Raw genomic sequence first — 72,089 nt, forward strand, 5'->3', positions numbered from 1 at the left:
CCATCCTCCATTCTTTCATGATTACCAGAGAGAAATGGAGTGCAGGTAACAGCAACGTGCAAATCGTTGTAAGGGGAGCAGGTAAAACAACAATTTCTTTGTTAGTTTTGTTCACAATCCAAGGGCAATCACTCTCCACAAAAGGGCAATGTTCCATAAGATTGTCGTATGAAAACTTGGTTGATATAAAATGTTTAATCTATGAACTCTCATAAGATAGAGGAGTCTGTCATTATTAAATAAATACATATCTGGGCAGGAACATTTCTACTTTATAATAATTTATAGAAATATAAATCATTGCACTGTGTTCATTTCAAAGTTCACTGAAGTAAGATTGAACTTGTTTCACTTGTGTATGTAGACTGTGCATATTTCATTTTAAAGACCTAAAAATATAAATAACTAAACTTAAAGTACGGATTGCAAAACTAAGGAGAAAAAGAACATGATCAGTTTTAACCGTTTAGGAATTAAAAATGTAGGCAAATAATGATTTAAGTGAGTGATCAAAATTAAAAAAAATTACTAAATGGATGAACCAAGAGATTGGGGAGAAACATTCTAAAATGTGAAACAAAAATGGGTAATCTTTACAAACAAATCAATCATAAAAAAGGAAAGAAGTAGAGCACCTTTGAAATACATCTTTCCCACAGTACAGTATCTCTCGCTCTCTTTCTTGGTTGTAGCTATCTGCCTTCTTTGTCTTTGTTTTGTCTTTCCTTTTATTTTGTAAATCCAAAGAGGTTAGTATCATGTCAGTCTGCATAGCTGTTCTTCGCATGCTTGATGAGCCAACAAACCCATTTTGTTGAGAGTTTTTTTTTAATAAGAAAATCAAATATCCAATTACAAGCGTCAAACACAGGAAATCTAGTCATCCAATCAGAGAGAGAGGGCCCAAATAAAGTCGGGTAAAAAAAACAGCAAATCCTTACACGATCAGCTGTGGTTCTGGACCATCCATTAGATAAGGAGAATGGGACCAGAGCCCCAAGTTCTCCTTTTGTCAGCCAATTGCATCACGAGAAAGCGCTCTTGAGATATGGCCAGGCCATGCTGAGGACTGCCCATGGTGCATCAGCCAATTAGGTTCCAGATTGTCCTCCACGAAGCTGCGTGATTGGCTAGGGGGAGAAAAGGGAGACAGAGAGAGAAGGAACGGGAGGGGTGCTTGATGAGGTGTGATTCAGTTATAACTAGATTTCTTGCTATAGGCCTACAGTATATGGATCAACTATCTTTTGGCAGTCATTCCATAGTTGGAATTATCTCTTTGCTCATTCTCGTGTAGCTCTGAGGCAATTGCTTGGTTACCTGAGTCTCTCAATTTTCTCTGAGGTATATTCATAATAATTCTGTTCTATCCATCAGTGACCCTGTTGTCCCATATCTTGGAATACTGATGTAATGTGTAGCACATTTGTGAATGCACTAAAAAAGTAGTCAGCACAGTATTATCAATACCACATCTCCAATTTAAAATTATAAGCACTTACTTAGAAATTCAATAATGTCCAATTCAATCATGTAAATCCAATGGCCATTTTGAAATGAACATGTGAACTGCCTTTCTAATTTGTCAATCTACTGTCCAGTGTTGGGGTATGACAAACAAGTAAAACTCATGAAAGTGGTGTCCTAAGAATGTTGACATAAGAAATGCTTGCAATTCTAAGCAAATCCCAGGCAAGTTTGTTGCAGAGCACCACCAATGTGAAGCTAAAAAGACAAAAGCAAAAACAAATTTACATCCAAACAAGGATAACAATGAACAGTTGATACATAAAATGAGAGGGTGTGATTACACAGTACAACAGTGAGTTATCACAACTCCAACACACAACAATGATATGCCAGAAGTGCACAGTGTAGTATTTTATGATCAAGAATCATGCTGGCTATGCCCCCAGGTCTAAAATTCACTGTATGTAGCAATAATCTGCAATACAATCTAATTAAAATCTCAATGATTCCACTAGCACAGTACTTGGAACGCAGGCACTTCAGGCTTGAATTGATGGACTACAGCAAAGGAAAACTGGCATGGTTTAATTGACAGTAACTATCCCTTTTAGGTTAGCTGTTAGATGTAGGCAAATGTAATACTTAACTGACAAAACTTAAATTAAGGGTAAATTAGGACACTTACTTAATGACAGTCCAATTTAACAAGACCAAACTCTCTCATGTACCGCAGCCGTACTATTAACTGAAACAGTAGTTATGTGATTCTGTAAAATAAAAACATATACTAGGCTCAAAGTAACATTTGGAAAGGACAATAATTCCTGTCAGACTGCAACCAATTGTGAAACAAAAGTTGTGACCATATTTACCTGTAAATTCAGTGGGAAAATGTAGTTCTGTTAAACTGTCAAACTGTTAAAATCATATACGATTGTAAGAGTTTCTTTGAGTATCATGATATCCTTGCACAATTTCCATCTCACCTCCTCTAAACAAACTGTAAGCACACAGACAGACAGAAAGTGTAAAACAGACAGACAAATACTAATATATTAAAACAAATGACAATAAACATATAGAGAAAGATAATTAGACAGTGGCAAATATGAGAGGCAGTGCTATGATAGACACACACAAGTTGGAAATGGCACTGTTTTGTTTTTTTCTTTAGCACCAGTTAATGACACATCGGTTCTGAGATTGAGAAGAGAAAAAAAATGCGCCCGGTCCCATTCTGGTCTGGTTGTTCATTGTTGACACTTTCGAAAGTGTCATGTACCTTCCATGGGGCTTGTCTTTGAAATCCAAACACTTAAACTGTATCTCGCTTGTCCTAGTATTTATCTCTCACAGCATCTTTTGTGGGTATTAATACCATCACCATATATTTCTTTGATGTTTCGAAAACCCTGTTGTAATACACTCAAAGGCACTAAGGAAGCCAGACTAAATGATCACTTCTTGACTGATGACATGTAAGAGCTGGCGTTTTCAGGACAGGAAATTAATGGAACTGTTCCCATGGGAATCACTGAATACCACAAGATGGAAAATAGCACTATTCTATTGACTACTACGAAGTCTTTGGGATGTGAGACATTCAATAGTGTTTGGTTACATTTGATTCTTTTCTTTTTTTGACCACCGACTGGTGACACAGTATGTTTCCATTTACCTGCTTGGTTAGGTGAATCTACCTGTATGTACATGTTTGCTTCATTTTAACAGTGTACAGTTTGTGAGAATCCTGCCAAGGATATCTAAAGGATATCATAATCTTGTCCTGCAAGACAGATAGCCTACTGACTCTGCATTTTGGAAACTAGATCAGGTTTATTTGAAAGCCCTTTAGTCTGGTGTGTTAACACTGAATGCATTGTACAATGTGTGTACAATAACCACTCCTTCCCACAAATTTCTTCTCTCTCTGGCTTGAGAAAAATAAAATAAATTGGGAAAAATGCGCAAGTCATCACATCCTTCGTTAAAATTGGAGTAAAATGGATGTCTGTTTTTAAATTGTGTCTTCTCTCTCTGATTTGATTCTGTGTTGTTTTTGACCTGCTCCGCCTCTTCCTATGCACAGTCTTGCTGTTGTTTATCCTGTGGTCCCAGTCTAAAAGTTGTCACAGGGGGTTGGATGTTTGGTTGCCACGGAGCTCTCCATTCTGATTAGGTTGCAGATGTGGAGTGGGGAGAGAGGGAGGGTTTATGCTTTGGGGGTGGACTCCATTGCGGGGCAAGCTGTGAGAGGAGATGTCCAAGGAGGAGATTCGGGGGCCAGGATCGGTGGTCATTCCTCCTCCCCCTCCACCTTCAGTTTTCACACCGGGGTCTGGTGTACCCAGGGAGGAAAGCTGCTCTTCCTAGCGAGACAGAGAGAGAGAGGGAGGGGAGGAGAGGGATAGCAGAGGGGAGAGATGGCAATGGGAGAAGGGACATTCAGAGAAGGGTGTTGCATGTGAAGAGGTGTAAAGTTGGCCAATCCAGGGAAGAGGTAACCAATGGAATATAATGTGTGGAATGTACTCCGGAGGGGGAGTGGGGTGTGAAGACGATCAAAGTAAAGTATCCCAAATGTGATTTCAAATTTTTTATCAAATTGTGGGGAGTTGAGAGAGAAAGCATGAAGAAACGATAGTAAATTGTAATTTCACAGTGAGATTGATGCGCAGAGCACAGAAAGACAGGAAATATTGTCATTCTCAAAAAGGAAAAGATAAAAGCAAAGGTGCGCATGAAGGTCAGGGGGTTAGCATAAGCCAGGATAAGGGGAGCAAGGGAGAAAAAGAAAAGGATGTGACAAAAGAGATGGGGAGGAACAACAGAGAAAGAGAAGAAAATGAGTTACGAAGCAGAGATATGAAATACACCAATAGAGATGGACAGCATAGGAGACGGGGCACATAGAAAGAGAGGGTGGGAGGAATTACTTCATAACTTCTGAGGATGAACAACAAGGTCAGGGCGTCCTCATCCCATCATGATACTGAGATACGGGATATTAGTCAGTGACTGGGTCAGAGTCCGAAAAGTCAAAGTAGACGAAGAGTTGTCATTCTTTGCCAATGAGAAGGTTCCAAACACTTTTGATTGTGAGACAACTAAGAAAATAACACACAGAACTGTGTTAGAACTGTGAGAATTTCCTTACACACAGACTATAAAACTTTGAGTTTTCGCCACCTCAGTAGTCTTTTTTTTTGTTGTATTGGATAAAAGCACGTTTTTTTGTTTAATACTGTATACTACCATGCAGAAGACTTACAGGTAATGTAGGAAAGCACTAAATTGAGAATGATGATTATAATGATGATTAAAATAAGGTATTGAATAAGTAAACTCTAACTAATTGCAAAACTACAAAACATCGTCAAATCCACCAACCAAAAGTCGAACCCAAACCCATTGTGACCAATGGCTTTCTATTAATAAAATAAACCTGTGAAACACTGGGTTGGAACTTATGATTGGCGCATGAGTCAAAGTTTTTTTTTTTCATCTATCCTTACCTACACTGGTGCAGAATAGCTTCATTGTATAAACCAGATTCATTTCAGTTATTACTTAAATCAAGCTCTGTGTGCAAGCCGTCATATCCAGTCTTGTTCAATGCAGTCTGTATTGAGGCAGTAGGAAAAAAAAACAGTTGAGTTATTGTGTAAGGCAGATTTGGATACAGTGGGAAAATTGCATTTATATCCAAAAGCAAGGCTGTATAGATAGTTTGAAGTACGACTATATAAAACTGTTATGCGTAAAACATGCAGGCCCTTCCTGAACGCATGGTCTAACTTATTTGGCCATTTAGTTGGTGATGAAAGTCTTATGATGAAAATGAAGCACTGGAGAAGGGAAAGACAGGGGAAAGTATCATAAGAAGGGTGTAAGATTTGCATCCAGTAGAGAAATGAGTCGGAAGGTTCAAAGCTTAATGCTGTAGCATTACATATCTTCAAGAGCGTGTCCTTTGAAAGATGATGTTTCCATCTCTAGAAGATAACCAAAAAGTATCAAAAAAAAATATTGAGTTGCATACCTTTTCTCTTCTCACTCAGAACCAAAGCACAAAAAGATGACAGATTTTCCAAGATATTAGAGGTACCTGGTGCTAATAGCTATTTTTCATTTCCTTTGGTGCAATCAACAGGACGGGTGGTATGGAGACAACAATAATCAATAGGGTTTCTTTGCCAGTATGAAATAATGATCAAACCTGATTCACAAATATCCCAACAAACCCTCAATTAACCCATAATTCAAGCTAAAAAAGCATTGGTCCAACTTCTGAGAAACCTGTGTATAAAATGTTTCTTGGGTTTATTCAATGAGACTGTGGCTAACAAATCTAAATGTGGTGAGTGTCATCATCTATTAGGTTCATTCATGAATGCTTTATATTACACTCCAGTTTAAGAGGATGCCCCCCCAACATTTAAATGGTCATATGGTGGATGGCAAATTTTCAGCACTTACTCCCTGATTCCTAATGATTCATAGTCAAGATTAAATCAAAAGACCTCCGAGAAACCAACAAATGTTGAGTAAAGGAATGTAGCATGTACAGTCAGTTTCTAGTTTCCAGAAGAAACGTCCAAGTGGGCACTGACTAGGTTTCACTAAACCTACAAAGCACTGTGAAGTACAATGTAAATTCTGACAGATTGCCAATAAGAACACCAGGATAATTTAAATTATATCTAGGCAAGATACAATTTCCCCACCATAACATCACCCTCGGTTCACCAAGGCCACTTGCGGAGTAAGCTTATTTTCATGAACTGGGTGATTCAAAATTACATCGGATTCAAGTTAGTGCTGAAGGTAAAAATCATTAATTGGACCTATATTGTAATTTTAGGTATGTGGAAAGGATATTTAATTATATTTATCCAACACAGAGACCTTAACATATGTCACAATAATCAGATATTGACTGATGCATTTATAATTTACTCTTGTGTTTGAAATTATAATGTTGAGAGAAGCGCAAATTAAGTGAAAATGGATCATAAACCTGTGTTGAACAATTACCAAGAAAATGTACATCTCAAACTTAAAAGGCGAGATAAACTGTCACATATAGACACAGAACATTTATCAACCTAAAATTAAAGAATAAAACAAGAACACGTGTTGGTGACACACTTGATTCAGTTCACAATGACTAATACATGAATGTTGGATCCACTAATGTGCCCAGGTGCAATATCAAACCTGTACAAACACATTCACACAGAACTACATTAACATACTCTCACAAAAACACAAAAACATAAATGCACACAAACAGTTAATTTTCAGGGAAGGAACGTGTCAGATACGGAGATTTCCCATAATTCCCGTCATTTATCTTGGGAAGAGGTGGCTGTAGTTGGCTCAAATTGTATGGATATGTTGATGATTCACTGTGATGTGTAGCATAGAGACACAATGTGCAGCGTGTGTGCCTTAGTTTGAACAGAAGTGGTCTAAACTATTGGCTCTATGTGCATGAATGTGCATCCATACCAAACAACTAATCAAGCAAGCAGTGTTTGTAAGTGTGTAAGTCAAATATACTCATTTGCACAAATATACATTTTCAAGTTGATAATGAGAACTACATGAAGTACTTTCATGTAAGTACCATCATTTAAAACCAGCGTATGAAAAAAATGATTGTCGAAACAAACTGAAACAGAAAAACTGTGAAAGGATGAAGTCACTGATTATGTGATGAGGGAGATTAGGTTGCCCACACCTAATTCTATCGGAGCTGTGAAATCGATGGCAGACCACAGATTGTTCGTATTTCTCTGCATTTATATCTAGAATTCTACAATCGAACTTGAAGTTTGATGGCGAATTCTGAAGCAAAGTGTTTACAGGAAGTTCTCCGTATGTGACTGAATTTGTGCAAATGATATTGGCAGGTTTGTCTGTGTTACAATTAGCTCTGTATCGCTTAAAGCCAGATGTCTAATGGTGTGTCAATGATCTTGTATAAAAAAATTATAAATGTCCCATGCTCTACTTTATGCTGTAAAGCATTGCAGCAGTTCCTATGGGTACATGCATATTGTCTGAAATAATAATAAAAAAGATAAATGATAAAATATACACACTAAGGAATAAGGTCAATTAGAAGGTATGTAAAGCACTATCATGTTGTGTGTTGACTAATTGGTGTGTACCATCTATCTTTAAAGGTCATTTGAGTGTTTTGATTCAGTGTGAGCTGTGCTGCACACAGACAGGGACGCACATGTAGTACAGTGAAGGAATCAAAGCGGAGTATGGATTGATGTACAGCGGTAAGTCCACTGAGGTGTATGCTGGTTTGATTACCTGTGCATTCGGGGAGGGACGGGCGCGAGACGGGGCTGCACTAGGATGGATTGACGCCTCCCCTAAGAGAAATCACCGTATCTCATCAACACAAGAGGAGAGATAGAGAGAGGGAAGAGGGCAAGGAAAGTGAAAGAGGGAAGGCAGGAGTGCACCGCGGGACGTTAGGAGGACGGAGATGAGGGCTGAGGAGGAGTGGGGACACTCGCTGGCCAAAGGAACAGTACACGTTACATACGGCACAATTAGAAAACACAAAAGACAAACATCGACCACACACACACACACAGAGGCACACAAACAATAAAAACAGTTACGTAAAAACAGGCCTACATTCACCCACCAACGCAAAACTCAGCAGCCATAAAACACAAGAAGAAACTTATGTTTCACACACATGCTTAAGTTTAAGTCAGGGGTGTTACAGCTTGCGGTGGTAAAGACATCTGCATCTGAAAGCAGTTCAAACATCATTCATTAATCCACAAGACCTTGAATAGCCAAGTCTCTGTACTTCTCCGGAAGCTACAAGATCACAAGAGAATGGTAAGTCATGCTACTGCTTAGCATGCAATTATTAACCAGGAGAAATATCAGGCACTCAAGAACATGTGTGTTAATACTAACCAATAAGACAAATAACACTAGAAGACAGACAAATGAGCACACGGATATTACGTAACACAAACATACACAAACTGACACGGAACAATCATCAGTCATTGACATAAGACACAACAGATATAGAATAGATCGAGATGAAACGAGCACGATACACCTCACATTCCTAATACCTGAGACAATGCATGGAACACAGAAGTAACATCAAGTTGGGAGAGGAATCATGGACAACAAGATCACCCCCTGTGCAACGGCCAGTCAATCAATCATTATATTATTTCTGTTACAGTAATATAACCCTTTAGAACCTTTTTATCATATCAATCCCATATCCATCCCAAAGATACTCTCAGGATAATGTTACAACGTGATGTCGTGATCATGTGTATTTCAGTCTAGTACACTGCAGTGCATGAAATGTCAGGACACACAGGCACAGAACCCAACTCGAACTCACATATACAGTTCATGAATTCCTCTATGACATACTGTATGAGTGGTGCATGTGCGTTACACCAAACGACAAGCTTGTGGCTGTGATAATCTTAAAACTGAATTCTTCGTTTGTGTGTGTGTGCGGGGGGGGGGGGGGGGGGGGGAATGTTAGCACGAAAATGGGAGAGTTGGATATGGGATTCTGGATCTGTGCCCCCTCAAAGCGTGGTTGAAGTCCTGAGTATTAGATTCCTTGCAGATGTGCTGGACTGCTCTTAACAGGATTCTCTGAAGGAGTTCTGATGTTCACGAAATAAATCTCTCTGGAAATTCCGTAAGGTCCTTGCAAACAAATAACAAATATATATAGGACTCTGTCTGTTGGCTCTCTTTCTCTATGCAGGTTAGAATCATGGCACATGGTTTGGTAAGAGTAGGCAAGTGATTGGGTCTCAGCAACAAGGATTTGATTTGAATGGATGGACACAATTCTTGGATGCTCAGAGTCTTGTGAGACACATTGGGGGTTGTTTTACAGCGCACTCACACATGCACACGCACTCACCCACGCACACATACACTGGAAACGGATATCTTGGCAGCATGACTCATGGTTGAAGGTGGGCGTATTGGATTAGACAGAAGATGGGGCTGAGGAATGTATAGAACGGCCAACACTGAGTGTAGATTCGGAAGACTTCAGAGGGCCGCGCAAAGTCCATTCTCAGAACAGAACCTACATAATCTGAACATTATGTAGAAAAATGACATAAATGTGACACCATCATGCTCCAATAAATCAAAAGTTCAAAGGGTGGTGATCTCAGACCCAGCTATGGTCCCAACCTGGACATTTTGCCATCTTAAAAGACTGACCAATCTGTGGCATAACATGTGGACAGACAATTTTTGGTTTACGAAAGACCCAAACACGTTGACACCAGTCACTCGAGAACAGAGGGACAAGTCAAGACAAACAGAGGAAGGGTTACACACAGCAAACAGACAAGTTACGGTCAAGAGAAAGAGAGAGAGAGAGAGAGAGAGGGAGAGAGAGAGAAAGAGAGGGAGAGAGAGAGAGAGAGGAGAGAGAGAGAGAGAGAGAGAGAGAGAGAGAGAGAGAGAGAGAGAGAGAGAGAGAGAGAGAGAGAGAGAGAGAGAGAGAGAGAGAGAGAGAGGGGAAGACAGACCTGATCTGCAAATATCCTAGTTTTTGGCTCAATGACGGGTCCTCCCCTGATTTCATCCTCCACAGCCATGAGCCTTGAAATAGAGACAGAGAGAAAAAGAGAGAGAGAACGAGAGCGAGAGAGAAAGAGAGAGAGAGAGAGAGAGAGAGAGAGAGAGAGAGAGAGAGAGAGAGAGAGAGAGAGAGAGAGAGAGAGAGAGAGAGAGAGAAAGAAAGAAAGAAAGAAAGAAAGAAAGAAGAGAGAGAAAAAAGAGGGGGTGGAGAGAGAAAGGGATAGAGAAAAAGAGGGGGAGGAAGAGAGAGATAATAGTGAGTTCAAGCAGACACAAAGTCACTAGGCAGCATGAAGGGACTGAGCAGGCACAATTAAAACGGTCATCTTAACAAACATTGGCATGACAGTCTTGTACATTATCATGCCCCAAAATAGGTTAATTGCGACTATTTTCATTCTCCCCCGAGGGATTTATTGTGGTATTTCCTTCCAAATGAGGGTGCTTTCAAATACAATCATGGATAACCATGCCTACATTGTAATTGTGATTGTGCTAGGAAGAAATAAATGAATGTTAGATTCTGATCATCCCCAGGGAATGACTGAGAGTCAGCAACATGGGCGTACCACGGCCTCAATCGCGAATCCTGCTGACAACCATTTCAAAGTGTCTGCTTGCAGGTTTAAGCGAGCTCATTACTGCTGTCCGAGAGGTGCTATTCTTGCAGTGCGTTCTCTTCTTCTTGCTAGTTTCCATGTATTGTGTTTCCTCCAGGTAGGGAACAGTGAGCAGAGCAGTCATTACTGACCCCCTAACCCCCCGGGATCATCGTCATTTGAGGCAAATTGTTCAACGTGATTTATTTGGCAGATACACAAGGTCATTGAAGTCACATGTGAAGTTAGTGCCATATTGGTAAGTCCAGGGTATTGACCAGCTGTTTGTTGATAGCAGTTTTTTTACCTTGTGAAAGGTATTTAAAACATACTACTCACTACCTGGTTGATATTCTAGAATGAACAAAAACAGTCCTCAGTGTTTTTCTTATCATACAAATCATTACTGTTTTATCGTATCACCTCCCCTTTCTGATTGAGTGACATTACTGTTTAATGCCATACAGAAACTGATTGGAAAATTGCTGACAAAGGGAATGAAAATCCCTGCAATATCCAAAGAACTGAGTTGAACAAAACACTGACCAAGGATTAATTAATAAAAGAAAAAGGGACATATTGAGTTCAGGACATTGTTAACACTGTAGAGCCAATTTAAAGTGGGAAAATAGAGAGCAGTTGTATTTGGTGTTCCTAATAAGATAAATTGCCAATAAATTGAAAGCCACATAGTAAAATGCAGATAAATATTTGCACTGAGTAGGGCAAAAATAAGATCACATAATACTGATTTTAATTGTCATTGTCATAGCCTCCACTTTGAAATCCTGCCTTAAATTAGCTCAGCTTGTCACTACTCTGGTCATATGGTCTAACGCTTAACATTAATAAATAATGAAAATCCACAGGTGAAGTTTCAAACATAGGCGTTTGGATGTTTTATTCCATAAAGAATGTACAGTGTTGATTATTTTACAAAAAATAAGGGGAAAAAAGAATCATAAGCACTGACAGAAACATTAGCACTGTCTCAAAAACAATGGAATGCCACATGAGTATACAATAGAATTTTGACATGACTTCAAAAGGCAGACAGTGATTCACATGGGTGATATGTACCAAAAATAAACCTGTTTATCCATTTACGCTTCAAGTAGTGTGCTTGTGAGGTCAAGTCTTACATGCAGTTAAAACAATGTGGGCATTTATCAACATGAGGTCAGGAGCATGTCATTATGTCTGGATTTGCAGCTACAAAGAAAAAATGCAGGGGACTGAGGTATCAGATTAGGGTCATATATCGTGTGAAGTCACCTTACACATGTACATGGACAGTCAACCCCTACCCCATGCTGCTCTTAGCCATGCCATTCAACATGGCTTTCCTGCACAGTGACTAGCCACAAATCTGATAATATATGTAAGCACTAACAAAGCAATTCTTATGTAATACAATCTATATAGCCTACAAATGCTTGCTACCAAAAGAAAGGCGGGTATATGATATTGAAACGAAAGCTATAATCTACTTTTCTTGAAGAGATGAATTCAATTGTTGCCCTTTTGTTAATAATTCTTACAGACAAACCATATCATAACTGCATAAAACACCTGACAGTTTTCAAAGCGCTATCGTTCTTAAACAAACATTATTGATCACCATGTCTCTTGACACCACCATTAGCTGCAAAATAAAATCTTAAATCAAGCATATACAGCAAAATAATATAGATAAAAATCTTAATGATAACATTAAATAATATGAGAAATCATTAATATATTCTAAGGATATCCAACTTTGTCTCATTTTTGTGATTTTTATCATTTTTAACTGTACAAATATGCCTGAATAAAAAAGAGACTTTCAAAACTAATTGTGCAGAACATAAGCTGTATCTATCATATTTAGGGCTTGACAGTATCTGATGTGAAAATATAAATAAGTCGTTTATGTTTGTAAGGTTAAATTGATACTGTCAATGGCACCAGGTCAAAGCCTTAAATGAAACAAGAATTCAGCGATTTGACAGAACCATAAGCAGCGGATGCAAAAGAAGAGTGAAGTTAGATTAGGCCATAGATCCACTAAGTGAATCCACTTTTTTGTTTTCTAAGAAAGATTATGCATTGTTTTCACATGGTATAGAGTGTTTGGACATGCTTCTCCAAAAATGGGGTGCTACACTGTTTTTACCTTGGTTATATTGTGCGAAGCAGAGCACCCCAATGGCATTCAGAGAATCAATCAAACTTGTTTGGTCAAACTTGAGGTGCCCAAAACATGTAAGGCACTCTTTTGTCCAAATGCTCTCTACCATATGAATACAAGTGAAATAATAGATGCATAGGCCTTTTTAAGTGTAAAATGACAAAGTGAAGTTCTATCTGTACATATTTCTTTGTTTTTGAAGTTGCTCGGCTACTTATGGCACCATCAATTTGCTGATTCTACCTTTTAGTGCAGGTGTACCATAATCATGTACAGTATGGAGTAGGTACTGTAGGCATGAACATTTTGTTTGATTATGTATATTTCTAAGTAGCCTATGTATGTATATAATGTACTATATGTGCCTGAGTGCATACATGTTCTGCAAATATACCGTAATTTTTAATGTTCATAAAGATGGTCTAATTCCAACTATTATTGCACATATCTTTCAAAAAGAATTTGCTATTGCAGTAGATTAAAATAGTCACAATTGATAATTTCATTGATAATATTACAATAGAATTCACAAATAGTATCTTAATAGATTATTACTGGTATGGCTCATACAACACAGACTTCGAAAGGCTATGGGTAACATATTCAAAAATAGTTAATTATGCTGTACAATCTGTCATCTTCCCTTCAAGAAATAACACTTACACAGCACTCCAGCAACCAAGATAATTCAGATGAGTTCAGATCTAACAGCCGAGATGAGACGAAACTAGCCAGTCTGAAAATCGTTTGGCAACACAGCTCAGATCACAATGTTAGGAAAGTGATAAAGCTCAATTTGGCAGGCTAGCCAGATTGCCCTTGAGAAGACAAGTGTTGACATCAACTAACATATGCTAGGTGATCCAGGTAGTCAAGCAGTAAAGATAGTTATGGGCTAACAGATTTCTTTAAAAACAATCTGTATTGCCTGTCAGTGCTTTGCTACGCTTTGTCATTATTGACGTGAGACGGTTTGAATATAGGTAGTTTCGATAAATGAAAAAGGTACAAAACCGTCTCATTTCGTCTTATGGCAGCTGTTAGTCCCAGACTGGATTAAGCAGACGAAAAAGCTTTCACACAATATTTAAATATCCTAGTTTTCGGAATTAATGATTAATGAGATTGGAAAAGCGTCATGAAAAGTTATGGTGTGTGTGTGTAAATTAGACCTCCAAAAGATTGTCCTTTTGGAGGACACATGATCAATCCAATTGCTGCAAGCTGAATTTACAATTGATCAACAACTGGACATCTTCACTGCCACACATTTTACCTGTCTCACAGCCTGCCAGACGTTATAGAAGTATGTAGAACAAAATCCTAATGTGAGATTGGCTTTCCGAACTCCAGCGCCTTTTGGTATCAGTGCAAATATCCATGTGAAAGTCCAAGTTGTGCATGCAGATATCAAGTTAGCATTTGCTGTCTACATGTTTGAAATGTCACATAACTCCTTACTGTGGTACTCTACTTTTAAGAAGGAGTCTTGTATGAATATCTCTGAAGCTCAGTGACCAAATTGTATCACTTCATGAAGGACACTGACATCCTCTTCAGCGTTAAGGGGAAAGATAACTAATCTATTGTCTGTGTTAGGACTACAAAGTGTTGTCACTCCACCAAGTTATACAATGGTCTTAGCTTCTCAAACGAGGTTATAGTCCCCATTAGCATTCTTATGGAAACCTCGTTTGATGGTGCCACTGCTGAAGTCCTTCAGTGCACATGATTGTGATAGATCACCTGGATCTTAAATGGAAGAACTAGCATCATGTCCTGTACTTGCTTTGTCCTTCTTGCAAGCTTTTCTGTCATTAACACCACTGGCGGATTATGCCTTTTAGGTTCCAAAGGGACGTCATTGCACAAACTGCTTCACAAAGTGCAGATCAAGTTTTAATCACATGACGTCAATTCTTAATCCTCAGTTGTGCTTTTAAAATGCAATCTGTTGGAAAAGTCAGTCACAGTTGAAGATAATAGGAATAATCTCTACATATAATGCAGAAACTATTGGAAAAATGGATCAACAGTTTCTATTTGTTGATACAAAATGGCTGCAGTAGGGTGCAATAGCACAGAGTCTAGAGATCTTATGAACAGAGTTAGTATTTGGGGGATTATGGATGGGATGTACTCCATAAAAGATGGTCAGGTTCGGTTCTTCATTCCACTTCTTCTTCCCTGAAATGGATTAGAAGTGGCAATATTCTCTGTGACAATCTATCGATGATATAAATTGTGGACTACAAAAGTATTTATGAATAATTTTCGCAAAATCTTGTTGTAGAATTGAATATCAACTGGTTTCATTCGTCATTGACGAAGGAAAACATTATTTTGTTTAGACAGGGTAATGAAACAGGTGCCTTTGTGTACCTTTCCAGTTACCAAAACACATGATTTCAATCTCAACCTAATCTATTGCTACACTATTGAATCGTGTTAGCATTCTTCAGGTCAGTGACGAATGTTATTTTTTTATGATGGCCTTGTCATGAAAAAAAAGACCTCTTTACTAAAATCGTAACACCAGGTATACTGGGGAAGTTACATGCTATATCTCTATTACTTTGGCATCAACTTTTGATGTCAAAGTCGAAATGTAAAAGAAGACTCTATGATAATGCCCCATTGTATAACTACTGAAAAGCACCACTTGCCTGTGGAAGATTGTCTGCACTCTGAACAAGTCACCAGATTTGTAAAGCAAAGGTATTCTCATGCCATTGTAAACCAAAGCCATGAAAACTACTCTACCGAATGATTTTCCTTCTCTCTTATTTGTCTATGTGTCACCCTCTCTCTTCCAGGGGTGTCTATGAACAGTGATGTGTGCCCCCCCCCCCCTGAAATGACTTTGCAAGACAATGTCCCAGTCAATTTATACAATGATGTATTAAGGAGTCACTGAAATTGGCAGTCATTAACCTTTGAAAACAGTATGTGCACCCTCCGCCCCTCTATTTACCTGTTAATTATTCCTTTAATTTGGGAGTCTTTCTCCACTTGCTGCTGCCGTAGCCTCCTCTCGCTATCATCCAGCCGGTTCTGGTACTGCATGAGGATCTTACTGGTCTGTTGCTCTTGGGAGACCAGTCTCCTCTCATATTCCTCCAGCTTCTTGTGTGACATCACCAGACGTTCCTTCAGGGAATGGATTTCCTCCTCGTACTCCTTCACCTGAGGTAGTGATGGAAAAGAGAGCAAAGAATAAATGAGGATAAAAGAACATTGCAACGCAGGGGCATCACAAGTGACTCAAAGTTTACTGTCTCTTCATGATATACTTTGATTCTGTGCCAGAACATAGTCAAGGAGCAAAACGGAACAAAGATCTTTAGGTAGCACTCCCTCTAAAATGTTTCATTGAACACTCTGATATTTATTATGTTGTATACATGTTGAATATATTTAGTTATCAATCATAAACTATTAAATATTCTAAAAAGTGCTTTAGTATGACTCGTGTGAGCTAAAGTGCTTTAGTATGACTCGTGTGAGCTAAAGTGCTTTAGTATGACTCGTGTGAGCTAAAAGTTTGAGTACTTTCAGTGTTATTCAGGTTAACCCTTAGAGGCTTCTCTTTAAATCATTTATAAACTAGCATCTCCTCGCCATCTGTTCTGTACTGATATGACTTGCATTTCCTTGACATCTGCACCCTACATTAAGGAGCCATAGTTGAAGATATGACTCAGACCATTTCTACACTTGTGTTGTCTCACAGTCTCAGGTTGATTAGTAAGAGCTTAATTTACTAAACACAATAGAATGTTCGTGTGGAATGGTAAATTCTCTGACAATGATAAGATTTTTAGAATTATTTGTGAAAATCCTGAGATAGAAACTCACCCTGTCCATGCGCGACTCATCCATGCTCTTGGAGTACTCTTTCAGCTTGAAGTCCTCACGGTCAATCCGTGAACTCTCAATGTCTGCTGAAAGGTGAGGCATGTTGGAGACCCAGGCCACTGTTCTCTCATTGGCTGGCGTTGGGGGGTTAAGGGTCGAGGGTGACTGGGAACCCTGGGTAGAAGAAAACTCAATATAAATATAACAATTCATTGTACTGGCCATCTAAGGGTGCAGCTTAGGACAGTGCGTGGCGAAATGATAAACGCTGATTCAAGCCACGGGGAATGTACCTGTTTGCTGATGGATGGTTTAAGCAGATGCTGTTGTTGTGGTTGTTGCTGCTGCTGTTGTGGTGATTGCTGTGTAGACTGATTGGCGCCCCCCTGTGGACTTTGGCTCTCCCTGACAGAGCTCTGCTGGTGCGGCAGTCCAGGGGCTGTGTTATCTTTGACGGACAGTTGCTGCCGTGGCGCTGGTTGCCGACCCCCATAGCCTGACTCTGGTGATTGGAGCAGGTTGCCACTAGGTGGCCGCGTTTTTGCAGGAGGGGCAGGTGCAGCAGCCGCACTGACGGACAACTGATGTGAGGTCTGGGATTTGACGCGCTGAGCAGGAGGCGGGGCCACGGAACTCTGGCGCACAGGTTGAACTGTGGAGGGGGGAGTGGCCAGAGAGGAGTGGGATGTGCCTGTCTGTGATGCCATCATCTGATGCTGTTGCTGGAGATTATCCTAACCAAGAGAGCAAGAGAACACCAGAATTTAAATTATTTTGACATACAAACCTTAAAATACCTCCTTTTACCTAATCCACAACGGGTCTGTCTGTGTTTCCTTATATAATGAACAGACATCATTGATGTTACGAACATTATTAATATCGACAGCCTTTCCCACCTACCTGCACATGCATGGACATCTGCCGCCTCCCATAGTCAGCCCTGCTGTACTCATCGCTGTAGCTGTGCGAATGAATGATGCTGGGCTGTCCTAGGTGGCCCGGAGCTGGCCTGAGGGTGGACAGGTCCTCACTGCGGGAGAACCCGCCATGGGCAAACTGGGGGATATAGGCTGGGTGCGAGGGCTCTGGCTCTGGGGCCAGGAGGAGGGGCGGAGGAGGCTGGGCTCGGCTGTGCTGGTGGTGGAGCTGCTGCGGCCCGTCAGCCGTGGCCAGGTGGAAGAGGGGGTTCTGGAAGGAAAGCGGGTAGCGCATGGCGGCCGCCTGCTGCTGCTGCTGCTGGGACAGCGAGTCGGTGGTTGCGCCCATCTGGCTCAGCTGGCTCAGCCGAAGGCCGCCCGACATGCTGGAGCCCCCTGAGCCGGCTGACAGACGGCCGCCGGCCCGCAGCTGGCTGCTCAGGCCTGAGCCGAGGCCTCCTCCCCCACCACCGCTGCTAAGGCCCCCGAAACTGCCCATGCCAGCGAGAGAGGCCTGGGAGGAGTTGAGCATTTCCACCGACTGCAGGTTAGACACGCTGTTCATTCTGGAGTCCTGGAGGTCCATCATAGACACGCTTTTATTGACACTGAGCACCTAGGTAAGGGGGATATAATAGGCTTGTGTGCGCTCCGTTAATCTGCAATGTCAGGTGGCATTCGGCTGATAAACAGAGCATAATCTTTCCATAGGGGGATCTCACGTCCTCAATCCCAGAATGCACTACTAAGGTACAAAGTGAGTAATTGCAATAAAGCACATATATGTCATAACATCAACCTTCTTGCATTAGCATATCATTTGAATAGATAAGACTAGGAAGATTATCCAACTACTACTATACTTTCCTACATTATACTACTACCATCTTAAAGGCCCTGTATTGTCCTAATATGTTTATCAAAAAAGTTTTAAATATGAATCTGTAAATTGTAATGTGAACTTTAAATAGGGACAACAAATAATTAAAGAGGATAACTAATTGACTTTCTTGGAGGATTCTTGATCCAAACAGCACTGCCTCTGTTGCCTGGATCAAATAAATATTAGTAGAATGGGAGAGATATGTGATGATGTCTATCCTAGTTTTGTTTTTTTATACACCAATGGTTGCCCTGCATTCTTTTCCCTATATATTAATAAATGTATCCAGAAGGTGCTAGGTGTGCCAGTAAAGATGAAATACCATGTAAAGTGTGCAGTGCTCACCAAAAATGGGAAAGAACATGGTGTCCTGGTAATAATATTCAACAGGGTTCACAAGTTAGTCAGGAGTTTTGTTTTTGCTCTGTAAACATTAAAAGGAGCACTACTCGGATGAAAGAAACAAAATGACAGTGCAGGACCTTTAATTAACGACTGCTCTAAATCCAAACTGACAGCCAAATCTTCTGTTCTAAAGGTTGAAGGAAACCTTCCTCCTCAACTCTGTGGTGGGAAACTGACCTTAGGGTCCGGTTCGGTGATGTCGGAGCTGCTCGTGCAGTAGGCAGGGCTGGAGCGGGCCAGGGGAGGGCGGGTCACATAAAAAACGTCTTTGGAGTTGGCTCGTTGTAGATGGTCGCGCTCCTGGAAACTCATCTGAGCACGGGTCGGCATGTTACCCCCACCGGGCACTCCAGAGGTAGGGGAAGGCAAGCGAGTGATGTCTATGGAGCTGGAAAGATGAAATACATGTATGAAACAACCATTATATCATCAAATCAACCTTTACCCAACTCTTTCTTCCTCCTCGACTCTTCATTGATTGCCTACCTGTTCAGGTCCCTCATCATAAGGTTCTGGAACTCGGAGGAGACTCCTCTGTTGAAGCTGGGCCGCGAGAGCAGCCGGTCTGTTTGTCTCTCCTGGATCCTGTCTGTCTGGTGGCTGGGCTGTCTCTGCAGGTGGGGGTTGCGCAAGGCCATGCTGATGTCATTCAGGAGACGGGGCAGGGGGCCCAGCTTTATAATGGCATCCTACGGCAGAAAGAAACAGGAAACAACGATATCGATACAAGGAAAAGGTGGAAATAGACAATGTTCTTGTTCACAAGCGATTCTAGTTCAGTTCTGCATATTCATTGGTTTGTTGGCGTATAATCAAGGGGTCTCCTACCTTGCTGAGCTGGGCCATGACCTCCCACAGCAGGCTGTGCAGTATGGACAGCTCCCTGCCCAGGTCGATGTAGCCCTCGAAGCCCCCCGCGTTGCTCACGCTGTCCAGGTTGGAGATCTCATACAGGAACTGTTGCATGGAGCCCCACTCCATTTCGAGGAACTCATTCATGAAGCACATGTACTCCTCTTTAATGCCAAACCTGGGAATGAGATGCAAGGGAGGCACAGTTGTTAAAAAGAACAAACTGATTTAGGCGATTAAAGAGACACAGAAGGGAAAACACTTTGTCTGAGAAAGGTGCACGCGTGGTGGTCACGTTGCGCAGGTGAACTGACTTGGAGAAGTTGGCCAGGTTCTGCACCACCTTGGCAATGAGGGTGAGCGTGCGCGATGTCTGTTCGTCAGGGTACTCCTGGGTGAGGTTAAACAGCGAGGGGGACATGACAGCTGGACACAGGAAGCGCAGGAAGAGGGAGCCGCTGATGAGACGGTCGGCAATGTCCTCCCGCCCCCTCTCTGCACAGCGCACTCTCCAAGATGCGAAGACCTCCTTCAGCTCTCGTGGGAACACACTGTACAGAGATATTACAGAAATGGCTTAAAATGGCTGACGCATTTTATCTTGCTGAGACTTACTAGTTGGCCAATTATTTGAGATTGAGGAGAGCAATTTCAAAGGTTTTAGCACTTGGTAAATTACCAGTGTTTAAATCTCCTACCTAATACTTTCCACATTCTACATTATAAATATGTTAGGCATACTATACACTGACCAATGGGAGTTGACAATCTTGCAGAGGGCCAGTTCACAGCACATGCGGAGATTGGCTTGATGGTCTGGGAGGACCGACGGTGGAGTCCTCATTGGGTCCACCTCGCAGTTCTCCTCCGACTCATACAGTGCCCTTATAAACTCACCTACGTGACACACAATCGCAAACACATCGACTAACTGTTAGCAAACAGACAAAGTCAACAACTTGAAAATATAATTGATATTTCCATGATTGTGGATTTTGTTGTTGTTGCATTTTTACCTATTGCATCCTTGAGGTACTTATGTCCAATCAGTTTGAGGTACTCTTCTATGGCTTTGGTGGCCAGAGTGTTCTCTCTGAAGATAAGGTGTTCTCGGTCGATGAACCTGTCTACCTCACACATTGCCATGTCGGACAGAAAATCCTGTAAAAGGCAACAGATAAAAGATAACATTTATAAAAGCCTTTTTTAACACGTTTCACTGTCCTATCATCGGTCAGATGATCCAATTTCCAATTTTACCCTCTACTAGCGGGTTGTCTATGCAAGCGGGTACTGTAAATAAACGATTTAATCATATCATCTCCACAATGGATTTCTTGAAATCAATGTCTAACCTTACCTTTGCTTTCCCTGTGCTCTGCAGTATGTGCACGAGGGCACAGGCCACCTCCTCCTTGCTCTTGACGCTCAGTAGCGGTTCGAGCACAGCACACAGGGTGCGGTAGTTATTTGTGACGTACTCTGCAAACTCCTTATACAGCTCCATGGGCAGGATGCTCATGGTCTGGTACCGTGATTTGAGGCGTATCGAGGCATTGATGATCTTGCCCCCTCCTACACCCCCACCCTTGGCAAGGACGCTAGGCTGGATGACGGGGTACCACTGTTCGACAAACTGTCGTCCGGTGATGCTTGAGATGGGAATGCTGACCAGTCCCAGGTAAGTGCTCTTTTCCTTTTAGAAGAAGAAATAAACGCATGAAAACTACAGGGAACACTGGACTTGGTCGTTTGCTGCCTATTACTCTTGAGTTACAAAGGGAAAGGTTTATCTGTCATTATCTTTAATAATGAGCAAATTGCAAGACCTTACTGTCAGCCCGCCAAAGCGGTAGATCTCACCTTGCGTCTTTTCTTGTCAGTCTCCTTGTATAGGTGAAGACGGAGGTTCCGGACAGCAGGCAGGTTGTTGAACTCAAAGTGTTCACCCCAGAAGACTGTGTCAGTTCGGGGCTTGCTGGTGGTGCGTGCGTACAGCATGTCATCCAGGCAGAGCTCGCAGTAGTAGCGTTTCTTGGCTGGGAGCTCCCGTGCCTCGATAATCCAAAGCTTCAGGACATTGTCCACCCTCCGACTGTTGTCCTGGAAAGTGGTGGACAGAGGAAGACAATGGTACGGTCAAGTATAGTTAAATAAAACTAAACAGGAGACACTGAGCAAACATGGAGAAAGGGATAAAAAAGAATGGAAGGAAGGAGGGAGGGATAGTAAGAAATATGAAAGAAAAAAGAAAGAAAGAAGACATAACATGGCATGGGGTAGAATTTGATAACACAATGATTTTTTAGTGATAAGAGTAGATGTTTTGAACGGTTACATCACATTGCAGTAGAAAGATGCATTCCTGAACATGATCACAAAGAAGAAACTAAATTTGTAATCTCCCATGGGAGAAGAGAGTGCTGTGTTGATTGCAGGGAATGATCTACCAGTAAGGGGGGCTGAGTCATTTAAACCGTCTGAAATGCCACTGGAACAGTCGGCCTGCTCTTAATCCTCTATTTAGAAGGCTAAATATATCTGCAATTTTCCTATGCCTTTAGTTCTTGAGTGCTCCATTGGTATGCTGTCTGACAATCGATGCAGCCACCAAACGCCCGAGAACATATTAGTCTGAGTTTTACTGTACAAATTTCAATCAGAAGACAGAGCATGAAGAAGCCCAGAGACACACGTAAAACATGAAGAAACATTCCAGTCTCTCTGTCGCACTAATCTCAGTGGCGTTCCGACATGCATCTCCTTTGCGATGCAACTGCGTCGAGTCCTTGGAGTTTGGTGATTCAGCCTAGACCCCTGTAGTCCAAGCATCTGGATGAGTCGGTCCACATGAGGCTTCCTCTCAGTTTGACTTTAATAACTTCTTGTCCCTGGTGTGCCATCAAAACTAGTTTTATATTTCTGGGACAGCCTCCTCCTTTTCAATAACAGAGGATGGGCTGTTTTTTGTAAGTGGACCTACGAGATCTTTCTGGAGTGAAATTATATTACATTCTTATTTTAATCAGCCAGTTCTGAATGGCTAGACCTGTTGCCTCTCATGTAAATAAGAAATAAAGTGTTTGGAAAAGTGCATAGATTTACATCAACTGTGGAACAATCCCAACATTAATGGAGGCTACAGCGGGCCAAAAGAAGTCTATCAAGGCGTGAAATAGAAGGAAGCGATGGAAGTGGAGACGCACAAAGAGCCACACAAACAGACATAGAACAAGTATTTACAGTTTCTCCCATCTCTCCTTTTTCCTTTTCTCTCACCTTGTTGGGTTTGACGGCTCTCTGAAGATTCTCGATCCATTTGTCTCTCTCTGCAGCGGAACGACAAGCAAAGCACTTGGTTCCCGAAGCCGTAGTCACCTGAGGTTAGGGAGCAGTAATATAAACAACCACAACCATGGGTAACTGGGAAAGATGACAAGTAGCATAACAATGTCCTTTAATCTAGTCAGTTAAGGAAAGCAAAGTCAGCCAAAGCATTTTTTTCCCTGTGACAAATCAACCAGGGACAGACTCGTTTTGAGCTGCCAGTTGGTTTTCCTTTGATATCTCTTATCAGATAACTCAGTTTAAATATGAAGTCAAACTCGATTAAATCAGGCACAGGTGCCAGTGGAGTGACTTGTACTTCTGTCGAATAATACCATACTGAGTTAGCTGTAGTGAATGCTAAATTGGCACAGTAATGGCTCACCTCAAAGCAGTACTCTTGTCCCAGGATGCTTGAGTGAACAGGTTTGATGATGGCGTCCTCATCCAAGGTGAGGTCCAGCGCCTCGGCGGCACTGCTGGGGGACAGCAAGGACTCATGGGAGTGGGACTCTTTGAAACTCTGCATCAGACGCGTCCTGGGAGACACCAGGGGACAAGAGAGACACGGGGGGAGAGGGAACACGGCACCATTTAGTCACAACGTTTTCTCTTTAACTTCTCACTTTTTTGGATTAAAAATAAGAATTGAATATAAACGAATTGACTAGAGAGGAAGATGCCATAATGTGGTCAAAGGATGAGAAGCCCTGGTCTATTAGCTCTCCAAAGGGGGTTGACACGCAATCTCCCACAATCTCCCCCTGAAAATCCAACTGTAAAACTTTACATATTTGACAAGGAAATGTTATCAGTAATTAGGACAAGAAAAAGAAAAGGAAATGTTCCTTTCTGAGCTCAATTAATTAAAAAAATCTGATGGAGAGAAGTTTACAAACAGCAGGTAGCCCAGTGCAGGTTTTTGATATTTCTTGAAGTAAAAAAGGCTTATTTCATTCTGAACACACTGGGCAAGCTTAAAAGCAGGTCATTTGCAAAATGACATGCAGCTTGTCTCACTATGAGGCTAATTGGTTGTGCTGAAAGAGTCAACACATCAGAATTAAATTAGATTATACTAGCCATGATTCCCACTTCACTGGATTAATTTAGGAATGGATTTTCTATGTTGACAGTCGAGTGATATCACTTGATGCACCCTTTGCTCGACGAAGGTATAAAGTACATCTGCCTAGCTCTGTACAGATGCAGAAGGTATGGAGCAACACATTAGCTGGATAGTCTCTAGCCTGCCTGTCATGCTCACCCACACTCACTTATACACACCCACACACAGACCCACTTCCAGGAGGACACACGTGCGTAGATTCGCCCACACACATGAACACCCACGTACACACTTTCTCTCTGACAGATACACACCCCAATCGGGGAAGCTCTCTTGTGTGCACACAAAATGATCACATCCGAACACCCACGCACACAAATGCTGACCAATACACTCTATAAACGTGCACACGCACGCACTCACACACACACAAACACAGACAACTAGCTTGTCGCACAAACACAAACACACACTTAGGTACACACGCGCGCACACCGATCATCACTGAACTGGCCAATGACTCGGAATGACAGAGAAGCGGCAGAACAAAATCGTGACACAGAGAATACACGCAGAAGAAGAAAAGCAAAAAGGAAAGAAAGATATCCCCTACTATGATGTCCCCGATGCGTCCGACTCTCTCAGCTTCTCCCAGTGTCACTGTTTTTGTATACATTCACTCATATGTGCATCAGAACATTGCATACAGGGGAGTGGGAGAGAGACAGAGAATGGAGGAAAGTGAGAGATGAGGAGAGAGGGAGAGTTAAAAATAGACCCAGAGGAATGAGTCAGAATGAGAGAAATAAAGGAGGAGAGTAGGGAAGGTTGAGAGAGGGAGGGTAGCGAGTGTTTGTAAGAGAGAGAGAGAGAGAGAGAGAGAGAGAGAGAGAGAGAGAGAGAGAGAGAGAGAGAGAGAGAGAGAGAGACAGACAGACAGACAGAGAGAGAGAGAGAGAGAGGGGGAGGAGGAGAGAGGGAAGGCAGGGGGAGAGAGAAGACCTCTCAGAGGAAATCAAGTTGTTATGTAAACTGTGGGTCCTTTGGAGAAGAAGGGAGAGACAAGGCAAAAGAAAGTGTGAGGGGGGCAGAGAGAGAAAGAGAGAGAGAGAGATAGAGAGAGAGAGAGAGAGAGAGAGAGAGAGAGAGAGAGAGAGAGAGAGAGATAGAGAGAGAGAGAGAGAGAGAGAGAGAGAGAGAGAGAGAAAGAGAGGGATATTTAATTAACTAAAGGGAGGTAGAGTGTGAGGAGTGGGTAGAGAGAAACATAAAGGGACAACAGAGGAGTGAATGCACGCTGCACTGCATCACACTTTGCCACACTGACGAGCCGCATCCGTAGAATAGTAAACCAATGCATAGAGGGACATTAAACGATCAAAAAACAATAAGGGAGTCACTGATGACTGTGTACACATATTCATCCAACTCAATGCAAATAAAACTGAATCCACACCATCACCTGAGCAGTAAGAAGTCACCATGATCAAATGTGTTTGAGCTTGGAGGACTTTGAGAAGGACACAAACCAAGCCCAGGCCTCTCACACCACGCAAATACACTTTAAGTCTGAAAACATCTGTGGTGCAAGGGTTTGATTTACAGAACTATTAATACGTTCATAACATTGTCTATTGACAATGGCATCTTTGCAATACAAGCTATGCCATCATTATACAGGAGTTATATTTTAACTATAAATATATATAAGTATAACTTATGTATTACAGCAATCATTTTCAATGACAAGCATACACTACGAAATGACAAGTCTCAGGGTAAGTCCCTCTAAGATTTTGTCTCGGTCGACGTTGTGTTGCAACAGCTGTAAATGTATCTCTAATAACCATGTGGAACTATGCTGCAGTCTTGCAGCGTTGAACACCCCTACCAATATGAAAACAACTATGCATCAACAGCTCCTAAAATAAATAATGATTATCCACTATGGCATATTTGAAGTACAGTAGGTCTGTGCACTGACCACATGCCTGTTTTATCGTTGCTATGGACAAAGCCAGACTTCTGTACTTCTACTGGTATTCTGTGTGTATTCAACAGACATTAAGTGACGAGTGCAACAGTAAGAAATGAAACATGGGCCACCTCAGTGGCTCACCAGTCACAGTGCATACTATGTAAACCAAGGCTTTAACCCCAGGGGCACAGGTTCGACTCCAGCCCGGGCCACTTCCTGCATGTCTTCCACTCTTTCTCTCCCCTACATTTCCTGTCTCTCTCCACTATCACAAAAAAGCTGAAAAGGGCCAATATATCGTTTATAAAATAAGCAAAAGGTAAAGATATCCAGGAAGAGTATACCAGAAGCTCTGGAACTAGAAGATGTTAAAACTGCCCATGAACCACTCCCTTACCAATTGCCTACTGTACTTCCATTTATTAAAGATGTACAGTCATGCACACAGACACACACATACACTCCAGTGAAATGCTAGGGTACCTTCAGGACAATATCAATATACAATATTTTCTCTCCCTTTCTGCCACTGACACACACACACACACAAACACACACACACACATACAAACGTACCTGTCCTGGTCGGCACTGCGGAAGCGGGGGAGGATCATGTGACGGAAGCTGCTGGTCCGGTCCAGTTTGGGCTGACTCTTAGCCCTCTTTATAGAGCCCTTCAGCCTTCTACTGAGGAAACTCTGCAGCAGCCAGGCCCGGACAAGCAGGTGAAGAACGGGTGAGGGTGACAATTGTAATGAAGGGAGAGAAAAAGATGGAGGAGATGCAGGATTGGGGTGTGCAGGGCCATGTGATGGACAGGGAGAAGTTTTGTTGAGGTAGGGTTTGATGGTATGGTGATGGACAGGGCAAGAGAGAGAGTAGGTGTGAGACCAGAGACAGAAGAGTGTTTATGATGTGTATGGAAGAATATGATAGAGGGCATGCAAGTGAAAAAAATTATAAAAATGATAAAAGAATACAAAACAAATATCATAGAATACAAACATATTCAAATGACGTGAACGTATATGAAATGACATACGTGATTTATAAGAGAAGAGAACAAAAATACACATTTATTATCATCAGCATCAAGTTGACGTCTCCTGCAATGACAGACAAATGTAGTGTCAATAAGTATCCAATAGTGGGGGATGTTGTGCCATGACTTTACAATGTACAACTTCACCCACTGTCCCATAGTGACAAAAAGCAAAAAAATATGCATTACAGTGCAGTTTGTCCTGTGTGTGCTTCTATATATAAATACATTCAGTGATTTTGGAGCAAATTAAAAAACTAAATTGTTCTCTAATTCCTTTCTTAATTTGTTATATTGATTGACTGAATGCAGTGTGATATGGGTATGTACACTAAAACTCTTCATTTCTATTTTTTGAATGATAACATATTATATCAAAAGGTATAAAAAACAAATACAATGCTAGACAGTAGATTATGAATTGAAATTTCTTTAACTCAAGCATTTTTAACTCGAATATCAAGCTTAGACAGTATCCTGTACACTTAACATCCTAACCAATACAATTAGCTGTGGTGAGAACAGTGATATTCTAAGCAGCATATCTCACAAATCGCATAATTCAGTCTGTGGATTCTTCTTTGGTCAGACAAATATAACCATGTAATCTCTTGCATTAGACTAAAGGATATGACATCCACTGGAAGGGATAGTTCGAGTTTCATTAAGCCAGGGAAATCCAATCCAAGGAACACTGGAATCACAGCTAGCAGTTAGCATGTCCATAGCATGAATCTATTTCTTTACCACAGGAGGGGATTGTTGATTGGTGACTGTACCACATACCTCGATGGGGGGCAATGGCGCGATAAACTGTTCCGCCACTGGACTCGAACCGGCAACCCTCCAGTCTGTGCCCCAATAGGAGAGGGGAAGGGAGGGGGTTGCAGGCGAGTGGGGCAGGGTAAAGGACAGGGAGGGTGAGAGGGGCAGCGAGCATGGGAGAGGGGGTGTGCCTGCCCCCTTCTTGCAGGCCTTCTGCTGCTGCTTAGGGGGAAAGGCGTGGTGGTGGTGGGGGGGGGAGGGAGGGGGAGACGGTCGGGGAGAGGGCCAAGGAGAGGGAGAAGGGCACGGAGGGGGTGCCGCTGGCACGGCGGCAGGTGTGCTGCGGGGCGGAGGAAGGCAGGGAGAGCGACAGGGAGGGGGGCAGGGAGCGAGGCCGGGAACAGGGGGGGTTACTCACGGATTGTCGAAAGGGTTGAGGGGGGGCAGTGGGAGGGATCTCCATGCTTGGCTGCTTCCCAGTGGCTATGCTCTTCCGCCGGGCGCGAGCGTTATCTGACAGAGGAGGTGAAGAGGAGAGAGGAGAAAGGCGAGGGAGGCATTTAATAGGGAGAAAAAAAACACATGAACAGTGAGGAGACGGAGCAGAATGATACAGGAACATGTTTATGCAATAAACAGATGTGTGGTGTGAGGCACAGAATAAAATAAAGCCAAACAGGTGGTGAGATAGACAGAGAGAGAGAGAGAGAGAGAGAGAGAGAGAGAGAGAGAGAGAGAGAGAGAGAGAGAGAGAGAGAGAGAGAGAGAGAGAGAGAGAGAGAGAGAGAGAGAGAGAGGGAGATAAGCAAGTCAAAGGAAAAGGAAGAAATAAGAAGACAGAGGGCTCCGTCTATCCTCCACCTCTCTCCCCACTCATCCACTCTCATCCAGAGCAGAAGGGATGAGAGTGTGATGGAAGAGGGGTGGAGGGTGGAGGATGGATGTCTGGCTGTAATAATAGGCAATATCAACCACATGAGAACGCACAATGGTGAAAAGAGAAGGTACTGGTATTAGGTATGGGTTAAAGCGTGTTGGCCTTCGCCTTTCATACTGTGAGCTGGGGGATGGAAGACACTGTAGTAGTGTTGAAGATAGGAGAGTAGTGTGGCCAAACTCTCACACAGCAAAACAGGAGAGCCCACATCCTTAGCTTCAAAGGTGTGTGTGTGTGTATGTGTATGTGTGTGTATGGGGGGATAGGGGGTGGTGTGTGTGGGGGGGGTTGTGGTGTTGTTTCATAATTTCATGTCACAAAAACCACAAAGTACAGAAGAAAAGAGAAGAAGCTTGTATGGTTGGTTTCTATCTCTATGTCTCTCTCTCCAGCTCTGTCCCCCTATTGCTTTGCTTTCCATTTGCGAGAAAGATCAATGAGAACCTTCTCATCTTCTAAACCAAAAATATTCCCATGCTCCTCTCTGTCCTCTCTTCTGGCACAGTCTCTCGCTCTCCTTTCCCCATGCCATGTTCTTCCCTGAGATTCTTTTATATCTCGACCCTTAACAGTTTTTCTCTTTCTCTCCCAGCCTCTCCTATCAGACAGACACAGAAACACTCCAGCAAACACACTCCTTTCTCCCACGCAGCTATTTTACATAATTCATTTATCCCTCTCCCTCTCTTCAGCCCCTCATTTTTGTGTCTCTTTCTCGTCTCTCATTTTTACATCACTTTCCTTTCATTTGGAGCATAATCTGGTATCTATCTGGTTTTCTATCCTTCTCAATCTGTTTGAAGAGTCTGTCCTCCTTGAGAAGTCAATCTGTCTGTCCTCATTTAATCTGGACTCTTCATTGTTTCTTCTTTATGCACCTTAGACAAATAGCTGACGTTGATCTGAGCACTGCTGTCATTCTATTTATTTGATAAGAAACGAGGAAAAGGCATCACAGGGATATATTTATATATTTTTAAGTGTTATTATATCCAAGTAAATGGGTAAAAACCATGAATTATCACCCATAAAAGAGGGATCTTTGTAGAGGTTTTCTTGGATCATCAGTTGTACTGATTAGGTAATTAATTTACACGCTGGACGTCGGTAAACAATAGCCTGCTCATTTGATTGAAATGATGATCATGAACCCGGGATGTTCAGTGCCTGGTGATACTGGATGACCTTGTATCACTTGCAAATACCTTTTAATCGCAGCTAGCCTCAATTAGCATGGTACAGAAGTCTGGCACCGCAAAGGAGCTTGTCCTTCTGAACAATTGTTTCTAAAACGAATTACTTTCCCTAGAGCTAGTGGAATGTGAAACGAGCACTGAAGCACGTTTCTCTACACAGCATCACTTCCCTGACGTGTACTGCTCAGTGGCTTTTGTTAGGTGTTCTCGCTGCGGCTTTAAGTTGGTGTACTGTTCAGCCCCTAAGGGCGAGAAAACTTGGTCGTCTTGTTGGCAGTCTGGGAGAAAATAGACTTTATTACATACTCCAGTGGAGGATTTAATTGCTTCAAAATAAATTTTATAACAATTCACCAAGTAGTTGTCCTTTCTTCAAAATCACTGTTAATGTGTATATTATCATGTTGTTATGATCATGGTATATCAGAAATTTCCTAAGGAATAAACGAAGCATTACATCAACTGTACATGACTATACATCAATGTTCTTTTTGAAACAGGTTTTTTTGGTCCCTCTAAGGTATTCAGAGCTGGTTGTCATGGGTAACCATTCCTGAAAGCTTTGGGTTTTGTGTTCTGATACGATTGGCTGATGTAGCCTTTTATTCGTTTTTAAAGTGAACACAACCATGTTTTACAAAAAGAGGTAACAGTGTCATCAAAGGTCAGATCAGTGTGTGCTTATGTGTGTCGATGTAATTTACTCAGCGCCATTAACCAACGGAAGGTACAAACATGACATTGTTGAATATAAGCAACATTGCTACCAATCATCTTCACAAGCTAAACTAATCATCAAGATATCCTCCAAGGTGTCATTGGGGTATCAAAATCATCATCATTGTTATAAAAAAAAAAACACCAAAAGCAAGTGTCAGAAGGGTCACAACTTACTGCCTATAAAATCTGCATAAGAATGATACATCTAGAATGAATAACCCTTTTCAGTACAATATTTTATTATCAATAAATTAACATTGTGTGCCACTTTGTTCTTATTATGACTAATTTGGAAAATGCTGAGCAAGGATGTCTGCCCCATTTAAAAATAAAACATTTAATTGCTTTATGTACAAATGGGACTTCATAACAATATTGGGATTTAAAGTCACAGTTGTTTGACCTCCATAACTGGATGTTTCAAGGCTGTATGAATACTAACACTGGGTATGTCTTTGTTCCTATTCCTCAGTGGCATCCTAACTCAGGAGAAAATATCTGAGACACATCGTGCATACTAATCTCCCTTCCAGTAATTCACAAGACCACATTAGACAGAGAGAAGGGTCTAGAAGAGTTACACGTCACAGTGCGCCGGACGAAAATGAACCGTTTCGTTACAAGCAAGACTTAGAGGAACAGTACTGTTTGTCGGATGTTGGCTTATGTAAGCTAACCATGCGTATGCTTTTGGATATTTAACTCTGTAGCTAACCCAAACTGCTGCATTGCCATGTCAAGACTGTATATAACAATGTCAGACATTGTAAATATCACATACACACTAACATGAGGTATTACAGTATTAATCCAAGAGTTAAACAGGAGATAGTTAAAGTGGTCGTTGAATGGAAGGGGAGTAAACTCTGGTTTTGAGTAGTGTTACAATGATCTACCCTGACTCTCAGATTGATACTGTAGACCCTCTCTGGCTCATCCGTGGACTACGGCTCTTAAAGACATGCGTAGGAGAGAATGGGCGTACTCTTAAAGGGGAGAACAGGCTGCTAGTGCCCTGTGTGGACTTCTTACGGTAATGGACTGCTCAAATTGATGCCATTAAACATTTCTTTTAATTATGCAAATTTGGACAAAGGCATTGGTAAAAAATATTAAATAGACTGGATAGGTCCATTTAATTCAATTTGTCACTCAGTCCCTTCTGATGCACACCCTAGCTCTTTATTTAGTTGCCATGGCAACATTTTCCCGAGTACCTTACATTTGAGTTACAGACATATAACAAAGCCTTGAACAGAGAAGATGCAGGCAATGACTCAATAAGCAGCTCTGTACTATACTGTATGTAACCAACTGTACATGCTAACGTTACAGAACAAATGGAGTATATCCATAAGGTGAATAATATGAATAAATACATATATATCACATTTTGTGTGATTTAATATCGGAATTCAGTGTTTGAAATGAATATACTGAACGCTAGTGAAATAGGGGATAAGAAAGTGATGATAGCCACAGTCTGCTGTAACCACATCTGATTTCCCCAAAACACAAGCATGTGTATTATCTGTGGGAATCTGATCATGAATCCATTACGCGCATGCATGCTCCATGTATTGGAAATAGCCAAGTCATGCATTTCATCTTCTATAGGCAGCCGACATCATCTACCCAAACGCATGTGCACAAGTAGTATGCACTGGCATGCACATACATATGTGCACTGCCTGTATGTATGTGTGTGTGTGTGTGTGTGTGTATGTATGTGTGTGTGTGTGTGTGTGTGTGTGAAATGGTCCACTTGTTCATTGTGAATTTAAATCTGATGTCAAGCCGAAAGCTGAAGATGGAATGTGTGGGTGGCAATAGCTTCCAGCTTAGAGAGAGAGAAAGAGAGAGAGAGACAGACAGAGAGAGAGAGACAGACAGAGAGAAAGAGAGAGAGGGAGAGAAAGAGAGAGAGAGAGAGAGAGAGGGGGGGGGGGGGGAAGGGGAGGTAGAGTGTGTGAAACGGGGTGAGAGAGAAAGAGAGGGGGTGTAGAGTGAGGGGAGAAAGAGAGAGAGACAGAGAGAGAAGAGGGGAGAAAATGAGTGGGAGGGATAGAGTAAGAGATGGGAGTAGAGGGAATGTAAAATGAGCTAGAAAGACAGAGAGAAGAGAGCAAGAGAGAGAAGGATAGAGAGGGAGAGAGAGAAATCGAGAGAGAAATGGAGAAGAGGGGTGGGGGGACACAGACAGAGAACTCGTAGGAGTGGGAGGAAGAACATACAGCCTACTGTGGAGTAAAAGCAAGATTGAGGTAGAGGAAAATAGAGGGGAGGGAGCGAGTGAGGAGAGAGGGAGGGAGAGATAGAGTATGCAGGACCAGAGAGATTGAGGGAGACTGGAGAGGGAGTGGGTGTCTAAATAGCGCTGAAATGCTCTGAGCCTTTTGTATGTTTGCCTTTGTTTTTATACAATGGGGGTGGGCTTCATTTTTGCTTCTGATCTATGAACTGTAGCTAGAGTAAAGGACTGCATAACTAATGTTCTATGCACTGTTCCTGCAACTAAGTATCAATACCCCCTATTAATGAGTATACTAAGGTCATATTTAAATAAACACAGTATTTGTACAATTACCAACTGTGGGTAACAGTAAAGGTGACCAATTTCTGTAAATCTCTGTACTTTGTAATCTGTGATTTCTGTATTTATCCCAAAGGGGTGAATATATTAAATTTCTATCTTTTTAGATTGCCCTGGGTTTTGCAATACTGAGGATTCAATGACGATGCACGACAGTTATAGCATGTATAGTAAAAATAAATATTGCTGGTCTGTTACACCAATAGGTGTGGTGATGAAGCAGGATGCGTTAATTTTCATGTTTCAGTGTTTGAGGATATACTTCTTCCCTCATGGTAAACTTAATTTAAAAACGCCTTTTGTAAATGCTCCAAACAAGTTTTCTCACTATTTTTGCAGCAGTTGTACACCTTGAAATCTTCGATCCAGGTAAGAGCACGTCTAGATAATTGAAGACTGAAATTGTGGCAATTTTAGCAACCCTAGTGTAATTATATCAGAATATGGATTGTAAAGAAGGTTTGGCTATTAAAGATTTTTTACCGGTGTGGAGGAATTTAGGGAATTGACAGTCATGACTGAGACTAGTAGGTCCACAGGGTCCCTCTTAAGTGAACTCAGCAAGGTGACATCATCATCATAGTCCAACGGGCGGGTACATATTGAGAGGAGCCAGTAACATTAGTCCTCATGGTTCTCAATGCCGTTGATGTCATTAAGCTGTAACCTAACTCTTTCTGCAAGATAATATCTTCTAGTCTGCTTTGAGTATTTCAGAAATAGAATTTGGGGAAATATCACACACATTGTAGGGCATGCAAAATGAAATATTAATAGACAAGTACAGACCAGTTCCTACCTAGGGCAGGTGAAAGGTGTGCTTTGATTCCAGACTTCTAGGGAATTATTTTGTTGCTATCCAAAGTCGTAGTAAAACCCCTCAATGAAAAACGTATGACGAAGCCACACCCAAGAACAACCTTGAAATGTCCACTTCAGAGTTTGTATTCCGCTTGTTTAGAGTTTGTTGTATATTGTTGTCCCGTCTTTTCGGTCACATTCCATGGAGCCCAACGTACTGAAAATCAATATTCCTCAACCTCACGTTGGCACTAAAGTCTAGAAGTAGCGGAATAAATTGGTGTCCATGTAACTATCCATTGACAGTGGTTGTGGCAATGAATGTGTGCCATGGCATGTGTTAATGTCAATGGTGCATTAAAATGTATGAAACTTCTCACTAATTGAGCACAGTATTTTTACAGAGTATGTCTACCTCTTAGATCCACCTTTAATGGCTAAATAGAAATAGTTATCTCTGGCAACTCTCAACTCAAATGTTCAATGCCAGCAAAGCCACTAAAATATATGTTGGTATAAAAGGCAAATACAGACAAATAGGTAAACCTAGTATACACAAACTCTAGATAGGAAATATAGGCAATCTACAGTTTTTAAATATTTAATGCTCAAATACAGTACACACATAAATAAATGATAGGGGTCTTATACCTTGGCATCCAGGAAAACAAGATTTTAAAAATCTAACTACTACTAGTTTTTCTGAAATGCCATTTTAATACCATTAACTTTTGATAGGCTATCATTTTACGTGTAAGAGTAGGGGGTATTTTCAGAAGGTGCAGTGACTAAATGTGCCACTGTCTTGAAAATTTGTCATGACCCAAAAGTGTCTTCGTTGCCAATTGCAGAAGATGACAAAGTTGCACCACAATTAATTATGTTGCCTTTTCTTCTCACTGATTAGTACTCAAGAAAAACGTGTTTAAATTATTACAACCGAAAATCACAGGAGAAGTATCCAAAGCCAGCGACTGTTATAACTCCTCATAGATGTATGGTTCATTTCTCCACCACCTCCTTCCAGCCTCGCTCTCCAGCACAGGCAGCGGCTGTTCCGCGGCAGGCAGTCGCGGTGAGAGCTCTTCGTCCCCGGCCTCTCCCAGACCTCTCGCACCGGTGCCCTCGCCCCCAACCCTCAACACACAATCCTCACGCTGACTTGCAATCCCACTGCCGTTTCCTCGGTAACCTACGGAAGATCCACTATGGCGAATTTCTCTCATGTTTTAGTTGTGATTGTATTTCAGCAATGATTTTAAGGGTTGTTAGCCCTCTGTAGCCCCTACAACAATTTTGTCCAGATGGTGGGAATATTGTAGTCACCAAATGTTTCAAATTAGATATAAAACTAGCCTTCCCCTTGTTTTTTAAGTGCTTGTTTTGAAATGTCTACCTATCTTACAGCTGTGTGTGTGTGTTCGTGCGTGTGTGTGTGCGTGTGTTTGTGTAAATTGGGAAACGCGCAGTTAACGTCTGTATACCAATGATTGCATGCAGGCTGAGCCGCGCGCACTTTGCTGCGCTTGGACAAATTGGGTCTAGTCCGGCAGGAGAGTAAAGGGTGGGAACCGAAGTCCTCTCTCCGAGAACAGATCGTGGTCTTCTCAGTTTCCAACCCGAGAGAGAATATTGAAAATGCGTGAAAACACCGAGCCAGCGACCGGTTCAGCTATTCTTGCGAAAAAGAAAGACGAATCAATTTGGAGCATGAACAAGCCAACGTCACAAGAATAACGAGAGGCTAGCCTTGTCTAAAAAATGCATGACGAAAAAATGGATGAACGTCGACAATCTCCCCTCCGTTTAGTTCCCCAGTTGCTGAAGATGATCATCGTGCAGTTCTGCTTCATAAGGAATTGCGACCGAGGAGATCCTTTCATATTGTCTCAGGTCCGGCTGCAAAAACAATACTTAGCGCAGGTGAATAGTTTAGCTTGGAGCAACACTGATGTCTTGCCTTGACATCGCGCGCTCTCTCTCTTTCTCTCTCTCTTGTCTCTCTCTCTCCCTCTCTGTCAATCTCTCTTTGATTGTCTCTCTCCCTCTCCCCCAGCTTTGTTAGAGAGAGGGGATGTTGGAAGGAGATGAGGGCAGGGAGTCGAGTGATGGGATATGGAGTGATTTTAAGTACAAGTATGAGGCGTCCAGAACTCTCTCCCTCTCTCTTGCTTGTTCTCTTTTTTCTTTTTCTCCTAAGCCCTCCCTCTTTCCCTGCAACCCCACTCAAAACACACACACACACAAACAGACAGACACACACACATCTAGGAGAGTGAGAGGTTCAGAGCAGCTCAGGGCGAACGTGTGGGAGGCAGGAGCGTAACAGCATAACTACGACACGGAACTGCAACCTGCTTATGCATACAGTTATACACACATACACACACACACAGACTTAACTATTAAACCGGAAGATCATTTCAAATGCAAATAATTTTTTTCCCAAAGAAAGTCCCAATAATCATTGAGAGCAATAGTCAAATGTTGACTAAATAATGTTGAATTTTCAAATGTTTTATCCTACACGGTACATCAAAATATAATGATCATTATTAATGGATATGGATACATTCTGTATATTTCATGTAATAAGCAGTTGAAGGGGCAAAGGCTATCTGAGATGTGTTTCCATGACAACAGCACTGTAGAATTGGAACAACTTTCCAAGCCTTCTCACTGAAGATCCACCGTAGGCTAACTGTTTTCACTACTGCATATGTCTAACATTATTTAAACGCTTGTAAGGGGAGGGAGTGGTTCAGAATTGCAGAGGACATTTCACTGTCTACCCCTTTTGGTTTTTACTTTCTCTGATTCCTCCTTTTCCTCCATCCTTCATTCTCGCTCTCTTCCCCTCCCCTTCCTCTCTCTCCCTCTCCCTCTCTCTCTTTTTCTCTCTCACATTCTCAGTCTAGGTCTGCTCTATAATTATTTCCATGGTTACCATTTGTAATGTGAACCTACAGCTTATGCACTATGGTTGTAATCGTTCTCTCCTCTTTCCATCCTCTCCTTTTATTTTACAGTTCTCTTATTCTTCACAGCACAAATTCTCTACCCGTGTATCCCATTTCTCTCATTGCTCCCTCATGCACACTAAAACCTGCATAGTACAGTAGGCTTTTTTTCAACTCTGTATGGATTGTCCTCAATGCAAAATAAATATTATTGCAACAGGTACAGTATAGTACAGACAGTGCACCATATTACAGCTGGCGTCCATTCCTTCAGGTTTCCAGACGGATGATAGAAGCCAGATTGAAGGCAAATATGAGAGGAAGAGGAAACAGGGGAAGAGCTGTGACAGCCAGCCCCCTGACGACACGGGAAGGGGTGGGCGGAGCATGGGACCCCAAAAATCGGGTAGATTTCAAAGAAAAAAGAGCAGTCTCTTTTAGAATCCAAGGATAGATGGTCTGAAAGGAGGAAACTTGAGGCGTGCACTGTGCCACCTGGCTTGGCAGTGAGCCAAGAATGAGGTGTGGACCGAGGTTGGCACAGGCTGGCGAGTGCCCGTGGGCATGGGCGTGCCCGTGGGCATGGGCGTGCCCGTGGGCATGGGCGTGCCCGGCACTAGACGCACCTGCCCCACTTAAAAACACAAAGATCCTCATACAAAGATACAAAGTACTGTTCGTCACAAACCATTTGATACATATTTGGTACCTGTATACATACTTTGACACACAAACAAAGACACACACACACACACAAATGATTTACAAAGATGATTTACCCCTTTCTGGATTTTGTCACACCCTACTATAGCATGTTGCTTGCTCAGACAGTCTGTCGGAGCACCATCACAGAACAAAACACACCACAGAGCTACTAAGTGACAGCAAGTCGGTCTGAGAAGGAGCGTTGGCCTGACAACACCAGCTTTCTCGCTCTCTATCACTCTCTTTCTCTCTGCCCCCCCTTCTCTCTCTCTCTCTCTCTCTCTCTCTCTCTCTCTCTCTCTCTCTCTCTCTCTCTCTCTCTCTCTCTCTCTCTCTCTCTCTCTGTAGGTCTCCCCACTCTCTCTTCGTCCCTCTCCCTTTCTCGAAACCCACGTGCCACCAAGGCTGCAGCACACTGCTGTGTGCAAATATTCAATTAAGTGTTGGGCTAGTGCAGCTGGAGAGCCTAGTAAGATCACAGAACCTGTAACACACGCACATACGCACACACGTAGAGGGATAGATAAAGTGTGTATGTGAGTGTGTGTGCAAGGGAGAAGGGGTGGGGGTGGGTTAGACCGGCCAGAACCCAATAGATGCAATACGGTTCAGGTCAGCATTGGCCGATGAGAGCCCCCATGTGTTTTAAAAACTATTGGAGGTTAAGAAGTTAAAATCAATGGGACCCACCCTTCAGTTAAAAAATATGAAATGCACTGCACACAAAAAACATGATGAGTTACCATTACCAATTACCATGTTTTTGATCAGATCCGGAATTTGACAGGGTCTACTGCACTCTCCATTTTGTTAGAAAGGAATTATCAAACTGAGAGGTACTGTAGCAAATATCTGTCTCAATGTATAGTGACGCACAAGGGCATTCTTTTTTCTCTAAATGAATTGTTCTGTCATACTGTGCTGCAACTGGAGAAGTACATTGCATTGTCCTTCCAGTTGCTCTACAACCCTCAGTTGTCAATACCTATTTATACCTCTTTTGTGAATGGGGATGTTCTCGTCTGGCTCTTGAATGTGACTGCAAAGGTCAAGGTTGTCATACCTTTCTGTTCCAACCTACCCATTTCCCCCGACCTCCATTTTGCTGTACTGTTGTAGTAACAGCTGCTCTTTGTTTTGCTACTGACAAATCTCGAATGAGTTTGTGGCGACCGAAGAGGCACCAAGAAAAGATGTATCCATATTCTCTCTAAAATGACATGTAACGGTTTGTGAGCTTCAAACAAGATATATACATCATGTTTCAAAGCAGAGAGACTTTTAGGCATTAGCAGCAATAGGAAGTCCCCAAGGACACAAGCAGGCCAGGGCGTGGGAGCCAACACACCTGGGCTGAATTCGGGACCCTGGTATACCTAACCCCGGTGGCCAGCTGTCACACAAACTAGAAGCTGGGTGGCTGTTCATTCCTTATTTACTTTCTTAAGCGTTATTCCTGCTAAACAGCATATGGTTATGTCACAGTAAGCCTACAGGGTATTTTACTCATATGTGCATTTCACCAAACATGCTTGAATTGGCATTCCACACTCCAGAAATCCCTATGGTATTGTTGGCTTTTACGTAATGCAGAGCATTCTTATTGGTTCAGGTTTTGTCCTTACTCTAGAACATGTAAGGAGTTATACTTTTCAAATGAGGAAAGGCAATTGAGGCATGATCTTTATGTTACCTTTTGAGGGAGGACACGTCTGGACACAGTGCAGTTACCTTTCACTGTAATTCCAGGAATCTGTGTGTGTGTGGCTTGATCATCTCAAGAACCAGCCATTGTTTGATTTTATTGCTTAGGACCCAAGGACATGCAGTGTGACGTTGTTTGGATGAGCTGTTTAAGAAAACTAAACAGGCCTAAAAGGGTACCCGGGTTTCTCATGTATACAGGCACCATTTACAAAAACTCTGCTGCAGAACACCCCTCTTCACCAATACGCCGCCTGAACCAGTTGTCAATCAGCGAATCTCTTCACTGTATGAAGAAGGGGGGGAAGTACACAAATCGCCATCTTAATCACCGACTGCATCATGAGCACGGGCATGGCAAGCATGGGTTGACTGCACTAATATGATTATACTGTGACAATATAGTAATTTACCCATTGAAACCTTACTCCCAGGGGCGCCGTATAGGGGGGAAACGTTAGGACGATTCTAAGGGCCCCTGACTGACAGAGGCCCCAAAAAATAGGCAAAAAGTAATATAAAATTATATTATATAAACCATCATCGAGTATATAATACATTTAAAATATAATAATACAATGAATGATCTCTTTGTTTTTACATGTGTTTGGCAATAAAGGTTAAATATCCCTATTGACCAAAAAGTAAACATCCATATTGACCGACCATCCCCCTGTATCTGCATGAAATGGTTTGATCCTGCCTTAGCGCACTTATCGGTGACGGTGTTTAGTTGCAGTCAGTAGATGCGCTAGTCGCTAGAATGTCGGGCCGTAAACACAAATCAGGGTTTCGGAAAAGATCAGACAAAAAAGAAAGAGAGGATAGACAAAAGAGAGGGTTTCAATCAGTAACCCAGTTTTTTACCAAGAAAGGTGGGTAGCCAATCTGTGAGTGGTATTAACCTGTTGGTTTACGTAATGTCCATATAAGCTATCTAGCTACCCAGGTTCACTTTGAATTTTTGCCATGGGGCCCGAAATTCCTGGCGACGCCCCTGCTTCCTCCCCTTGAGTTTTAGTAACAACTTTAAATGTCCATATCAAGTAAGCTGTGTCCTTGGGCAAGGCACTTCACCCTAGTTGCTTCGGGGGGAATGTCCCTGTACTTACTGTAAGTCGCTCTGGATAAGAGCGTCTGCTAAATGACTAAATGTAAATGTAAGCTATACTTTGCTCAATTTCTGGGCATTATCTCAACAAGAATGTATGGTAACTCATTACCATAAAAAGAGTATTGATTATATAGTTGGCTCACACTTCTATGAACTCTCTGTTCCCCTCCAAGCAATTTTTCAATAGTTTGTGTCCGTCACATCCCGAATGAAGCTTAGCTACAGTAGCACACCATCTGTATTCATTCCTAGCTCCAACACCAAGACAGGCAGATGACTCAGCAAATCTCTCCAAAGACAAGAAGCAGCTTTCAGAGGGATTTGCGGCTCCTTCGATGACACCATCTTAGGTATCCTGTCATCCTGGACTGTAACCTGACATACACATTTTAATACTCTTTCTAATACTAGCATTACTAATACTGACACAGCAGTCCTACTCTGACTGTTGGGAGTACATAGCGATGAAATTGAAACTTCATATGACAAATCTGAAAATGGACTGATACAGATTTTATACTGCTAACCACTAAGACTTGCACGCTACCTTGTGCTTGATTACTGATGATGCTTTTGCAACTTTGTTTCCCCTAGCCATTTGCTAATATGAGGTTTTATGTTGAAATAAATATGCAACACATAGTTTGGTTTACTACAGTGACATTGCATTTGGCAACTGCACTAATCCAATCAAGTACAAACTATTCAGGTGACCTATTGTGAGGTTGTGCGTGAGCAAAATTAGCAATATTGCTTTTTAAATCTAACACCAGACAGTTCTTATCAGTTTTTGATTGCATTCCTCAGATACTGTATGTAGTTGACAAACAGTATAATAAAAGGTAAATGGGACTGTGTTAAATCCATTATTCATAGACAACACAACCGTTTTTGCAGTACAAAAATACTAGTACTAAAATAAATACTAGTAAAAAATAAATACTGAGTATTTATTTTTTAATATCTAACCTCAATTACTGAATGATTTCACTTCTGAAAGCCAATGTCATCCAGATAAACAGTAATCTGATTTCAGTCGGTAGTTCTAAAACTTACTGTATTATACTACAGCCTTTTCACAGCGGGCAGCCAATCAAAAAATATTTCTAAATTAAACACCAAATTCATTATGCATATTTATGTACATGTATATGTACAGTAAACTGTAAATAGAGAGGTAGAAAGAGGGAGATCATTTATATTAATCTTGGCCTCCCCTATTTGTAATCACTCAATCATTTCAGCAGTCCAAAGTATACACTATGCCCATAGGATCAGAAAGAGGATTTGTTCCTGTGACACTACTGTTACTTTAGGTTCAGTAACATGAATCATTCTCTAAAATGAGTGTTGCTCTCATCATATTACATAATGCATCCCCTTCTGTAACATTCTGCAATTCCCTGCCTCTAGACGTTCTAAATATATAATGGAGTAAACAATGGGGGCTTTTAAAGGTAGGTCAGTAAACATCCTAAATTCCTAGGTCAGACTCCATTGCTCTGCACTCTGAGTAGCTCAAAGCAACCGTGTAAACATCTATTTAATCACTACCCACTCACACAAACAACAAGCTTTACTCAGAGGGAATATACTGTATCCCGATGGGAGAAAAACCTGTTATGTTCAAATGTATATTTCTGGTGACAAATGCACTGCCATTAAATGCAATCATATCTGCCCCTCGCCTCCAGTGCACAATTCAAGACCTGAAGCAGGTCTGGAGTGGGACAGAAAAAACGGCCAGGGACTTTGAAACGCAGACCGGCCCACGACCGTGTATTATTATTTTATTTTTAATTTTTTTGCATTATGCTGCAGCCGTTTGACCGGCCGTTCGGGACATCTCCTGACTCTCCCGATGGCCAGTCCGACCCTGAACTGAAGTATTCTATCTCCAGTTCCTCATCATAAGATTTAAGTTATTACAGTAAATATGATGTTAGCCTTTCACAGTTCCAAATGGCTAATTAGAAGCGATTTGCGTAATTTTCTTTTGCCACACTGCAAGAAGCCACCATGGTGAATGCATGATTGCATGTTGATTGCTTTACTTGAAACAGTCTATATATTTTCAAGGTGCAACAAAGTGGACAGAGAATAGGAATGATTGCACGAGCGTGGCTTGATGTTTCATAACAACAGCAACAACAGGATCCTAAAAGGCAACGGAGGCATCATATGTTGGGCTAATCATGTATCTGGAACCAAATGTTTTTATCAAAAAGTGTCAATACCTCTGGGCCCAGTTGGAATTGTTGTCAAGTATCTTTAATCATCTAAATAATGTGAACGACTTGAGCAAATTCACTGTAATAATGAATTGAGTGGAAGTACTGTATAAATACAAATAAAGTGATTGGTACAGAAATGAAGGGAGTTTAGCAGCCTGTCATTAATTTAATCTCCTTTCATAAAATGGGAGTAGTTGGACTTGTGTACTCCCTAGAATGGACCATGACATCTGACTGGTAAAGGTGTTATGATAATGGTTTGGGACTCCTTACGTGGAAACTGATGAGTCCCACTTGCCACAGTTTGGGTTTCATTGTATTTTATGAATCTTTGATCTTTTTGGGAAATTTACAAATTGTTATTTACTAAAAGATTGCCACTTACCACAGCACGCTGCATTCCCTCTTGACCTATACCAAATTAAAAGAGAAACTATATTCCCGTATCACTATTGTTAATAAGTTATAGGTCGCAGCCTTTCCAAAAATGGGTCAACGTGTCTCTGCGTCAAGTTCTGTAGAGACTCAATCCATAACAGCAGCGTTATGACAGCATTCTAAGTCTCAGTTAATCAGCTAATTACTGGCTTGCTGGGGGGCATCGATCCCATTCTGTATGGACGACTCCTCAGGGTGCATTGACTCTGTGTGCAGATGGTCCTCAATGGTGTCAGTTCAGCAGGCTCGGGAGCATATGTGGCCATGTTTACAGTGTGAGTCGGATCACTGTTGAAGAGTCAGTACAATTTTGAGGTCATGGGAGGAGGCGGTAGGCCTAGTGCTGTCTCAGCAAATTCTCCTTCGGCATAAAGTCAATGCAGTGTGATTCCATGTCCATTCAGATGAGTTTTAGCCTGATCTCATGTTTGGTGTTCCTTATCAGGAACATCTCAGTTATATATTTTCACCGTTCTTTCTTTTTAGAGACATCATACTGACGTCCTTAAGGAGTCAGTGCAAGTTTGGAGCAAACCAACTGCTCCTGTTAAACTCTTAATAACCTTTGTAATCACACTTGGGTACAATCATCATTGTGTGATATCAGGTTGTGGGAGAGGCTTGATGAGAACAAAGATAAAACATTAACATAAAAAAACACCATGGTCAGTTGGGATAATGCTGAATATGACGTCTTAGCCCGAATATAACCCGAATATGAGGTCAGACTGATGTTGTGTGTCTGGTTATAATATAATAATATTAAATGATTAGTGTTCTTTGGATGAAGACAGAGACTGCAGTAAAGGAGTACAGAGGTAGTGATGAGAAATGAGAAACGCAAACATAGATGGAAGGGGAGGGGGAGGGGGGGAGGGGAGGGGGAGGGGGGAGGGGAGGGGGGGAGTGAAGAAGAGCTGTGGTGGCAGAATCAGGAAAGTACAGAAAAACTAACAAAATCAGTGAAGCAGAGCCAGAGAAAACAGCGAGTCTCTACTTTATCCAGGCAGAGATCCAGAGGGTGGAGAAAGAGGCACGTGCAGACATACAGAGGCACGTTCAGTCACCAGTCACCAGTCAGATACAAAGAGTCAAAGTTAGAGACAGAGTCAGACACACAGAGTCAAAGTTAGAGACAGAGTCAGACACACAGAGTCAAAGTTAGAGACAGAGTCAGAAACACAGAGTCACAGCCCGACACAGCGCTTCAGAGACAGACAGTCAAAGATACAAAGGCAGAGTCAGAGGTACTGAGTCAGAGCAAGGTCAGGCATAGAAACAGAATCCGACAAAACTAAACATTGGCCCTCCTGGGCCACTCACCCATCTCAGGATGATGCCTCCCTTCAACAGGAACGCTGACTGTCCTCCGCAGCAGCTTGTTCCTGTGCGTCTCAGAACGCCTTTCACGCATCAACAAAGGGTGAACCTGCAAAGAGAGAGAGGCCAGGTCAAGGCGCGCAGAACATATGAGATGGACCAGTCTTTTTGGGCTGAAATGACTGCTATATACGTGGGTAGAGTGCAAAATATCTCAGGAAAGCAATTTTGGCACACAATGTATAAATGCTATCACTGAAATATTCTCTTGGTGATTCCACATCAAAGGGATCGTATCGACTAGTGAGTAAAAATGATGGTCTGTCTAGCCAACATGGGATTGCAGATGCAATTCTATACATCCTTACAGTAGATTATAGCAAAGCAGCTCTAACTCTGATGGGTTTACAACTGATGCTGAAAACACTCTGCCTGCGTTCGGTCTCTCCATTACTAAGATTCCAAGAGGGAAATGTAAATGTACACATACTGCGCAGTGCTCTTGTGCCTTACGTTTGTTAAGTAATTTGCGGAAACATTCGTCTTTTTCCATATGTAAAGTGTAAAGTACAGGTAGAGAATGTTGATGTATGGGTAGCCCATTGATTTGAGTCCGAAAGTAAATCTGAATAAGGAAAAAGGAGATCCATCTACTGTAAAGGCCACTGGCAGTGTGTGGATTCACACAGAGAGACAGAGAAGGTGATACCAAATGACAAATGAACTAGGTCTGTACAAAAGGTTAACTTGAGCCCTATGTTATCTGTCAAAACACAAATTACCTCAATTTCAAAAACGAAAGACTACAGAGATACTACTTTAAATGCAGTAAACTGTACATGCAGAGCGCAATATCAAAACACAAATAAATAATGTAACATAGAGAGCAATGTTGGACGTCGGGAGAAAATAAAAGACTGCAGGATTCTGGGCCTGAGGGGCTTGTGGCCGAGCCAATAGCTTGGAAGGACACTGATGGGTCATTCAGACCCTTATGTCCCATAAGGTCCAGAGTGGCACTCAAAGGATCCCTGTAATGAGCACTCAGTGGACATACGAGTGGGACAATGTGTGTGTGTGTGTATGTGTGCATGTGGTGTGTGGAGATCTGACAACCATGGTAGGGAATTTAGACAAACAGCAACGGAGAGCTACCAGCTTTACACAATAAAGTTGAATATTTTCTTACTTAGTAGTAAGAACAATTTTTCATATGCCCTACACAAAGCGGTTGAATACTTAGCGGTAGAGTACAATGCAGATAGCGAGGCCCTATTACCCCAGCCAGCCAAAGAGATTTTACGGAATAATGACAGGATCCATCTTGTTTGTGTTTATCTCTTATATAAAAAGTAATCGCTGATATGCACACCATCAATCAAGGGAGTGTATTTGATTGCACTTCCTTTATCCACTTAGTGCTCCCTAGCACTGAAACTGTGTGTGATGCATGGCTTGCAGAGAACAGACATATTGCTACTTGCAAAAAATTAGGATGTGAGTTCCTCAATGAAAAATATATAAAAACAATCTATGTTTTATGAGTCCACTTCAAGCATTAAAGAGTATGTTTCTTTATTGACTCGCCTGCCCCTTTATTTGAACAATTATGCACTGAGTAGTTTCGCTTTGCTAGTTATGTTTTTTTTATGATATTCTGTGAGCTCTGTGTTAACAATGTGTCACATTGCATTTTTACGCCTGTGAGTATAATTCAACTTACTTACATTTACATTTACATTTAGTCATTTAGCAGACGCTCTTATCCAGAGCGGCTTACAGTCAGTACAGGGACATTCTCCCCGAGGCAAGTAGGGTGAAGTGACTTGCCCAAGGACACAACGTCATTCGGCAGAGCCGGGAATCGAACCGGTAACCTTCAGATTACTAGCCCGACTCCCTAACCTCTCAGCCACCTGACTCCCTACTTCATGTTAACTGGCCATATCCAGATCCTTTTATGTAGAGTGCCCCAATAGGTCTAGTAGATATGTTGGGATTGGCACACAAACATACTGTATATGACTAGCTAACACAAGCAAAGTAAATTCAATTGATTTAAATAACATCCAAAAATCACATTAGAACAATTATAATTGATTTGCTCTATGTGTATTCTAAATATAAAATTATTATAAAATAAATAAATAAACATTATTTTTAAGGTTTGCACACTTGAGGTGACTGTAACTACATGCATAGATCATGTTTGCCATCATTCAAAAAAGTAGGGACACATTTATCCAAGAGTAATGGTGTTTTCAGCCGTGTTATAAATACCTAACTGTTATTGTACAGCGAGGGCTGCATTCCCCAGCCACTGAACAGTTGTGGGAGGGTTACATAACATGTGTTCTGGACAACAAGCAGGTATTTTGTTCCCCTGAGACAGGATGTATCTGCCACTGGTTTCAAAGAGTGTTCTATGGGTAAGCATTTTGTTTTTGACCTATAAGAACAGTTAAAAGAGTTACGGTAGGTATATTTAAAAACTAAACCTAAGTAGACAGCCTCAAACCTTTCTTAGATTGAGCGGTTTCTTCAACAAATTCTTGAATACGCTTCTCAACCTCAATACCAGCCTATCACAGTGGGCTAAACATGGTAATTTCCCCCGATGACATCCACTTGAACGTAGTTTAGCCCAACAACCTCCTCCCCCCTCCTGTTCTTCCAACAAGGGTAATTCATCACAGTGAGAATGACGCATGAAGAAAACCCAGATTCCCTCTCTTCTAAACACTCCTCGTCACATACCTCCTGGTCATGAGGAGTCAGGGGGACACCTGGGTGCTATTTCTAGCAGTTTGTGGCCACACATGATTGGTTGGGGGGCATAGTAAGGACAGTGGGGGCTGCAGCTGGAGACATGACAGGGCCTTGGCACCCACGCTGGCATAAGTGGGCACCAAGGGCTTGGAGGCTGGCAGACAAAGACAAATGGGGCATATAACTGGACTCTTCTAGGAGCAGGGGAAAGTGCAGTAACTGGTTTCCATGTTGCTAGTCTTGCATGTATGTAATGCAGCTTTCATATAAATAAATATACAACGCACATACTGTACCTTTTCACCAATGATTGTTATGTTTGTTAGACTTGGCATTCGTGTTTGCTGACATTACAAGCAATTTAATTCTTCTGAGCAGTTAATTGAATATTTGGATGGACTTAGCCTTCCATGAATGCTGTTAAAAGTAATTTGGAGATAAGGTAAATTGAATTACCGTAAATAAGTTCAACTGAATTCCTACCATCAACAGACAGACATTCTATTTGAATGATCTATTAGAAAGGGCATAGAAGCAACAATGGGTGTGACTGCACGAGACAGATGATTGTTCTGCAGCACAGAGGGGGGAGCGAATGGTGGGAAGGGTCCGGGAGAGGAAGGGGGAGAAAGGAAGCCATAGATCTGAGGGAAAGGGGGTTTTAGCCTGGCACAGAGAGCTGAGTGATGCTGCAGGCTGGCTGGCCCATATGTCACTGCTGCCTCCACAGGCCCAGCTGTGAGGGGTGGGAGAATATGTTGGTGGTGTGTGTGTATGTGTGTATGTGTGTGTGTATGTGCTGGAGAGGGGTGGTGAAGCGGCAGGTGTGTAATCCATTACCCCTTAACGGGGCAGTGATCAAACACCGGCTGGGTCCCTACCTCTGCCCCTGTCACGAACACTCACTCTCTCTCTCTCACACACACACACAAACACACACATACACACACACAAACACCAGCCTTGTATCTGTGGCTAACATGACAGCTGCCAAGGCTGGCCAACAGCACTGTCTGTCCTTCAGTCCTTCAATAACGTCCTATCACTGGCAGGCGTTATCACACCTGACCTCAGGCACTGGCTACAGCAAGCAGTTTCAAACGAAACAGTTAAAACTGTATTTACTGACCACCTAACCATTGGTTGACAGTTCCCTTTTTCTTAAAGCATCGCAAGGTAACATAGAGTATTTTGTTACTATTTCTTGTTCAAGTATTCGAGTACCTAAAACTAACATTGGTTACAGTAAATTCAAAGCTCCTTTGTTAAAAGCATGGAGGACTTGAGAGCTTGTCCCAACAGTATGTGTGATATTCCATACACCATATCTGTATGAAAATCTTCCATTCCTCCTCTTCAGGTGCTTCAATGAATTCGATCTTCCGGAACAGCCCACAGTGATAGTCCTTTGAAGATTATCAACATCTGATATTTGTGCTCTTCTGAAGATGACAAGTGGCACATATTTTAGATTCTATGTAGGATATCTAACGTGTTGCTCAGTACCGGTCCTACCACATTTGGCGCCCTAGGCAAGATTTATCACGAGCACCCCGCTCCCCCCCCCCCCCACGGGAGCGCAAATCGGGGTGCCGCCCCCCCCCACCCCCCGGGGGTGCCGCCCCCCCAGCCCCAACACGGACATATGACGTGGCGCGGTTGACGCCCTTTGTTGGTAGTGCGGGAGGGTTAATTAATGAATGCACTTCGGAAAATGCCGCCCCCCTCTTCATGCCGCCCTAGGCGGCTGCCTATGTCGCTTATAGGACTGGCCCTGGTGTTGCTATTCAAGACCAGCTAGGCTACATACACTATCCAGATGGTAAGCAAATTCATCAAATTGCTGTGATTACAGACAGTTTATAAGCCCTAATATGCGCCGATTGACCTTTTGGAATTGGTTTGAGTTGAGTGTAATGGTTATTCAAATGTCAACAATGCAGCAACTAGCAAGTTAAACAGCTCTTTCTTACCAAGGGACTTTCTTAGCCAGCATTTAGCCATCTTTGGATATCAAAGAATGTGTCTCTCATCCCTAACTCCCTCTCCACCTCTGTGTGTCTAACACAATTACCCAACACACACTCCCGTTTCCAAATAGGCTCCCAAGGGTTAGGCATGTGGGGAAAAAAAGAGGAAGGAGCTACTCATGAGCCATGTCATGCTATGTGACAACAGTAGGCTATCCACCAATGCACTTTGGCTTAATTTGTCAAGACTGATACACTCATATAGTGGATGCAGCCACCACTAAGATGGTAGCATGGAATGCAATGCTATGGCTTCTCATACCAAGACAAATTCTTCTTTTGAATTGCTGTAGTTTGCTAATGTAGCTCTGAATGACTGTAGCTTGCTAATGTGGATGCAAGTAAGCTTGTGCGACACGAGTGCTATGCCAGGCTGACACAGCCCAAAGCCCTGTAATGCATGCATTACGCTGGCACAGTTGGGGAACTGTGCCTGCATAGGCAAATGACTGGGGACAGGGCACTGGTGCGTGGCATTGGTGCACCCAATGCAGAGCTCTGTCACCTCATGTTAGTGGGAAGAAATGGGGGAGGGGCTAGGGGCAACCATGACTGTTGGCCCTCTCACTCCCCCCACAGGTGCTGAGGTGGAAAGGCAATCTGATTGGAGAAAGTGTATCTGCATTTTATCATCCAGTCACTTCAGGTACATGTTTACATTTATCTCTATTCTTACTGCATAAGTGTATTCAGTCTCGGAATGGACCCCGCATTGAATTGCTCCTCCCAAGGTTTTTATTTTATTAGAGATATTATAGATATAGCGTGGAAAGATATCGTAGGGTTCTACACTTATTATGTCAGAATATTATAGATGGAAATTATATTAGATTTATCATCTTTCTATATCTATTTTATTGTATAGTTTATTTTAATTCTAATTCCACTTAGTATTGCTAGTTATGTACCCTTAGTATAGTTAGTCCTCATATTTAAATTGTAGATTCCTATATGTTTAATGTATGCACCTTCCTGCCAAAGCAAATTCCTTGTCTGTGCAAACTGATTCTGATTCTATGTTTTATAAGTTTGGCCTGGTACAAAGTGAACAAGGTAGTATTAAACACAATCTCAATAGGAAGAAGAGCCCTACATATTTTCTCATGGACCCTTCCAGAACATTTTTACAGAGGATTTGCATTCCTTGGCAGAGCACCTGAGCTCACAGTGAAGCTATACCCCTCAGGACCTTGGAAATGTGACCGGTACTATTCACAAAACGAACACCGAGTGGCATCTGAATGGGAAAGGGGACGAGGAGAGCGATGAGACAGCAGGCCTGAGGGACGGCCAAATGCTCCTGCCAGTCACCCCAGTGAGAAGGAGGGAGGGAGATGGAGGTGAGGAGGAAGGATGGGGAGAGAGCGGGAAAGAGTGAGACGGTGGGAAAGAAAGTGGGGAAAAAAAGGAGAGAGGGCAAGAGAGAGAGAGCTACTATGGACAGAGTGGCTTCTGAAGGGTGAAGATATATATATATATATATATAGAGAGAGAGAGAGAGAGAGAGAGAGAGAGAGAGAGAGAGAGAGAGAGAGAGAGAGAGAGAGAGAGAGAGAGAGAGAGAGAGAAAACAGAGGTGAACTGGGAAATAGTATGGGAGGGAGACCATAAGGGTTGGGAGGATGCAGGAGAAAGAGTGGGGCTGTGCCGTTTCCCTTTATCTGTGCTACAGTGACAAGAGATTGCTTTTTGGATGCAGCTAAAGCATTCATATTGGACTAAAATAGATTTAATGTGTATAAGAGAGAGAAAAAACTGAGACAGCAAGCCAGAGAGAGGGAGAGCAAAGGGGGGAGAGAGAGAGGTCCGCTTGCTTGTGTGCGCCACATGAGGTGAGTGACAGGCATGAATATTTAACGCCTCTCATCCTCTCCAAGGTGATGGCTATCAGCGCATCAAGCCTGCCTCCGATCCATTTACAGCTGCTCCCTTATTGGCACAATTAGACAGGGATAGGCCTTTGATTAATTGACCTGGGCTCTCTTTCTCATCCCTCCAGAGCAGAACAGGCTCTTATCAGGACCACAAGGTCCTTTATCCTTTTGAGTGACAAGAATGAAAGATACTGTTGGCAGCTATACACTCTCCTAATGCAGAACAGATAGACAGTCCTTCTCACTCACATCCTTTTACAAGTAATATGTTGCAAATGAAATGAAATTGAATAGCAATATAATTAGTATGCTGTAATACGCTATTAGTTGTCTTAATGTACCCTGTCATAATGGCCTTAATATTCTGCTGGTAAGAGTGGGTAGTGGTATACATCTATATTCTCGGCCTGTGAGTTTCCTATGTTAAGAGACACAGAGGAATAGTACCCCCTCCTGGTCTAAACTAGATGAAATGTAATTTAAAGACACTGTATCACTGGGTCCATTGTTGAGTGAGCAAGTGGCATTGTGATATTGTGGCATTATCCTGTCTGCAACACCAGATACTAGTGTTAACCCATGTCCAATGTCCAACAATGTGTCAACAGTGTATAACAGGCATCAGGTCAACAGTCATACAATAGTATGTGTCCTAAGAAAACAGTATCTTCTGTGTGAGGTCGGTCTTGTTTTATCAAGCAGTGTGAGTGATGCTGTGCTGGAAGTACCTCCTCCTGGTCCAACATGTAGAGCTGATTTCCGGAAATCACACAGAGACGGGGGTTCCAGCCAGGACGATCGTAGGAGGGAGCGTGGTGGAAGGACTGGGCGTGGGAGCGGTAGGAGGGGGGGACGGCACACCTCGCATCTGGGGAGAGAGAGGAAGGAGAGAGTGGGATAGGGAGGGGAGAGAGAGTGGGAAAGGGAAAGAGAGGAAGGAGAGAGTGGGATAGGGAGGGGAGAGAGAGTGGGAAAGGGAAAGAGATGAAGGAGACAGTGGCATAGTGAGAGGAGAGAGAGTGAGGAGGCAGTGGGATGGGGAGGCAGAGTGAGGAGGCAGTGGGATGGGGAGGGAGAGTGAGGAGGCAGTGGGATGGGGAGGGAGAGTGAGGAGGCAGTGGGATGGGGAGGGAGAGTGAGGAGGCAGTGGGATGGGGAGGGAGAGTGAGGAGGCAGTGGGATGGGGAGGGAGAGTGAGGAGGCAGTGGGATGGGGAGGGAGAGTGAGGAGGCAGTGGGATGGGGAGGGAGAGTGAGGAGGCAGTGGGATGGGGAGGGAGAGTGAGGAGGCAGTGGGATGGGGAGGGAGAGTGAGGAGGCAGTGGGATGGGGAGGGAGAGTGAGGAGGCAGTGGGATGGGGAGGGAGAGTGAGGAGGCAGTGGGATGGGGAGGGAGAGTGAGGAGGCAGTGGGATGGGGAGGGAGAGTGAGGAGGCAGTGGGATGGGGAGGGAGAGTGAGGAGGCAGTGGGATGGGGAGGGAGAGTGAGGAGGCAGTGGGATGGGCAGGGAGAGTGAGAGTGAGGAGAGAGTTGGAGAGGGAAGGGAGAGAGAGTGAGGAAGAGAAGGCGAGGTCAGACAAGGGTGACTCGTGGAAGGGTTGTGTCACATGCAGTTTTCAGGTGGTCTCTGTCAGATTTTCCTTCCCATTCCATTGGCTTTGTCCATCAACGCATCTTGTCACCTTTGATGCCATTCTGATTGTGAGATTTTTTGAAGAGATTTTATTGATATGGTTAGACTTAAATTGGCATGAATCTCATCATGTCATTATAAATATTGCGACCAACTGATATCATTTCGCATTCACCGCCTCCTATTTCCCTCCCCTGGGCCTCGTAGGTGTTTGTGTGTCCTCATTTGTCCCCAGCCTCCCTGCCTGACCACCTCCTCTCTGCCTCCCTTCACCCCCCCCCCCCCTTCTCTTTTCACAGATGGCAGAAACAGACTGACAATTCTTTAGACAGGCCTGACATCCTGATGCAGAAGGATCGAGGCACCAGGAGGAGTAGAAGAGGCTTGCTGAGCCGCTACGACTGCTGGAGTGGATTAGCCAAGGTCTGGCTGGTACCATCGGCAGGAATGCTCGGTCGCTCAGAAAGAACCGGGCCACGGCCCTTTTTCTTTTACTCCGTCTCTCTTCGTTCTCCTTTCCTCGCTTCTCCGCGTCACTCTTTCTTTAACTCTCCACTTGACCTGCTCCCTCTCTCGACCCCTCTGTCTATCTCCAGCGCTCTCCCCGGTTTCAACGGTCTCACTCTCGTCTCTTCACCTGTCTTCTTCCTATGGACTCTTTTTACATCGCAGGTCTCCCTTGTTTTCGTATGTGACATCCTTATAGCCATCCCTAAAGAAACGAGGAGCTATCACTTACTTTTTAACCAAGATACCAAATATTCATACTCTATCCTACCTTGTGCTGGAATTCACAGACACCCCCACACCCAAGAAACCACTCTTTAAACAAGTCTGTAACAGGTCAGCCACAATGGGTTAACCACAGAGACATTCTGTAGTTCCTCACGCCTCACAACAACTGTGTTCACACACTTCATATTTGAGAATACAAGCTGTCAACTCAACACATGTCAGACACTGCACTTGATCTGACCCTTTCCAGGCTGAGTATGAGCAGTTACATTGTCCTCAGTCAACACCAAGAGACCTTTAACCTTTTTTGTTTATGTCGCCAGACAGCTGATCGTGTTTGAGGAGGGAAATGAACTCTAGAGGATGACTGATGCAGGTCCCGACTTGGGCTCAGGTGGTAGCACACTTACTACTAACACACCACACTGTCTCTTTGACGGCAAACCAGATACGAGTCACTCTGACCCAGAATGCATTGCAATGCAATGTCTTTCAGCATATAAGTGTTTCTGTTATTCTCCACTCACGTTGTCCGAAATACAAGGCACAAAAGGCTATCTATCTAATTGTAACAGGTAAAAGCTGAGTTTGTGCTTAGCAATCCTGTTTAAATCCGGCTGCTTTTAAAAAATACATGAGTAACAAGCTAAACTTAATAAACTGGATTGCAGTGCCATTTTCAAGGCTATGAATCATTGGAAGATAAAATGTAACCTGATTTCAACCTCACTCATTTCACCCATGTACATGCACATACAGTGACAATTCTCCCTTAGTTACCCTAAGGATATTGAGTTACTTCAACATCATGTTTTGAAAGAATGACGTTGAACAAAAAAATCAAGGCCATGAATATAGGACAGTGTATTCAAACTTTGTGTTCAAAGGATGACATGAAGAAAATGTCCTAAAGCTAAAAAACCCATTGAGCAGTTGTATAACTACAGTGTGTATGCAACATCTACATAAAAAATCTATAGTTTTGTTTGAGTGTAAAGGAAATAATGTATGTACATGTAAATGCATGCCATACTGTGAATTCAATGCATACGGTGACCATTGAGACATTCATTTGATTCCAAAAGGCCAAAGGTCACACAACACACACCAGTTTCCTCTGAATATTGTACGATACTTCAGAACATGAAACAATTACTTTGGCCACTAAACTTTGCAGTCATTTAGCTTCCCTGGACCCAAGTCATAATACGGAGGCAACACACTGGGGACGACAGTGACTCATGCCACCAGGCTCTGTGCTGCAGCTACATTACCTCCACCTCTGTGTCAGATCATTAGGGCTTGTGAAAACTGGCCAGAATTTCGGAGAGTAAAATACATCTCCCCTGCTCTACTTGAGGTGGGGGTAATACACTCAAGGGTGTCATTTCATTTCAATGTTATGAATAACAAAAGTAGATACGTCTGCAGTTTCTCCCTATCTCTCCTCTCTGGACTCTCTCCCCTTTTCTGCCTTTCTTAGCAGTTTGCAAAGAAGCCTGAGCATCAATCGGATGACTGGTCAGCTCTGCTCAACATTGTCATTACTGAACCCAACAGGGGTAATGTTGATTTATACACATCGCTGAGCTACAAAACAGCGCTAAAAATAAGCATGCAATATCCTAAGGCAGCCCGAGGCATATAACGTGCTCTGGCACAAGCGTGTCCGCAGTTACTTTCGAGGCGAAACCGAAAGGCAGCATTTCATCCGTTGATAGGCATTGATATTCTCAGTCCTGGGAAGGTGCAACTGCTAATTGGCATGAGACAAAAGGTGAACAAATGAATTCAGTCATGGTGTTGCTAGGCTAGATGTACTGTACGATTGTATATGGTGGCGTGGGATTGAGAATGCAGTGCTGTGGTTTGAAAAGGAGTGACTCAGAGCTTGAAATATATGTCTGTGACGAGTCAGGAGGGACAACAAATGTCAGAGATGTGTCACTATTTGCCTCAAGGAAGAGGCTTCCTGCTGAAATAGCAGATGGTTGGATTCAACTTTGCGCATATCATTTGACCATGGTACATTGCACACCTGCTCGGTTAGCTTCGAATGGAGGTTGCAAAGGTCATTGAAGTAGGCGTGTCCCTGCTTAGACACTGACCACACCATAATTCCCAAGGGTGTGTGTGTGTGTTTCGAAACAGGCCGTGTTTGTGTATGGTTGTGTGTTTGAAACCACAACCTGCGTGTGCATTTGGGTGTTCCTCTGCCTCCATTAGAAGTGTCAGTGAGCCTCTTAGGCCACAGATGTGCCTGCATTGTGGATGGGAATGTGGATTTGTGTGTGTGTGTGTTGGTGTGTGTCTGTGTGTGTGCGCGCATGTGTATCCTCACCTATCCGATCATTCACCCAGCCCTTGTACGGCACGTCCAGGGCTCCCCATTCTCACCCATTTGTCCACACGGCGTCACTGTTGCTGCACTCTAGCGAGTGAATCCGCCCCCAACTCCACACACAGGAAACAAGGTTACTGCCCAAGAGATGTCACTTCCGAAACACCCACTCTCGCTTGCTCGCGCTCTCTCCCTCACGCCCCCAGCCTATTGCCATGACAACCGAGAAAAGAATAGAATATAAGTGAGTGTTAAAGAGACAGATGATCAGAGACAGGGAGAAAGAGAGATGAGAGAAAGAGGGAAAGAGAGAGGATGGATAAGTAATGGAAGACAGCAAAGAGGGAGATGGACAGGGCAAAAGTGGGAGGGTGGGTGGGGGGAATGAGTGGGAGGGGAAAATGGATGGATGATAGACGAGAGCGAAAGAGAGGGGGCAAAGAGGTATGTAGTGGGATGCAATTGGGAAAGGAAGAGAAGAGAGGTGAAGAGCTGTGGATGCCGAGGAGAAGGAGAGAAAGAAATGAAGTGATAGTGAGAGAGGAAAAAAGGGAAGGAGGACACTTTTTTGGGAAAAGGGAGCCCACATCTTGTTCCCATAGCAACCCAGCCATCCATGAAATACTGACTTATACCTCCCTCTCTTTCTCTCTCTCTCTCTCTCTTTCTCTCTCCCTCCCCCTCTCTTTTTTTCTTTCAATCTCTCTATATATAAACCATATAACATAAGTTGGCGCTGAGACATATATTGGTAATCCAATTCTTATACAACTCTGTCTCAAACACATCCACGGATACCACAGTTAAAATTACCATCAACATACTACCACACATAAATCGGTAGGATATGATGACAGAAGATGTATTTCACCAATACAAAAATGGGATGCACACATATATTTACAAACCAAGCCATTTGCATGAACGGACCGTAGAAATAAAACTCAAATATCGAACTTCACAACCAATGTAGCGATCACCTTACAATGAATCAAAATGAAGTCCAACTTTCCCAGTAACTCCCTGGCAGCCTCCTCTCCTCTTTTCCTCCCCTAGCCATCCATCTCTTCCCCTCCTCCTTCTACCCATCTGTCTCTTAGTCCCCCCACTCCTACACTGCCCATTCCTCTCTCACTGGCTCCCTCTCGCTTCCTCTCTATTCCTGTCTCCCTCTCTCTCAACCCTCAGTTGCATTCCCTCTTAACACAAAAATGATCTTTCCTCGTACACTCATCCTATGACTGTACCCCGTTTTTCATATCTCGCTCTCTCTCTCCCCTTTAGTGTTTTACTATCTACCAGATATATCTCTTTCTGTCGTTTACTACATCGCTCTCTCTCCTTACCCCACTATTATGTGCCACAAATCTCTCCCCCCTCCTCTCTCTTCCTCTCTCCTTGTTTCACCCATGCTCCAGGATGCTAGAGCAGTAGGGTGGATGGAATGACTCCACTGCCAGTATCGCCGAGTTGGGCTCTGCTTGTTAGAGGACCTGCACAGTACAGTGCAGTTTTCCATCCTCTCCTTTCACTCCGATCCTCGACCCGGCAACACAGCAATTCTCCAAGTTTTACCGCAAAACTCTCCCCACTCGGGGCTTGAATAAAATGTATAGTAAATGAGACACAGAGTACCAGTGTCTGCTAACTTCTCATTCTGATGTGTAGCTCTGCCCTGTCAACCTATCTGTGAAGGTGATATTCAATGTGCTGAGTGGGGAATATATAAATGAATGGGACTAAGAGTTTGTGTGTGTGTGTGTGTGTGTGTGTGTGCGCGCCTGTGTGTGTGTGTGTGTGTGTGTGTGTGTGTGTGTGTGTGTGTGTGTGTGTGTGTGTGTGTGTGTGAGAAAGCAAGAGAGAGAGAGAAATAGATAGGAAGACAGATATACATAGAGAAAGAAGGAGCTGAAAAATGAAGGATAGTTAGAGAGAAAGCGATACAGGTGCACTGTCAAACCAAATGCTTGTTTGACTGACAGACCTGAAACTTTGGCACAGAATATTTGTGAAACAAAAACTACTCTGCTTTCTGATCTCCACCCTCGCACCTTTGAAGGTCTGTTGGTGGTATATTAGAGTATGTCATGTGGACAAAAAATTGCAGAAATAAAGCAGGTATTTTCAGTGAGCGGTACTTTCTGTTACAAATGTCCATCAGTATGTTTTCTCATGACTTTATGTGTAGGGTGCTCTTATTGAGAGAAAGCAGGTCGAGTCACGGTCCTGAGAGATAAAGAATAATTATAGTGATCTGTCCTCAATCCAGAGATAGAATAAGAACTGTGTCATTGTCTTATTACCCAAAGGGCTGTCTATCAGACTTGTACACACCTTAACTCATCTTGCCTCAATAGAAATTGAAGGCTTAATGCAACTAGTAGTTGGAAAAAACCTGATTGAAGAAAAAAAGCCATTAAACTAAGGTTTCAAGGACCATAGTCCTGGCATAGTCATTCCTCAACCTAACCTTTGAAAATCGCAACTCCCGAAAAATTACAATAAAAAACGTAGAGCCTCCCTTGACAACATCCTCTTAACCTACAAACAACAAGATCCTAATTCCTACCCTCTTGGGATTCTGATTATCCTTTTTTTTGGCACACAGGTCCAGAAAAAACCTAACCAGTGCTTATTGAAAGAACCACTAAATACAGATTTACAGACCCAAGATGGACAATACACCCATACATATCAGTATGTATGGGTGTATGGTGAAAGTTAGGATGCTTTCCCATACTTTTAAAGTTCTCTTCGCTCTGGATAAGAGCGTCTGCTAAATGACTAAATGTAAAGTTGCTACACAAGTCTTTTTTAACCCTGTGGTACCAGTTTCTGGTACTTACAAGCTCATAGGTTTCCCAAACATTGTGTACAGCATGCAACTGAGTCTTGTTGAATATAGCAGTCAATGTGTCTATTTTACACTTAACCAATACACTATCAATCTTCCATGTCTAAACATTACAAGCCACAATACATAATTACTGAACAGTCATCTTGGATTACAATCCACTGAGTAGAGTACTGGAGAAAAGTCTACTACATAAACCGATGCACACAATAAAGTCAATGTGTTTTCTAGTATACATATGCTGGTGTGGTTGATATCTCTGCTCTTTACAGATAAATGTTAAACACTTATATGCACAGTGTGCACAAGTACACTCTTTCAAAACGAAAAAAGGAACGCAGGCACACAGACCTTCCAACAGTAACCATGAATACAGATTGTAGTGCTCTGCATCCACCATTGGTTCTACTCAAATGCATGACCTTTTACTAAGTGGAATACAATAGGCATGTTCATTTTGTTATTATCTTGATAGAAAATGTTTACTATAAAGGCCACAGTTTTGGCAGTTTATTAGACTAAAATATTGCCTTTGAATTTCTTTTGAATACTTGTTAATATAAGTCTAGTTTGGCAGCACCCTATTACGTGTTGTAAAAAAGGAAAATGTTTGTCAGGGTCAACAAGATTGCTTTGGGATTGCTAAATACTGTATGCATTCACTTAGTTTATGACAATGACACTACCACAGTGTCGTTGAATAATCTTGGTCTTTTCACTCATGACAGGTTGATGATAAAAGCATTGCGATGTTTAGAGTTAAGGTCAGGGTATGGTTGTGTTCATGTGCCTACTTGACGTGTGAATGCTGTGTCTTTGTAAGCCTTCATGTGTTTGTGTGGAAAAACAAGGGTTTCCATGTGAGTGTAGAGGTGTGCACCTGTCCATGTAAAGTATAGTATACAGTATGACCTCGTAGGCCAGAACTGGTGATAACCAATAGCCAATAATATACCAATAATATAGTTGGTTGTGATGTTGGAAAGTGATGTCATCACCCACACATGTAGGTAGTGAGCTTACCCTGGGCTCTTCCACAGTGAACACAGGTGCTGATACGAACTGACACATGCCTTCCATGACACAACAACCAACTCTCAACAAGAACTACACTACAACACAAGCAGGGGCTAGCAAGACAAAACTGCAACTGCTGCCAGATGCGATCCATTCATAACATTAAACAACGTTGTAAAAAAGAGGTATAAGGGATGAGATCTTTAGACAAACCCCATCTGACCTCCAGCTGGTACAATACCTGTCATGTGTGTACTCTTTTAATATAACAAGGCCTGCAAGACTTTATTTTAAGTCTGCACTACCTTTTAATTGTAGGGTGAATTTGGGTAATCTGGGACATTGGATAATGTGGGACACCTAAACTCCAGAGTGTTTTCTTCCCTGCTATGACAATGTCTAGTCCACAGAACTTTTACCCTAGGTTTAGCATGGATGTTATGTGACTGGAATCACAAAACGTGATTGGTGTGGCGTCACAGAAAGGGTCAGGGCACTAGTCAATCAGGAAGCTCCGATGAGCCCCGAATTCACACTATCTGAAGTCATTGAAGGACATTCTGTTAGTCATTTTATGTCAGCTCTTTCTTCTTGCATGCTGTTCATCCTTCTACTCTTCACACCACAGGATATGTAATGAAATCACCCCCAATGACCGGGCACAACCCTTTCCCCTGAAAGAACCAATCAGATTACTGAGCAGACACAATACTGTTACGCAACTTCCTGCTATGGTATCAGTTGTCAAAAGATGACATGTTTGCTGTCTGAAGTGACAGTAGCCTGCAGATGAAGCAGATGAGAATGGACAAGCAAACAGGAGGGGTGAAGTAAACTAACGGAAATAAAAAAAACTATGAACTTCTGTGTCAGAGAAGACCAAATGTGGATCATATTGAGCCTTGAGGGTTATTATGTAGCCACATTACTTCCAATTGTATCACCTTACTTATAAAGAAAATTCAGTGTAAAGTTGGTTTTAATTTCAAATGAAAATAAGATGTGCCCTAGGAATGCAAAACATTAATTCATTCAACACTGAATGTGCTAAAATTCAGCTTCCAAAGATTCAACAATTAAAGATAATCTCTTCAAATAATGATTTATTCTGTTACCCTTTTCGACTGTGATTATGCAGGACATTGATAAACAATATATGGCTTGTATATCATATTTTGTTTATTTATCTTCATGGTAAAGCAAGTGTTTTGAAACCAACCTTCCCCTGAATGTTCTTTAAAAGAAAGATGATGCAATTCACTTTCCTACCTATTTCCAACTTTTTTATGTAATAACACTTACTCATACTTTTTCAATTCCATTATATGTTTAACCTTCTTCCCATTCTTTAGACTGTAAAACTGTGATGCAAAGGTTCATGTTTATTTTTAGAACATTATGGGATGGGTGTAAGCCACTGGATTGAATAGCTCCAATATGTATGGAAGACAGTCAGCAGATAGAAGTAACTACCGTATGTGGAGCATTAAAGCTGCCTTGGTCCTGGTCACTCAGGGGTCCACTTAACTAGTCATTCTTGTACATCTGTTTGGGTTAGAAACAGACAGAGTCATTTGGGATTGTATAGATCCGCATATAGCGAGAAGGTAAGACAATAAATGATGGCAGTTATGTACATATATTATGTCATGTGGGAAGGGTACGATATACTTTACTGTAAACTATGTACTGTATGTAACTGCTATTAAGAAATGTGAGAACTTGTCTTCTGAACTTCTTCGCTTGTGCATGAGAGAAAGATTAACCCCAGTGTCTAAAACACTTTGCTAAGATGTCCTGGCTTTGTTTGTTGAAGCTATCTATTAGATTTATTGTTGCTATGCCTAAGGCTGACATCTGTCCCTTCAGCATATCCATATTCTTCGACAGAGATTCCCCTTTGACCTAGTTGAAGTTCTGCCATACATTTAGTCATTTAGCAGAGTACAGTGTGGTACAACTGGAAGACTTACCCTATTGAACGTTATCACTTATGAGAAAAATACACTCTATATACAGTAGTTTTTTTGCAACTCTTCAATGTGTTGCGCGGAGCCACAATGCGTCAAGTCGCATTGGTAACATCCTGCAGACATTCATCCATTAAAAATTATAGCACCACTAGGGCTAAAGAATCAAATAGTTTAATACTAATTCAATTTCTTCTTCACTTAAAGATTAAGTTTAAGTTTTACTTCTTCAACCTCCAGTGATCACACTCAAAACACGTTCCCTAGATGCATTGTTCACAAAAATGTTGATGTTTGTCATTAAGCTGGATTTGCCTTTCATTTAAATTAGTAGTTAATGTATTTATTCAATTGGGAAAAGGAAGTGAGTACCCACAATAAAACTGTTTCCTCTCTCCACCATCCATTTCCACCTGTTAGTCATTGCCTTTGATCAAAAGGAATGGAATGTTCTTCCATGATTTTCTCTCCCATCTAGAATAACTCAACTTTACTGGAAAGCCAAACAGAATCAAGCAACAACTGCAAGATAAGCACTATAAAAACCATTAGGAGAGTAGTTTTACTCCTCAAAGAATAACTATAAAAAACTTAATGAAGTGAACTGCCATCCCAAGTAGTTCTCCGCTCCATCCACTTCAACTGTGATGACTAATTACTTTTGAAAACAAGGGCCACGTTCTTAAATACGATTTGGGAACTGGCTATGAAAGCACCTATACGGCCTCAAATTTGCACCAACTGTGTACAATACTGTTTCAAATTACAGGAAAAAATATCCTAAACATTGTAGCAGTGCATGGAAATTGTGAGTGCTTTAAGAGGTCTTCTGTGTGGAAAAAAAATATCACAAACAAAACTAGAGAGATTACAATTTCTGGGGAAATTGTAGGGTGTGCTTGCTTGCGTCGGTTGCACAGGGGTCAGTTTTTTAATTAAATTTTTACTGATATTCCTGTGTATTTTATATAACAATGCATACTTATTATTTATAAAGAGTACATAGATTTAAAAGCATCTTTTTTTTGCTGCTCATTTACAACTCAAAATACGAGTGAAGCGTAGAATGAAATAGATGTCTTCCCATTTCCCCTGCAAGAGGCAGCCTCATAGCTGAATCAAAACGAATAAATTTGGCAGTAAAGATTGACCTAATCTCTATGACTTAAACGTCCTTTTAAGTTTTTCCCTTCTCGTGATATTTTCAGGCATTTAGCATACTCATATTGCATTGCATATTGCATTCTGTTAAGGGATAGATTACTGGAATCGTTTTGTCAATGATTTTGTCAATGATATTGTTTGGAAGAATGTCTGGCTTTTACTTAATGTCTACGGAGTCAGGTGGCTGAGCGGTGAGGGAATCGGGCTAGTAATCCGAAGGTTGCCAGTTCAATTCCCGGTCATGCCAACTGATGTTGTGTCCTTGGGCAAGGCACTTCACCTTACTTGCCTCAGGGGAATGTCCCTGTATTCACTGTAAGTCGCTCTGGATAAGAGCGTCTGCTAAATGGCTAAATGTAAATGTACCACTCTGGAACATGGAAGGAGAACGACTGTATGTTGGGAGTGCGAGGACCCTTCTTTATTTGCTCAGGGGTTGCGAGACCACCCAAGCCAAGCACCCAAGTCAGTACATGTGGCTGGATGATGCTCTGGAGGTAAGCTGGGTCAGTACTGTAGTGTAGGCCATAACATTGACAAGTATGAGGGATATGTGTATATTATGAATAACCAATTACCAAACTCATCTTATTTTTGTGCAGATACATCACCTTGTACTGTGTGTACTACCTACTGTATATAACTATCAGTATAAAAAAAATGACAAGTAGTAATAAAATGGTTTCAAATGTCAAGTACTAAAGTAAGTATTGTGTCTTTTGTTCAGCTAAAACATGATAGTGTAGTTGATTACAGGCAACTAAAATGCATCGTTCTTCACAGTGCCTCTGAGTGAGAACCATTTCTCATTTACTATGTTCACACAACACATGTAATGACACGATACTATGAAGCTCCTATCAGCATCATAAGAATTGGAGACCATTGTCATGTTATTAGAGAGGTATACAACCCCTCCCTCCCCCCCATCACCACCATCACCACCACCATCACCACCACCACTAAATAAAGCAAGTTTGTTGTATTTGGCTGAACAAAATGGTCTACTTACAAAAGGGAAGGTTATGAGATGATGTTGGGTTTCACAGCACAGCTTGGGAAAAGTAACGCCCCCCCCTAATTTAGTACAACCTGTCTGTTCTTGTTACAGCTACTGGAGATGACAGAGGAGAGTGCCAATAAAAGTGAAGACTCTCAATCAAAGGTATCGAAAGGCTGTTTGGCTCAGTTGCAAAGACAAAGATAGAAAACATCAAAAGGTTTATTTTTCACTCAACTTTACAGGCAAGCCATATATATCACGGCGCATGGTAACTTGTAAAGGCTGTCAAAAATGATGATTTTTGACAGAGTATGATGTATTAGTGTGTATTAGAGTATGATGAGTATTTAAACACTAAAACGCAAACGCATATATTTTTTATGTTGAATCATAGTGCTATATCATTTTTTTATTACAGGTTGTTTTAAATGAGCAAAAACTACGATTACTTTTAGGTTAGCTTATGTTTGAGGTGACAATCTTGATACAGTAAATGACTATTAAAAGGCTTGGTTACAATGTTATCATTGTTGGCCATTCCCTAAAAAAGGTCAAATTCACCATTAAATCAGCAGTCAAATATCCTGAGTTCACCCCTGTTTACCCCTGAGTAATGTAAGATCAGATGCTGCACCACAACCTGTCATGACCTAGTTTTAATATCATAACCTAAAGCCAATAGTGAGAAATACAAACATTCTCAGTATAATGCTAGACTTACTTAACCTACATGACTGAGAGTGGGGCTCAACAGGTGTCTGATTAGACACCCTTACAGAGCAGTATCTTCTAGTTTGTATTGTGGCTACTGGGTTTAGCCCATCATTCGTACAGTTAGGCCTCAGAGAGCACTATCTCCTCACTCAGAGATTAGAGAGTCCCCCTCTTCAATGTGTAATCCTGCTCCAGGCAACACCGTCGTTATTTAATAAAGTTTTCTTTTAATTTTGCTGCAATTAAATCACAGCCCGTAGTATCCATTTATAATTTGACGGTGTGGAATTCCAACCTTGCCTCCAGCTCACAGGAAGCATATTTAAAGGTAATTTACTTGCTTTATATCACATGTCAGAGTTACTGTTGAAAAAAGTGCCCTGGTGTATTTTGAGTGAAATATAATTGTCAATTGCAAGTAATATCCTGCATGTAATGTGAATATTACTCTCTCATTGCTAAGATATTTATATAATATACATAAAAGGCAAATGCAGCATATCTGACAAGAATGCAGTTGTTAAAGAGAATACAGTACATTGACTGAATGTACGTTGACAAGAATATAATCAAGCGATCAATAAAGAAATGTAAATGCCCTCTGTGATCAAGCAGATTCTGCTGTTTCAAGACTTTTATGCGGTCTGGTTTTGTTGTTTTTCGTTTTCTATTTCCAAGGGCACTTTCAGCGGTACAGTGAAGCACTGGCCAGCAGCACTGGACATTAGCCTGATGATAGCCTTACATTTCTCTATGTGCCCTAATTATTTAACAATGGCAAATTACATATATGGTTTATAGTATCTGTGGTGAGGTATTTGTCAATTAATGAGGGAAAGGTTTTGCCATCGGTCTTGAAACAGCATTTGGGGAAATGCTCCTGTCAAAAAGTCTGGGTTTGAATGATGAATGAACCATAAGTTTATAACTGACCACAGTCCCTTTACCCTGCCTCATCATGTTGTTACACCATTTCCAAAGACTGACTAAGAACTTGTGGTCATGCCATGATAATTCAGAACTGACATATGTACATTGAATTCTAGAACAGCCCGAAAGCATAACGTCTGTCCTCATATTACAAGAATCTATGGGGATTGATGAAATCATGCCTGGGAGGCTTCTAAAACAACCCTCCAATCCAGAGGGACATGATCCCAGATTAGCAGTTTTCGGATTGGGTTAGGAAACAAGAAAGCTCATCCTGACTTTTTACCATGGGTGAATCCTGATTGATCAATCAAAAGGCAAGACATCCTTTACATTATATGTTTGCAATATCATTGCAAATGGGTTCCAAGATATACCTAACAAGTTGTTCTGTTTTGGGAGTTTTGAGAAAAATAACGTTAGCTATGGCAATATTTGTATACAATAAAAAGATTCCTTGTTGGTGGCTTGTGGCCACCAGATATGCCAATATGAAAAAAGAATACTTTTGTTGCCTAAAATATGCTTCACCCCACTTCAGTTACATCACACAGACTATAATACCTAAGTGCCATACATATGTTCAACCATTGTGGACATCATCTCAGCAGTTGTTCACTGGTTTTAGGCCAACGATTGACCTTGGGCAACACCCAAGACCTCACACTGCCTTCCAACGATGCATAAATTAGCTTACAACCAACTGCTATGCACCACCCTCTCTGCTTAATGTCAGCACAAGCTTATGCATATGTATAACATTATACAAATGAGGGAAAGTTGAACTTTGATTGACTTTATGTCTCTGCGCTAGAATAAGGACTGTGATATTTCCATGAGATCACCACATTTTTGCTTTCATTTACATTTACATTTACATTTAGTCATTTAGCAGACGCTCTTATCCAGAGCGACTTACAGTAAGTACAGGGACATTCCCCAAGGCAAGTAGGGTGAAGTGCCTTGCCCAAGGACACAACGTCATTTGACACCACCAGGAATTGAACTGGCAACCTTCAGATTACTAGCCCGATTCCCTAACCGCTCAGCCACCTGACTCCCATTTAAGAGATTTGATGGTCCAGGTTCATCGTTTGATGGTCCAGATCCTTGACTTTTTCACATCTTGCATTTAAAGTGTCCCTAAACATGTTTCTGTGTTTCTCCATTCATTTACAAATTGTCAAATCTTTACACCATGGATATTATCCATGACAGTTTCTTGCAGGGAAAATGAATCTACATTTACAATCAAACACAAATTACTTTCTCTTAAACCATCAATATCCCACCATTTACCATTCATTCTATGTTCAATTTTACAACACTGCATGCATGTCTGTAGCACGCTCAAAGTTCAGAAATGAGAAATTAGAAAATGAATGAGCTTTCTCTCCTGCTAGATCACCTAATGGGCTCGATGTGTCTTCAGCATACAGTATACAGTAATAGCCGAACAGATGATGGTTCTTGGCACAGCTAGAGTAGTGGAGTGGTGTAAGACAACCCCTTATGTCACATGAGCGAGGGGGAGTGCTGCAGTGCACTGGCGGTGCACTGTCTCTTTTACCGTGGCCATGCTTGACAGGAGCTGCTATATCAAACTACTGTAAAAATGGACATGACTGGGGATGGCTCAGTGGCTGGCTGGTACTTCGGTGTCCATCTGCACTACACACGGACATTGCATTGCATATGCCCGAACGACAGAGAGACACAGAGAGAGAGAGAGAGAGAGAGAGAGAGAGAGAGAGAGGGTGGGGGGGCGAGGGAGAGAGAGAGAGAGGCGAGGGAGGGAGAGAGAGGGAGGGAGAGAGCGACAGAGGGAGGGAGAGAGAGAGAGAGAGAGGGGGGACGATCAAGAGAGAGAGAGAGGGGGGGCGATCAAGAGAGAGAGCGAGAGAGAGAGAGGCGAGGGAGAGCGACAGAGGGAGAGAGAGAGAAAGAGAGAGAGAGAGAAAGAGAGAGAGAAAGAGAGAGAGAGAGAGAGACAGAGAGAGAGAGAGAGAGAGAGAGAGAGAGAGAGAGAGAGAGAGAGAGAGAGAGAGAGAGAGAGAGACAAGACCAAAGGGTAGAATGTAAAATCATCAATTCTCACAGAAAATAACGTGCAAAGTCTTGGAAGGACATGGCTGCTACAGGAATCCACAGTCGTCAATGTGCCTCTGCATACATTTGCAAAATAGGTGTTATTGCATCTATTAATGTACAGTAACACTAATGTCAGTCATCAGGCCATATATGTTACTTGACATACATCCATTATGGCTATTGAGTCATCAGATGGAAATCACACAATGTTACTTAACCATAGAGTTTGACTTCAATTTATGCACAAAGTGTTGGTTAACAATGTTAATTACACTGCCAAAGACAATACTACTATTCCTAGCATTGTTTTTCAGAGAAGGATTGCAAACAGTAGTTCTCAACAATATTATGCAACCTGCTTTCAATGCTGCGTTCTCACACACAGACCTTTGGTTATATTCAGCTACCACTCAGTAAAAAGATGACCAACAGAAGCGCAGCCAGAGTTTGAACCTATCATTCATTTCATAACCTCAGATTATAACCCTTGTCTCTGGTTCACAGTGCGGTCCATTTAAGATGGAAGCTATTTCTTAAATCAGTTTTGCCAGTTAAGAGTTGAATTTGAGTTGTCAATGCAGTGCTGATAAAGTACAGAAGCCTTACTGTGCCTCATTTGACACATGAAAACCGCCCCCCTCTCTTTCTCACACAAATGCTCACTTAAACATTTGCTTCAAGGTGTTTATTGGAAAACAGTTGCACTGAAGTATAACATGTTCACCTTGCCTGGTTTAGCTGAGATGTGGTTACTTGTGACTAGGATGTGACTAAGTACAGACCGTTCATTGACTCAGACCACCGAAATACTGTTAACACTGTGCACTTTTGATACTTGATGCTGATTTTCTTTATATGCACTATTTGTAAGTCGCTTTGGATAGAAGTGTATGCTAAATGAATAAAACAAAATTTAAAACGTAAATAACAGGTACTCACAGAACATGAACCCTTTCTACCACTTAAAGTCCCTCAAACTTTCAAGTGGGCGTTGTATTTTACTCCATTTTGCTGCATATAGGCCTACTCAAAAGCCTTGACACAATTCATAACATACTGCACAATAAATGTATTGTTTAAAGATAAATGACTCTCTGTTGAACTCTGATGCGAGTAGTCACAGTGGCTGTTGCAGTGCTTTTCTGCCAGGGACTTTGCTTTGAAATGGAAGGCTACGAATCCACTAATCCACAGATATTGATAAACTGGAACCAAAACCAAACACACTGGTAAAACATCCTACCGATATCTACTCAAACGAAATACACTTTATCTTCACAGTACAGGGCCAAAGTTAGTAGGTGTACAGCATAGATTTAAGCATAATTTACCGACGATGATGAAGACTTACACACGGGAATGTGCTGATGACACCAACACGCATGCATTCCTGAATAACACAACGCAATGTAGCTACATGCATGAGTACATATTAGCACACAGAGACAAATTAAGGTATCAGGTGGGGAATCTGGGACACACTGATCTTTCTAGGTACCTTACTACGGCGCTTTACGCACCCCTTGCTAAATTGTATATCACAGCCTACTGTATGATAGAGCAGGAGAGGCAAAGGAGAGAGAGGGAGGATGGTGAGGGGGAGGAAAGAAGATGCAGTAGTGGGAATATCGGTTTTCTTACCTTGAAAGGGAACATAGGACATGTTCCAACGGCATTGAACGTGGTCTTCGCGTCTCGACAGATCTCGGCACGCACAAATACCACACCAGTCAGTAAATTAGGAATATACTATTCACAATTGAAGTTGATGGAGACCAATATTCCACTCTCGTATAAAAATATACATTATAATCCATTACCGCCGATAGCCATTACAAAATTTTGGTCCAGTGCATATGCAAAATATTTCGCACGCGCCGTTGTTGAGGTGTGGGGGAAAACACGAGAGAGAGAGAGACCGAGAGAGAGAGGGAGAGACAGAGTAAGAAGAAGAGATGGGGGGAGTGGATGAGTGCGTGCGCTCGTGTGTGCACTCCCAAATGTAGACTATAGTCTATCTTTATGAATGTTTTAATCCATAGGAGCTCCAGGTAGCCTACAAGTTATGTAATAAATTCATCATATTCATACTACCCGCTCCACCGTTGTTAAACGCGCATTTATTTTAGCATCATACTCTCACACAAATGCGCGCGTTCACACATACACATACACGCACGCATGCACGCACACGAACGTTAGTCTCAAATTAAACAGGTGCACACTATTTATTTCACTATTGTCAATTGCCAATTTTCAAACCGTTATGGATCTTACTAAGCTACAGTGTGCTATATTCTATTGGATATTCTCAAGGCATTAACAGGCTAGCTGACCCACGCAAACTCCAGCTAAATATGCTACGTCTATAGACTTTAATGTGAAACATTACAGATTACAGATACAGATCTTCCATCCAAATATACATCCGCTCCGTCTTCTTTCAAGAAAGTTTTTTGGTACCCAAGATGTGTAAGTTAGCCTATGGGACCAGTGTAATGCAGTAATATTTTTAAAGAAGGCCTGCGCGCATATCGAAGGAGTGCGTATTATCTATCTATATTGAACTTCTTCAATGTATTTTCGACCAGACACATGACCAAACTAATGTGCTGCTTTGGTAAGCATTTGGAAACCGATCTCATCGCTTAGATTTCGTCCCTGGAGCCAAAATGGCGTAGGAGCAGCTAACGGTTGCTTCATGTCTCCCAATCTTGGAAAGTGGCTACCACCTGGCGGTTGTTTCTGGACGTTGCAATGGTACTAAAGCGGCAAGTGGATTTCACACCGCATATGGGAAAATATTGGCTACTATATGGATACTGTATGGAATATTGAAAGGAATATAATTTGTTGTAAGATCTGACACAGAAACATTTATAAATAAATAGGCCTAGATAAATCCCCAACTAAATCGAAACTTTTGATCCTGTTGAACAACCTTTTACAAAGAAATATTCATCAATATCTTTATCAGATTAAGCAATGTTTTACGCTTTTTGTCAGTATGTTGAGGCATGAGAAAGTAATGTCATAACTCTATTTTCTAAACCATAAATATGATCAAGCTCACACCATTGTCCTTAAATATAAATCTGTATGTTGTGATAGTCAGGCCAGGAGTATGCAACAACCTACTGTTGCTGTATTTCTCCACTGAACACAAATGTAAAGGCTTACAATGAAAAGTTCCATATTGAGTTCCATTTTTAACAGTGATTTATCGATCTCACAAGATAAATTAGATAGTCGGACACTTATGGAATTTTATGTAGATCCTGAAATATTTAGCACTGAACATTATTTTTGTTCAGTGTAACATACACGGTTGACAGACGTAAGGCCATGAAACACAGACAAATACAAATATTCTGCCATGATGAGATAACTTTTCTTTATTTTTCAGTTTACATATTAGGTGTGTCAACATAGGGTTTACATGTACAAACCTATTTTGACCAAAAGTCCAAAAATACATTGAACCAAACTTGGACGTGACAACAAAGCAAAAGAAGACGACTATACTCTCAGCTTTTTTGTTTCTTACTCATATCCTGATTTCCCCTGTCACATTAGTTGTCATTCAGTTCCATCTATAACCTAACAAGCACTTGACGGGCATAGACATACCATAAAAAAACACACAAATACATTCATCACCATCTTCTAACAGACGGCTCAACACACCCCTTCCTATTACACTACAGGCAAATTCACTTAGAATGATCAAAATGACATTAATGTACTGGGATGTGTATTGGACATGCACTGCTGTTTAGAAGCATACCAAAGCCACTGTTTGTCCAATACTGCCTCATTCAACTTGGCAAGAGATGTTAACATGTTAAGTTTGCCTTTCAAAATGAGAAGGTTTGGTCTTGACATGGTAATAACAGTATAACTGCCTATTGTGTTCACTTCTTTTAACTATACCTCTGATCTGACTTTCTGGAAGATAAACCATTACAGTTTACAGATTTATATTTGTTTCATCCAACAAAATGCTGAAATAAAGTTCTGTATAAATATAAACTCTGAAACTAGCAGTATGATATTCTATCTAGGCTAGAGTTTTCATTTTCACAAATATGCATGGTCATGTCAAATTCCAACACTGCATATTGTAGATATGGATATGGCTGGATAGACAACCCACAACACTATTAAATCCTGATTAAACTTGTTGCTGCACTGGTTACACCAAACAGGCGTACAAGGAATAACAAGAAGTTTGAGAGCCAGTTTGAAATGGAGCCATCTGAGTCTTTGTCCT

General features: G+C 41.9%; 2 protein-coding genes across 4 annotated transcripts in view; both read right to left on the minus strand.

Moving 5' to 3' along the window:
- Positions 1–3,599: 3,599 nt before the first annotated feature.
- syngap1b (synaptic Ras GTPase activating protein 1b) lies at positions 3,600–52,146 on the minus strand. Its single transcript, XM_067238954.1, has 20 exons — positions 52,093–52,146; positions 44,695–44,800; positions 28,388–28,482; positions 26,739–26,860; positions 23,501–23,654; positions 23,068–23,166; positions 21,652–21,891; positions 21,149–21,484; positions 20,805–20,949; positions 20,541–20,685; positions 20,103–20,339; positions 19,765–19,966; positions 19,423–19,625; positions 19,114–19,324; positions 17,632–18,222; positions 17,022–17,462; positions 16,729–16,902; positions 15,845–16,056; positions 10,050–10,122; positions 3,600–3,839 (listed from the first exon to the last, which is right to left on the minus strand). The coding sequence occupies exons 1-20, from the start codon at positions 52,108–52,110 to the stop codon at positions 3,600–3,602; spliced, it is 4,044 nt and encodes a 1,347-aa protein (XP_067095055.1). The 5' UTR covers positions 52,111–52,146.
- Positions 52,147–71,195: 19,049 nt separating this feature from the next.
- Positions 71,196–72,089, minus strand: part of phf1 (PHD finger protein 1) — a 10,217-nt gene continuing 9,323 nt past the window's right edge. For all 3 annotated transcript variants that reach the window (XM_067237828.1, XM_067237826.1, XM_067237825.1), the window contains exon 15: positions 71,196–72,089. This exon is cut by the window's right edge. The gene's annotated coding sequence lies outside the window, so the exon portion shown is untranslated.

The sequence above is a fragment of the Osmerus mordax genome, chromosome 6 (assembly GCF_038355195.1).
Source record: "Osmerus mordax isolate fOsmMor3 chromosome 6, fOsmMor3.pri, whole genome shotgun sequence".
Classification (NCBI taxonomy): domain Eukaryota; kingdom Metazoa; phylum Chordata; class Actinopteri; order Osmeriformes; family Osmeridae; genus Osmerus; species Osmerus mordax.

Bases quoted from the DNA above. Each gene is read 5' to 3' on its own strand.
- syngap1b (XM_067238954.1), bottom strand. The intron at 20,950-21,148 runs GTAAGGTTAGAC...TGCCTTTTACAG, and splicing joins AGAGCACAGGGAAAGCAAAG to GATTTTCTGTCCGACATGGC. The intron at 17,463-17,631 runs GTAGGTGGGAAA...TCTCTTGGTTAG, and splicing joins AGATGTCCATGCATGTGCAG to GATAATCTCCAGCAACAGCA.